This window comes from Euphorbia lathyris, chromosome 8, assembly GCF_963576675.1.
Source record: "Euphorbia lathyris chromosome 8, ddEupLath1.1, whole genome shotgun sequence".
Classification (NCBI taxonomy): Eukaryota; Viridiplantae; Streptophyta; class Magnoliopsida; order Malpighiales; family Euphorbiaceae; genus Euphorbia; species Euphorbia lathyris.
Genome location: NC_088917.1, coordinates 60,587,210 through 60,659,298, shown reverse-complemented (window position 1 = coordinate 60,659,298; position 72,089 = coordinate 60,587,210). Strand labels below are relative to the sequence as shown.

Sequence of the window (72,089 nt, the reverse complement as noted above, 5' to 3'; positions counted from 1 at the left end):
TGAGATCTATCTAAAACCCATAATAATGCTCATATAAGGGGATAGACCACATACTCATATAGGGATAAATACTTCTTATGTAGGGAGAAAGAACAAAAAATTGCAAATAAATGAGAAACTATCAAACTATCGTAGTAGTAGATCGATCATTTTTTTTTGTATAAGGTGCAAATATACCTTTAATGTTGACAACCATAAGCAATTTTACCCGTAACGTCTAAAATGGTGCGATACTACCTTTAATGTTGGCAACCAATAATAATTTTATCCTTAACATTAACAAGTTGTATCAATTTTCAAACATCATTATAACACGAAGAAAAGCATGATAACACTCATATAGGGAGACATACCACATACTCATATAAGGATAAATACTTCTCATGTGGGGAGAAAGAACAAAAAATTACAAATAAATGAGAAACTATCAAAACTATCATAGTAATAGATCGATCAAATTTTATTGGGATAAGGTGCAAAAGTACTTCTAACGTTGACAACCAATAACAGTTTTAACCGTAACGTCTAAAATTGTGCAATTTTACCTCTAACATTTGCAAGTTGGATCAATTTCAGACATTATTATAAAACACAAATATTTTGTTTCTTATTTTGTACAAGTTGCCTACCAGTTGGTTCTAAAAAAAGATTTTACGTTTTTTTATGATTTAATAATAAAATTGAACGTTAATATTTTTAAATTTGACGAAATATTTGGATTTTTTTGTCTAACTCGTATAAAATACAATATAATTTTTTTTTATTCTTTTCACATATATTCATATGGCTGTGATCTGTTTCTAATGATTGATAAAACACACATACATGTAAAGTGTAGATGATACGATTCATGATTGAGAAGACAATTCGATGAATTGTGTCTAAAATTGACTAAACTTGTCAATATTATTGGTAAATGTGTTCTTTACAATTAATTGCTCCTGATTGTCAATATTATGAGTATTTTTTTTCGAAAAGAATGCATTTAATAAGCCTCAACCGGGCAATCAATGTTAAGTACAGATTGTAAAAAAGACGGAACAACATCAAAAAACATGGGACAAGAATAAGAACGAGATGACTTCGCTAAAGAGTGAGCCACCCCATTCGCTTGTCGCCTTGCAAAACAAACAGAATAATTGTTGTTAAGAAGAAGAGAACGACAATAGGACACCAACGAACCAAACTCCGATACATCGTCAGCTTTGGAATTAATCGCATCGACCACAGATTTCGCATCCGACACAAAAACCACCTGGCTAAATCCTTCTTCTGTCACCCATTTTAATGCCGAAAAAAGTGCCAACGCCTCACACTCTTGCACCGACGGTAATCCAACCACAGTTGCGGTTCTTGCTGCAACAAACCTTCCATCCTTGTCTCTTAAAACGGCGCCCAACCCAACCTGCATGGTATCCCCAAAACAGGCCGCATCCACATTACATTTTAGACCTAAGGACGGCTTCCGCCACTGAACTTCAGATAGACCCACTGCTGCTCCCAAAACACCACACCTTACAGCAGCTCTCGCCTTTCTCCAGTCCCTCAAAACCTCGGCAGCCACAGTAATAGTCTGGAATGAGCTTTCCACTACATTCTGCCACAACTTTTTATTTCTGCTTCTCCATAAACTCCACAATATCATTAGGAATTTCTCCCTATTAATTCTGGATAAAACAGTCATAGCAGCAAATATAAAATCCAAAAAACTATCAGCCGCTTCCGCCAAAGGTTGCAAAAGCAACAATAAACCCGCATCCCGCCAAACACTAACAGCAAAAGGACATAAGATGAATAGGTGCCAAGCATCTTCAAGATCACTACCACATACAACACACCTATCTTCCGGAATCAATAATCCTTTCCTGCACAAATTAAAACGCAATGGCACACAATTTCTACCAAGACGCCAAACAAAAAATCTGACTTTGTACGGAATATTTGCCATCCAAATTTTATCCCAATCACCCATAACAATCAGATGATTATTTGGAGCCACCACCTCCATTGCCAATGCGTAAGCACTCTTCACCGTATACAAACCCGTCTTGCTTTCATTCCAAATTGGACTATCCGATGCAATTCCAAGCCGAGGAGGAAGTTTCAGAATTTCCTTAACGTCTCTCTCCAAAAATAGCTCTCTTAACAACTCAACATCCCAATCAGAAGTTCCATGAATAAACAAATCACTAACCTTCAAATCTTCAAGGGCATTAATGATTGGCGATTCCACCTTCAACTTTCCTTTATCACGGAGCCAAGGATCATTCCAAACATTAATGGATTTTCCATCTCCAATCTTCCACCTAAAACCTTCATTTAGCAACAGTTGAGAGCACCAAAGACTCCTCCATACAAAACTCGGGGAATTACCCAAACGAGCTTGAAGAAAATCCCCACCAGGGAAATATTTTGCTTTGAAAATTCTACTTACAAGAGAATTTGGGTTTGACAACATATGCCATCCATGCAATATTATGAGTATTTTTACACCTTATCTCCATATTTTTTTTATTCAATTAAGAAAAAACAAAGTAAAGCCATAACTTAACTTCCAGTTAAAAGGTTAAAAATTGAAAGAAAACCTAAAACTTAAATGAATAATGCTCTATTCTTTATCGCTGAAAAATTAAACTGAATGCTACTGAATACTGATTTTTTTTTTAATCAAATACTGAACTTAACTGAATACTACTGAGCTTACCGAACTTAACAATAATGATGATATTAGACTTTAAAATAATTTTAATGGTAATATTAGACATTAATAAACTTATAATAATAATAACGGTTCTAATAATAATAATAATAATAATAATAATAATAACAATAATAAATAAATATATTATTAAAGATAAAACTAAATTGAATATCAAATAAAAGCCCAGCTCAATAAAGCCTATGAAATTAAATAAAAATGAGTCTAGTTTTAACTAAAAATACAAATTACATACAAACAAATTTACATACAATATAATCGGGGTGAGCATGGTCCGGTTCGGTCTAAAAACCGAACCAAACCAAATTGAACCAAACCAAATTACCTCTATTTTTTAGAACCAAACCAAATTATAATTCGGTTTGGTCTGGACTGAACCAAATTATTTCGGTCCGGTCCGGTTTGGTTTATGTTTGGACCAAACAAAGCACTAGAGAGCTACAACTACTTGTACCTTAGCTAAACAATTATATAAAGAAAATAATCATATAATTAGTTTTTTTTTTGTATATATAATTAGTTGAGAGAGAAAAAACATGTTTAATTGTATAATTAGTTAATTAATTTAAAACCTTAAAATTAAGAGTAGTACATATTGTATTTCGGTTTGATTTTGTTCGGTTTTGGACCGAACCAAACCGGACCGAACCGAAAACCAAACTAGCTTAAAAATTAGGACCGAACCAAACCAAAATATAATTCGGTCCGGTTTGGTTCGGTTTTTTTCGGTCTTTGGGTTTTCAGTTCGGTTTTGCTCACCCATACAATATAAAGCCTATGAAATTAAATATAAATACAAATTTCCATATGAACACAAATTTCCATTCAAATACAAATACAAATTTCCATTCAATCACGTCTAGTGGAGAATGGAGTGGAAGCGAAGAATGAAGATGACGATGATTAACAAAGATCATTAATGAAAATAATTATAATTATAATAAATAATGATAAGTTATAGATAAATAATAATAATAAATTATATAGAAATAATTATAATTATAATAAATGTTGTGAAGTTCTTAGCCTATTGGTTGAGAGTTTAGGTGATATAATTTTTTAAGATATGAGTTTTCTTGATGTTTAGAGTTCCAATGTCTTTTACATTTTTAAAATCATACTCACTCGAGCCAAATATAAAGTGTTAAAAATGCATGAACGCTAAAAGTCACAGCGGAAGTTCACATATTTATTTTGTGAAATTAAATAATAAGGGGATAAGGTGTAAAAATACATTTAACGTTTATAGCTAAGAATAATTTTACCCCTAATGTTTAAAATGATGCAATTTTATTAAAAAGTATTGGCAATCAAAAGTCATTTTACCCCAACATTAATAAGTTGAGTCAATTAGCCTAGAAAAGCTAACCCCCACGTTATATCACTAATTAGTAACAGATTATAAATATATGATTTGACATGATTTTTTTAAAACATACTGTATTTTGTATGAGTCGGATAAAAAATATTTAAATATTTCACCGAATTTAAAAATATTAATCTCCAATCTATTATTAAATCATAAAAAATATAAAATATTTTTTTAGAATCAACTGATACGCAATTGATGTAGAATAGAAAACAAAATATTTATGTTTTATAATGATGTCTAAAATTGACCAAACTTGCCAACGTTAGAGGTAAAATTGCTCTTAACGGTCAATGTAAAGGTAAAATTACACCATTTTAAACGTTAATAGTATAATTACTCAGGACCGTAAACATTAGGAGATTTTTACTCCTTATCGCTAATAATAATAAAGCATTGCAAAGTGAAACAATAAAATAGTAATAATAATAAAAAACACCAATGGTAAAGAAAAATATAAAAAAAAAACATAAGAAAGAAGAAAATGATAATAATGGTGAAGAAAAAAGAAAGAAAAAGAAAAAAGTATTTTGAATACACAAGATAAAAAGTGTAGTCAACACATTATCTATAAAAACAACATAATAATAATATTAAAAAAATAGAATGAAATTGTATTTATTTATAATTTTTCATTTTAAAAAAATTTCGTCTTTCTTTCATATGTTCATGTTAGCTTTTTTTTTTATTTGATATTACTTATAGATAACTGAGTTGATTTTTCCATTATCAAACACTTTTTATCCTTTGTTTAGAATTTTTAAAAAGTAAATAATAATTTTAAAAAAACGGAAACAAAGTATCACTTGATCAAAGAGTAAGGACTTGTTTGATAAAGCACTTAATTGCTTAAATTAAAATGTTAAGCACTTATTTAATTTAAGTGCGTTTGATAACCATTGTTTTTCCTCCACTTAAATTAGTTAATTAAATTAAAAACCACTTATTTTGATAAGTCAAAATATTTAACTTATCATTTTAAGTTAAACATTATCAACTCATACATTTTTAAAAATTAAATCATTCAATAAGTTCAGCACTTATAATATTCAGCACTTAAAATTCAGTACTTATTTTTTCAGCACTTAATTTTCAGTTTTATCAAACAGCACCTAACTATGTATGTAAATTAGATATATAAGTGAAGTGAGGGTGCTTTCTGTGCTTATTTTGTTTTTAACAAAGTAAGGTTTACTTTGAACGTATCATTTGGCTCATAACATATTTCAAATTTGTGTATTTGAACCCTAACCTATTATTTGGCCACATTTAACCCATCACCTATCCGAATTAGTAAAATCACACCCAAAATGGGTGAAAAATTAACTGAGATTGATTCAGTTACCATATACCCGATCTATTGTGATATTAGTAAAAATTTCAAAACCTATTTAAGTCTAAAACGATATTTTACATCCTAATTCTCCGTCTTCATCTTCGATTCTGCAACCACTTCAGTTCTTTTCTGCAATTCTTTCTTTCTAGATTTCTCTTCGATTCCTTCAAATCATATATATATATTATGATTTCTTGTGGTTTCCTGTAATCGGAAGAAGAAAGAAGAAAGTTAATGGCGATAATCTGGGAATTGGTTTTCTCCTTGCCTTGATTGTGGATGTCTTAGTCATACCAAGGCTAAGGACACGTAGTTATACTATGTATACTATAGGTTCGAATCATGTCCTCTTTTTCACGCTTTTCTGTTCACTTTCAGCCGTTGGCCCTAAGCAGAGTGAGATTTGTTATTCTGATAAAGAAGAAACAAATTTTATAAAATTACAATTCTACAAAATTAAAACCTAATAATCTTTAAAAATGGAGGAATTGCAATTTCAATACATGCTTATTAGATTGTTGGTTAGAAAAGGGTTGCCCATTAACTACAATTCTTGCTTATTATATATCTCTAATGCAAAATCCCTTAGCATCTGACTTTTCCCCCGCCGCTAGAATTTGCACTTGCCGTCGGCGTTGCTGCAGTTTGTGGTATAATCCAAAAAGCATTTGCAGGCAACACCATACCTGCAGCACCACCGACAGTCCAAACCGATAGTAATTTTTACGGCGTCGCGGTTGAAGCAGCCGCTATCACCGGAGCTACATGAAACGGGAGCTGCTGCTTCGATTATATGGCAGAACTTTGAGTTGGAAGGGGGTTTGAAGGAATCGCATAAGAGAAGCCGGGAAAAAAAGGAAGACGAAGACTCAATTGGGGTTGTGATGTAAAATATCATTTTAGACTCAATAAGGTTTTGTAATTTTTACTAATGGCACAATATATTGTCTTTGTGGTAACAGATCAATCTCAGTTAACCTTCCATTCATTTTAGGTGAGATTTTACCAATTCGGATAGGTGAGGGGTCAAATGTAATCAAATAATAGGTCAAGGGCTAAACACATAAATTTTAGATAGATCAAGGACCAAATGCGTTTTGCATTTTTTTCCACCATTGGATGATTCGACCATCCAAATAAAATAAGGCTTACCTTTCAAAAACAAAGTATGCACAACCTAACTCATAAGTGAGATAATTCTATTTAAAATTTATTTTTATAAATTCAGCCACCTTCACTAACTAAATTGTCTTAAAAAAAACCAAAATAGTTTTAAGGTTTTTAGAAAAGTATTAATATGTGTTCTATATACAAAATAGTATTAATATAAATTTAATGTTAAAAAAGTACCAATTTAGGCATCGATAACGGAACGTGACATGTCACTTATATTAATCCGTTACATGCAGAGAGAAATTAGAATTGAACGGAATAATCTGAATGACGTATCACATTTCGTTACCAAGGTCTAAATTGATATTTTTTTTTGAAACACTAAACCTATATCAGTGTTATTTCGTATACGAAACCTAAATTGATTCTTCACAAAACAACAATCAATCGACCTATTTTGATAGGTTGCCCAACAAAAAATTGCAACCTGACATTTTTTATTTTAACTGGACAATTAATTAAGCGGACCTTAAATTTCCAGGTAAAGAATAAAAAGCAAAAAGACAAAGGCCTGTTTGGTAAAGAGTGTTTTGGGATAAAAAGAGCAGTTTTGACCAACTTTAGCGGTTTGACCACTGAAACCTGATTGGAGTGTTTGGTGGAGAGAGAGGGTTGAGAGAGAGTTTTGGGATGAAAACGCTAATTTAGTTTCAATTAGGGTTTTGCAATATTAAAATTAATGGACTTTTTTAACCCTAATTATTTTATGTATTAAAAAAGAAATGCCCTTATTCATCTTTTTGCATAAACCGGTATTAGCAATCAGCTAATTTTTACCAAACAGATCTACACAACAGCTAGTTAAATCAGCTAATGTAATCAGCTAACAGCTAATTCCCAAACATGACAAAGTTTTGCATCCAAAAAAAAAAAAAAAGACAAAGTTGAAAATTTGGGTAGTCCAGAAAGAGATCATTTCATACTGATAGTTTGGGTCTTTGACTATTGCTCAACCAATTCTTATTTCTGCCTCGCCCAATTTCTGAGTCCGTCGGTTTTGCTTGAGCTGCCTCACCCAATCGTCGTTCTCGGTTCGCCGTGTGAAGCATCTGCCGTTTTCTACTCTCCGGCGTTCTCTCCTTCTCTCTTCGCAGATTTCTTCTCTTTTCAGCCTTTGAAGACTGAAATCCCTAATTTTGACAGGTGAGCTTCTGATTCTCTAACTTATTGCTAGCACTTCTCCCTGAGATTTAATTGGGGTTTAATTGTCATTTGATTAGTTTTCATTTGATTTAATTAATAGGATTGCATTAATCGTCCCTTGATTAGTTTTCATTTGATAATCAGAGTTGTTTCCAACTGAGTCATATCAGCTTATCTGCTGATTTCTTTTTATAGTTTAACTCGAGCCCCATTGATCTAATCAGATTGAATTATGTGTTTAACTGAGTTGTTTGTGTCATTGTCAAGTGTTGTGATATTGAAACCAGTAATTGAGTGTAACACATTCTTGTTATTCCCTTCTAAATTATAACTAAAAGCTAACTTTGAGTCTGCTAGTTACTTGTCTGTATCTAATCAGCACTTTCTGTCTATTAGAGATGATATATATTGTTCTTTATTTTCCAAACTTTGTTAAGAGGACAATAGATTGAACGTTAAGAGGCAGACAAGGAAAGAACAGTTAGAAGCAAGAGAAGCAAACAGAGGGTTATTGAATGTAATTGGACAAGTCTTAGCTTTGCCCTTTCCTTGTTATGGGCTTTTAGGAATTGCTCTATAATACTAATTCCCCTTCATTGATCTCTTTTATCTAATGAATATGAAATTTCTGCTTCTGATGTTGACAAACACAACATTAACGGGACACATATGATGAAGATAAACGTTCTTGCTTTCCCACATGAATACATGGTTTTGATTACCAGAATCTGTCAAACAACAATTGGATTCATTTATATTTATATACACCTTGCGATTTTAATTGATTAATGTATAGTTCATTGACTTAATCAATAAAAATTAAAGAAACATGTGAATCCTAATGATGCTTTTTTTCCTAACTAATAATCATTCGTTAGTTAAAATAATATTTAATTATGTGCACTTGTTTTGATGTTGAGAAGGAATCATTTCATGTGGAAACATTTCAATTTGAAAGAAATGTAGAGATAAAGTTACTAACATTTAATTGGGAAGTTTGGTCTTAAAAAGGAACTTTGTAATTGTAATTGTAAATTTGTAATTGTTTATAAATCCTGGATACAGCTGTTTATGTCATTGATTCTGCAGCTTCCCTGCACCTCTATTCGCTACCTTATTTTAAACAAACTGTATTTGGCCTAAAACTTCAACTGCATTTTGAACTTTTAAAAATTCCAAATGGCCACTTATTTTTATCCGATTACATTCAATAACCCTCTATTTGCTTCTCTTACTTCTAACTGGTCTTTCCTTTGTTCTTTATTTTCTATTCAACTTTATTCATTTTGTTGCTGCTAGTTGTAAGAGTTCATGAAGTTTTTGAGTGGTTTCTAATATGAGATAATTTTATGAGAATTTGCATTAGATACTATCATACTAGTGTTCTAGTCTTAGTTGATGTTCTAGTTGTAGTGTTCCAGGCTTCTGATTGTGAATTAAATTGAAGCATGTAAACTCTTGGAGCCGTGGGAACCCACCAGGAATTTGGAGGAATTATAAAATATATTTATCTTGTGTTATTGCATACAACAGATTTGGCTGGGAAGACAGTTGTTAAGATCATGTTAGTTTGGCTTATATTGTATTGTTTCTATGTGACCAGATTTGTTCATCAGATTGAATTAAAGATGCATTGTTGTTCGATGATGTTCGATTGAAAACTTTTTAATTTGATTGAAGTTTGTCTTAGTATAATCTTATTATGTTTTAATTTGATAGAACATTACATTATTTGGACTAATAGTTATTACTTGTAAGTTCATTAATTGAAATCCAAGTGAACAAATTTATAGTTATTATTTTAATTGATATTTTAGTTAAGTTTATTAAGAATATATTTATATAGTTATTATTTTGATCGATAATTCTCTTGTAGATTTTCATTTGAATTACAACAACAACAAACAACAACAACAAAACCTTAATCCCGAAATGATTCGGGGTCAGCTAACATGAACCGTGATACGAAACCGTGAAATCAAGTCGTGTCAGCGACATAAATTCTCTCACTCCACTCCGTCCTATCCACTACCATATTTTCCTCAATCCCCAATAAACTCATATCACTCTCAATCACTCTCTTCCACGTTTGCTTAGGCCTTCTCCTACCCCTCACCATTGCATCCCTTTGCCACTCTCCAATCCAACCCAACCCAACTCATTCAATTTGAATATTTAATGGGTTGGGTTGGTTTTAACAACCAACCCATAGATTATTTGTTTTAATGGGTTGGGGGTTGGGTTGTCATGCAAATGTAAAAAAAAATATTCATTGTCCACCCCTAATGAATTTGATGTGATGTGTAGAACTGAAATGAACAAATTGAGAAGGAATGTGGTCTGCTTTATTGTTTTTGAGGACTGGAACTTGCATTTTCAGTTAAAATAGGAAGGATTTCGATGGGTAGAATTGAAGAATGTTATGGCACCTATACATGGGAATGTAGAGATTGTGGCTAGGAGGAGAGGTGGTGTGTATTATGTGACTGAAAAGCATAATGGAGGGTAAGAGAAAGAAGGGAGGGAGATACAAGAATTGGTAGACGTTCTTTTTCTTTTTATCCTTGTCAGATGCACTTTTATGGTTGACTTGTTTTTAGCTGTGATTGTAGCTCATGATTCATAGAAAAGTTGAAGAAGGATTCAATAGCATTTTTTATGATTTATATAATTAATTAGAGACTCAATAGCTAAAAGCATGAAAAGTTCAGGGGTTCAAGGTGCGTTCTTCCTTAATCTTTTTTGTATTCCCTGAATTCTATCCTAGAAACTAAGCCCAAAATGGAGATTCCAAAATGACCTAAAACTGAGAAGGTGAATCAAATCCAAATGCTCAATGTGGTTCAATTGATTGCTCCTATGTACTTGTTATTTCATTCAATATGTTTATACTTCATTCTCATACCAAAAAAAAAAATGTTCTGCAGATAGATAGAAAGCAATGGCAAATCAGGGAGCCAAGAAGCGCAGGGAAGAGAACTTACGTCACATGGCAAAGATTCGAAACCTCATTATTGCTTCCAATGTAAGAACTTCTCCTTATCCTATAAGTTGCTAATTCTTCAAGAATGTATAACGTTTCTTCTGTTGAATTGTGTGTGTGTGTGTGTATAATATATATGTCTTGTTGCCTGTTCATCAAGTTATGCTTGCTGTTTCTGATATATTGATGTGTGGTCTCACTTTTGGCATCTAGGTTATATACGTTTTGGCGAGGATGCTGATTTTCCACTCCTCTTTTACATGGAAGCATTGGGTTGGTCTGGTTTTGACCTCTATTGCTTACTTTTTGCCCTATCAACAACTTGCTGCAATGGCAAAACCTGCTTATGCTGATGATGGAGAGCTCTTTGATGGTGGATTTGATATGAGCACAGGTGGAATTTGTGGGTATGTCAGCTTTTATTTCCTCCTTAATAACTCATGGTTGTTGGTACTTGGCATGATTTTGATTTTACATAAATGGCCTTTCTCCTGTTGAGGTAATTCTGCACTTAGCACTTCAGTTAATTGAGATCGACATGATCATTTTGAGGTACTTCTTCAGGAGTGAATTTCATGGTTACAACTTCTGCAAACATAATTAGTTAAACTTTAGCTTGCAGTTAATGAAAAAATAACATCATAGGTGGATACCATCAAGGGGAGTCCAAATGTTTCTATATACGATCTGTATACTTGAGTCATCACACTGTTCAAATATTCTTATTATGTGGTAACAAAGAAATGTTTGGATCATTGGCTAATAGGTTTGCAATATTTGGGCATTGTGACTTCCTTATAATTATGAAAAAAGAAATGGCTTATCTTTGGTATTCATGCCAACAGAGCCATTAGCAAGCTGTTCGCATATGTTATGATGAGATCAGCAGTTTCTGTTTTCATTGCTTTTCAGCCGAGTAGCTTCTTCTTCTCTATCTCTCTCTCTCTCTCTCTCTCTCTTTTCTGGGGTATGTTGCTGTAGTGAAGGGGACATATTATTACTTTCTAGATCTAGTCTATTTTATTCTATTTTAAATTTAACTTATTTTATTGGATGGGGCGATTGAAGCTCTTAAGGAATTGTCATTTCTGTAATTTTGTTCTTATTAATTAGAGGCTTTGTGGTAAGCCTTCAGTATATGCATAAAATATTATATCTCACTGTTGGCTATTTCTGCAGTTATCTGCATGATGTTATCTACATTACAACGTTTGTTCAAGTCATGTCCATCATCTCTGATAAGTTCTGGTACACTTACCTGGTGGTAAGATCCCCATCATTTAATTTTCCTGTATTATTGAATCTGTAACTAAAAATCTATATTTGTAATATGCTTTACAAGATAAGGAAACCTTTATATTCTAAGCTATGAACGCTTGTGCTCAAATCAGGCTAGAGTGTTCTTGAAATGGAGGCACAGTTGACATAGTATTACTTCAATTGGGGAATTAAACTCTTATACTGATAGGAAAGAAATAGTTGCAGCAATAAAACAGTAAAGATAAAAGAAAAAAATTAGAGAGAGATAGGCTTCTATTATTATTATTACTACTGATGATAAATTGAGAAGAATGGATTCAATCCCCATAGGAGTTGTCTCTACAGAGCAACCCTGCATTGTGATCCAGAATTTCAACAAAATTAGCCTTCTTCTAGCAAACTATTGCTCAATGTAAAAGTAACTGAACCTCCAGCTCATCATGCCCTCAATACCCTACGAATAACTAACAACTTGGCTGGTTTCTCATTTTTCCCTGCTCCCCCTTATTCTTCTTCTGTACATATATTTTCCATCTTTTAGGTTCAGCAGCATTGTGCAATATTTTTGCATTATTATTAGCTTGTTCTCTATCATATACCTTCATATTGGGTGACCAACAAAATTCTATACCCTCTAGGTGACCAACACTTCAGTTTTCATATTGGATAACCTACAATTCATGGATATTTGTATAAGCTCTAGATGCACCTTAAACTAATCCAAAAATCTGCTTTGGTTTAACAACCTCAAAAGTGTAAACTGATTATAACAATTGAATAAAAATAAAGAACACTTTGATAATATGGGTATAGTTTGTTTGTGCCATTATATGTTTAGATATTTTTGGCTTGGAGGAAACCTACCTAGTAATCTTGAATTATATCAGTTTTCAAACCATATGATACCATGCATTCTTGTCAAATTTAATAGAAGGATATTGATAGAGAATGGTATAAAGAGATTAAGGGCAATAAAGGAATAAAAAGACCCATGGTTATTGCTACTTGGAGTTTGTTATATTAGAGGTATGTGTGACTGTAGGTTACAGGGTGGATGTAGATGTGTTAGCCAAAAAGGATGATGCTTTTGAAATTCATTTTGGGGATTGGCCTTTAGGCTTGGGAGGAGAGTTTCTCTCCTTAGGCTAGAGAAGAATAGAGTTCCTTCTGCATTAGATTGTACTTTTCTATTTCTTGTCTCTGTCCTAATCTAGTTTCCATTACCTTACTGGTTATTGGAAGAGTTTCTATTAATTCAAAGTATCATATTCCTATTCTACCGAGCTTCTGTTGTTTTTGGCTGTTTGGGTTTTTATCTGATACCATATATGTGTCTCTCTCTGGTGCTCTCATCTATTGCTTGAGGGATCATTCGATGCTATCTCTATTTTTTGTAACCCTTCATGATAGAAAATGTAGAAGAGGTTGCTTGAATATTTTTTTCTACTTTTAACTTGAGATTACCTGTTATTACTCAATTAGGGAATTAGCCAACACTTTGCTAGAAGGCCTTTTGGTGGCTCAAGGGGTTTTAGAAAGAAGATGATATGAAATTACGTCCTCGATGTAATCACATGTGTATTATTTTTTATTTGGTATGCTTTCCTGAATTCCAAATGATAATTGAGGGTACAGGAGCATCCTTTTTCATGTTGTCTGTTGATAATTTCTGTAATTAATGATGTAAGTTCTGCCGTTGCTGGATATTAAGGTCAAACAATTAATCATGGACATATAACATGTTCTGATGGGGTCCTTGTGCTTCATTTTCGTATTGGGTTTGTTATAACTGTATTATTATCACTATTCCAATATGTTGACCTCTAATTCTGTAGTTATGATGGAATAAGTACATCATGGTTGACCAATTTTTCAGTAGATTACAAGTCTAAACTTTGTACTCGACTTTAATGTTATGATACTGCTTTCTGAAGCATGTGTTGGTTAGCAGCTGGCTTTTGTTGAAACTCTTTTTGAGATTGACGCTAACTGTTTTTTCTGCAGCTTCTTTTTAGATTAATATTTCATGCAGTTCTTCAATGTTTTTGCTTTCCTCAGATACCAGCATATGGAGCATACCAATCTTTTGGATTCATTAGGGGATTTTTATCACAAGGATCAGAGGTACATTTTTTTCCTTTCCAGTACTAAAATCTTTAAGGCATTAAAACCATTTACTTAATGTGTGCTACGATTTTCTGTTAATTAGGGAGGTGTGGAGGATGAAAAGACTCGTAAGAAGAGGGAGAAGATGGAGAAGAAAGCATCACGAGACAAATTTGTGAGGACAAGAACTAGATAAGTCGTTCTATTCAAACTAGTAAACCAACTTTCAGAAGTATTCCTTCTAAAATGACAGATTCCTGGAAATTTTACACTTTTGAGTAGAAGTTGGACAATCTAGTGTAAGCTGAGGAAATTCATAATTAGCTAATGTATAATCTTACTTTTGTCTCAATCACCGTCATGATTTTCATTACCACGTGCCAACAATCAGGACTCAGATTTGGTTAATTTCCTGTTTGATTACCATTACCATTAGAATTCTATTATAACCTAAACATTAGAGGAGAGGATTTCCACACCATTGTACTACTTCAATCAGCAAGTAGTTCACAATCAATTCTCTGGAAAAATAATTTGTAGTTAGAGAGATCGTAAGCAACATTATAATACTGCTGAGCCATCAATCCAATCACAGAGAAATCGATGAAATCATTGCCATAATTGTCAACTTGCCTCACAGCCATGCAAAGAATGTCCGGTGTGGCTTGATAGAAGAGGCTTTCACTTTCTAACTCGAGATCTGCTCCTCCTCTGAAGTGAAATGTTACCACTGGAAACCCAGTAAGGTCTTGGCTCACTCTCCCCTTGTAACAAAGAAATGACCCTCTCCAAACTGGTGTTAGAATTCCATCCAAGAGATTCCGAATTTCATTTGCAAGAGCTGAATATAAATTATCAGCCAGCCAAGTTAGTGCAGTTCCGGAATCAATAATCACAGCATCTCCTGACCGTCTTCTCCTAAAACCGGTGCAACCTATATTGAGTCTTTTCTCCCCTACGCTAATGCCTTCTAGAGTGACATAGTAATGGCTGTTAACTACTTCTAGAGGTGTTGAGTAGCCTTCCATTTTCGCTTTGTCTCCTAAAACCAGCCAGTTGTATCGATAGTTAGGATCGGCTATGTTGCCAAGGCAGTACGAAAATTTAGATCCCATTTGAGATACCAAAGATGTGATTCCACTTCCTAGGCCAAAGACACCGGTGAAACGCCCATCTCTATAGTTCCCGTTCTCATAGCTGCATCCAAATACTACTTCAGAGACGATATTATTACCCTCATCTGAACCCTGAAAGATGATTTGTTCAGTGGCAAGGATTCCTAGTGATGCTACACCATTTACGTAACTTTGGTTGTAAACACATTGATTCAGCCAGTTACATTTGCCACCAGGGGCGTGATGGCAAACAACGTTTCTGCAGGACAGGCTACCGTATGTTGAAGATTTCGAGGGATCAAACAAGGAACTAGTATGTCGGGAACAACCTATGCAAGGAGCACACCGTACCCATAAGAGGTTGCTGCCTGTGTCCATTATATTCAGCTGTGGAACAGGTGGTTGTCCCATGGAAAAATTCACCAAGAACAATGGTTCCGATGAACTCGGGAGAAGATTGAGCTGAAAATCATTCACATCGATCTCTCTGTTAGCCTGTGAGTACAAGTGAGCAAGCCGAGTTGCTGATGATTTCATAGCTCGATCTATGCAGTCTGCAACAGTTTCACTAGGGTTGTAATATGGGGAATAAATAGAATTCCGATGAATCAATCTGGTAACCAATCGGCTAGGTTGGACCGGAGAGGCTCCAATTAAATTGGCAACCATTAAGGTAGTAAAAACCAGAAAAAATGATGAAACCAAAGTACATTCAGCAGCCATGGACAACAATGAAGTTACCATTGAGAGCATCTAGTTTTCTTTTGTGCCATCCCTATGTATGGAAAAAGAAATAAATAAATAATGCCATTTATTTATATGTGCAGGAATAGTGGTTAAAAGGGTGTAAACTTGCTCCAATTTTGCATCATATTTTTATAGAAAGGGAATGGATTTTAGAGAAAGGAGAATTATTTATTGTGACAATTTTCATTGAAGATGGAGAAAGGGAATGAATTTTAGAGTAATAATATTGAACAAGAGACAAAGATTATGAGTAATTTCTCTAGTAATCAAAGTTCAATCAAATTCGTAACCTGTCATTTTTAATTTATAGTTGCTTTTCCAGTTACTTCACATTTTCCTTGTAGTCCTCAAACTTGGAATTTTTGCCTGAAAACTACACCAAAATTCGAAATTGAAAATAACATTATTGCTGATATTGAATCATTTCACTATTCATTCATAGATCAAGGAAATTTTATAGTACTAGTCAATAAGTTGTATGGACACATATCCAAATTCAATTTGTGATTCGGAATAATAAAATAAAAGCACCTATTATTATTTATGTATTTGAACTAATAAAAGTATAGTTGTAAGACCCGCAACGGACCAGTCGGGTCAACTCGGTTTAATCGGAACCCATCACATTTTCGGGGTGGTTTGGTTAAGATTGACTTAGTTCCAATTGAATGGTTTGGTTCAGTTACATTTCACTTGTATTTACTTTTAAAAGAATAGTTTTGAAGTGAGTGAGATTCAAGAACTTCATGAAGTGAAAGCAATGGAGACTTACCATTGGAACGTCATCTAATTAGTGATTATATGTTACAATGTAATTTTATCATATTTACATGTTATTAATATTAATAATAATAATTAAGTATATATCTTTTCTAATTATTTTAGATATTAAATTTTATTTAATTTTTAATTTAATTATATTGAGTTTATTAATTCGATATTTCAAAATATCATGAATTAGTAGTACAGAAATATTATTAATGTATAGGTTTTATTAATATTATTAATATTTTACTATATTTTTTCAATTAAGATTGAATCTCAAATCCTTAATCTTTATCTTTTCCGGTTCTTTGACCGGTCAAACACGTGTTTGACGATCATAAATAAAAGAATGAAATTTTCAGCCACATGGTAAAATATGATAAACATGATTATAAATTTATCTCTATGATTATTGGGGGATAATGCACGTATAAAATAGTACAATTTTAAGTCTAATATTTATTAGACGATGCAATTTTTTATTATATATATATATATATATATATAATTTCGTTGTTTTAATTTTCCTTTCATTAATTATTATTAATTTTTCATTACGACTCATAAGATTTAATGCACCAGAAAAATGATAAAAAAAAAGCTATCGTTTAAGCCTTTAGTTTGGATCTCTGTTGAACCTCTAATCTTTGATTCTTTATTTTTTTCGATTCTTTGACCGATCCGATAACTATAAAAATCAATAATTCATAACAATAGTTCATGTAAATGTAACATCTTTGTACTCTTTGTACTCTCTAACCAAATTGCTTCTTTGCTAAGACAAAGAAGCAATGAGCTCCACATCAAATAATTAGGAACTATACCTTTTTCTACCATTTTAAACAAAAGACTTGAAGCCTTTTGAAGATTTCCTTTCCTACAAAGAACATCAATTACATCACTATAACTTCCTCTATCAACCAAACAGCCTCTACTAACCATCTCATCAAGTAGCTTCAAAGCACTCCCATCTCTCCCTTGCTCACAAAATCCGCAAATAAGACCATTAAACGTTGAAGCTACAGGAACATAACCGCACTCAACCATCTCGTTCATCAACTCCAATGCTTCTCGAAGACGCCCTTTTTCACATAATGCACGAATCAAGCTATCGTAAACAAGAACGTTCAGACTTCCACCTTCACTAAAAACTATCTTTGCACCATCAATGTCGCCCGTTTCGCATAAGTTTAATATCCTTAAACTCCGATCAACGGCTTTAGTAAATAAACTTCTCATCTTTATTAGAAATTCAAGTGCTTCATCCGATAGATTTTTCTTGTAGAGGTCGTATAACACACTATTGTAAGGACTAATTTGACCGGTCCAACTTGCTTTCCATTCCCCCGCCTCCATTAGTTCTAGGATCTTAAAACCATCTTCAATCCTTCCTCCGGAAAACAAGCCCTTAATTAACATATCGTACGTATCAAAATTCCAGGTAATCCCGTCTGTTTTCATGTCATTAAACATATCAAGAGCTGAATCGAACATCCCGCTGTTGCAAAAACCGAAAATCAATGTATTGTAGGTGTCTACATTAGGAAGGCATCCTTTTCTCTCCATCTCCTTCAACAAACCATACCCAACTTTCACTTTTCCTAAGCTACAAAAGCCCTTCAATAATGTGTTATGAGCAACAACATCAACCTTACCCCCCTTGCTTTCTACTCTATCGAATACCTCAACGGCCTCCGATAACCGACCTACATTGCAAAGAGATTCAACCACTTTCGTAACCGTTATAACATCCGGCACGAATCCGGAGTCGAAACACTTCTCAAGCATCACAAGAGCTTGTACCAAATTGTGTTCTTTACAATATGCAGACATCAAAATGTTGAAAGTAACATCATTAGGGTCTTCTATCTCATTCATCAAGCTCCTTGCTCGTCCGAGTTTCCCATTCTTACATAGGGCATGAAGCAAAGTGTTGTAAACAACAACATTAGGGTTTACATCTCTGGTTTTCATCACCTGCAATAGCTTAAACCCATCTCCAATTCTGTTAGTTAAGCAAAGACCTTTCATTAAAATTCCATAAGTATAATCATCACCTTGAACACCACTTCCCATCATTTTGATTCTGTAAAACTTTCTAGCCAAATCAATATCTTCCTTAACAAGAACATTGAGAATTGAATTGAATATTTTCAGAGATGGTTTCTCACCGAAATTAGAAATCAGGTCAAGAATTTTCATCGCATCTCGGATCCTTCGTGCCCGTCCAAGACCCCTGATGATTGTTAGAAAAATGTGTTCATTTGGGGAAGAGTTGATTGAGTGAGGCATTTCGTCGAGCATCTGGTGTACAATGTCGAAACGACGGAAAGTACATAGCTTATGAATTATAGCTTGATAGGTTGATTGAGAATGAGTGAAATTTGGAAGGTTTGAGGCCCAATTGAAGGTTTGTAGAGCTTGATCGACTGATTTTTGGTCTAGAATTAACTGGATTATGTGTTGATGAGATGGTGTTGATAATGAAGAAAAGCTTCTAACTTTGAAAATGAAATGTAATTTAGGAGAGATTAAGCTTGTACACACCTTAATCTCCATAAAATTGCAGTACCAGTAACAGGATCAAGATTATATTGAGAATGACCAAAAGGTTTTCAAGTAGTAAAAGAGGATCAATATTTTATTTTCTATACACCTTAACCTCCATAAACCGTAGTAATATTTTAATAAGGGATAATTGAAAAATCTTGGACAAACAATTTTAAAGATAAGGTGCAAAAATACCTAACAGCCAGGAATAATTTTACTTCACGTATAAGTCATTTTATTACTCATTCGTAACTTATCATAAACATATGATTAGATGTGAATTTTTTTTAAAAAAATTAAAAAATATATTGTCTATTATATGAGTTGGACAAAAAAAATTCAATCTCCAATTCTATTATTAAATCACAAAAAATATGATTTTTTTTAGAATCAACTTACGTGCAATTTGTGCAAAATAAGAAACAAAATATATGTGCTTTATAATACTGTCTGAAATTGACCCAACTTGCCAATGTTAGAGGTAAAATTGCATTTTGCTGCCAACGTTAAGAGTAAAATTACATCATTTTAGATATTATGGGTAAAATTGCCCCTAGGTGTAAATGTTAGAGGTATTTTTGCATCTTATTCTTATTTAAATTATGTAATTTTATCCATAACACTAGTAACGAAGAGTAAATTTACTTTTAATATTGACAGTTTGGTCAATTTGAGGAAATGAATTTTGGCATCTATATTTCATATATACGTCATTTTATCACTCGTTAGTAACAAACCTATGGAAAGACATACAAAAAAAAAATTATATAGGAATTGTCAAAAAAAAAATCTAAATGGTTCTTCAAATTTAAAAATACTCATCTACCATTATATTATTAAATATTAAAAAATGTTATTTTTTTTTCAAAACTAATTAATATGTTACTAGTGTAGAATTATGAACAAAAAATACCATGTTTTTTTTACTGATGTCTGAAATTAACTAAACTTGTCAATATTAGTGGTAAAATTGCTTTTGGGTGCTAATATTAGAAGTAAAATTATATTATTTTACATGTTAAAGGGTAAATTTACCCGTGATTGTCAATACTAAGTGTATTTTTTGTTTGTACCTTATCCCGATTAATAAAGTCATAAAACTTCTTTGTATCTTAATAAAATTACACCTTTTTGACATTGTACCAGTAAAGCTAAATTGAACGTTTTCTTGTCAATTTCACCAAAAATGCTGACATTAGGGTTGAAAAAATTAGAAAACCAAACTGAAAAAGAAGTTAACTGAAACCAATAGACTAGTATATGATTTTTTATTTTAAAACTACCGGATTTCAGTTCGATATTCCAAAAATCGCTGTTAACCGAAACCGATCGAATATCAATTAAATAATTAATATAAAAATATAAAATAAATTTATACTATTAAATATATACTTATATACTTTTATAATAATATATTAATATGCAGTTATTTTTTTTTTGGTAGAAAAAGGAAAAGAAAAACGAATAACAACAAACTACCCAGCAATTAGCCTAGGGAAGCTAACCCCAATCCTATCTTCTAAGAGAAGATGAGAGATGAAACTAGGGGAAACAGGAAGGGTAGATTAATATGCAGTTATTACTTTCAAAAATATTATATATATATATATATATATATATATTACTTATTTTTTTTTATTATTTTTTTAATAAAAAACAAGAGCAAATTGCAAAAAAAAAATGCATGTGTTTTGTCCCATTTGCAAATAGAGTCTGTGACTTAAAAGTTTCCAAATAGATATATACTAGTTTTTGACCCGTGCGATGCACGGATTCATCTTAATATATAAATATTAATAAAAATATAATTAATAATTACAATTAATGATATAAAAAAGGAGGAAGTGACACCTCAGCTCCATCGTTACTGTTTTATATTATATATAGATATGCAAAGAAATAGAGAGATTTTAGGGACTAATTTAAATTATGTAGAACTTTTAGCTATAGATATGCAGAAAATTAGAGAGATTAATTTAAATTCTGTAGAACTCTTAGATATAGTACGGATAAAATAATCTTTTTATAAATAAATATAATAATATAACTAAAGTTAATATATTATATTTTATATTATATTTTTTATCAGTAAAAAAGGAGGAAGTGACACCTCAGCTCCATCGTTACTGTTTTATATTATATATAGATATGTAGAGAATTGGAGGGATTTTAGGGACTAATTTAAATTATGTAGAACTTTTAGATATAGATATGCAGAGAATTAGAGAGATTTTGGGGATTAATTTAAATTCTGTAGAACTCTTAGATATAGTACGGATAAAATAATATTTTTATAAATAAATATAATAATATAATTAAAGTTAATATATTATATTTTTTATCAGTAAAAAAGGAGGAAGTGACACCTCAGCTCCATCGTTACTGTTTTATATTATATATAGATATGTAGAGAATTAGAGGGATTTTAGGGACTAATTTAAATTATGTAGAACTTTTAGATATAGATATGCAGAGAATTAGAGAGATTTTAGGGATTAATTTAAATTCTGTAGAACTCTTAGATATAGTACGGATAAAATAATCTTTTTATAAATAAATATAATAATATAACTAAAGTTAATATATTATATTTTTTATTATATTTTTTATCAGTAAAAAAGGAGGAAGTGACATCTCGGCTCCATCGTTACTGTTTTATAGTATATATAGATATGCAAAGAAATAGAGAGATTTTAGGGACTAATTTAAATTATGTAGAACTTTTAGCTATAGATATGCAGAAAATTAGAGAGATTTTAGAGATTAATTTAAATTCTGTAGAACTCTTAGATATAGTACGGATAAAATAATATTTTTATAAATAAATATAATAATATAACTAAAGTTATAATATATTATATTTTTTATTATATTTTTTATCAGTAAAAAAGGAGGAAGTGACACATCAGCTCCGTCGTTACTGTTTTATATTATATATAGATATGCAGAGAATTAGAGAGATTTTAGTGACTAATTTAAATTATGTAGAACTTTTAGATATAGATATGCAGAGAATTAGAGAGATTTTAGGGATTAATTTAAATTATGTAGAACTCTTAGATATATTACGGATAAAATAATCTTTTTATAAATAAATATAATAATATAACTAAAGTTAATATATTATATTTTTTATCAGTAAAAAAAGGAGGAAGTGACACTTCAGCTCCATCGTTATTGTTTTATATTATATATAGATATGTGGAGAATTATAGGGATTTTAGGGACTAATTTAAATTATGTAGAACTTTTAGATATAGATATGCAGAGAATTAGAGAGATTTTAGGGATTAATTTAAATTCTGTAGAACTCTTAGATATAGTACGAATAAAATAATCTTTTTATAAATAAATATAATAATATAACTAAAGTTAATATATTATATTTTTTATTATATTTTTTATCAGTAAAAAAGGAGGAAGTGACACCTCGACTCCATCGTTACTGTTTTATATTATATATAGATGATATATTTTCTTTTACAAAACAAAGTATTTCAATTTACACTGTTAAGTTCTGGTGACAATTTAAGGCTTTTTTAGTTTCTTTTAAATTACATATATATATTAAAAAAACGCAGACCCCAAAATCAAATTCTAGCTATGTAAAATAAACTTAAATATCAATTTAATTCATAAATTATCAAATTAATAAAAAACGTAAAATATCCATCATATGATTTATGGTTTTGATTTAAGGAGCTGTGTTTTAAGGGGCTATATTTTATCAATATATTAGAATATATTTGTTTTAAGGTGTAGGCTATCATTACTTTGTTGAAAAACAAAGTACACCTTACTTTGTTTATATTACTATTGATCTCAATTTCAATTAATCTAAACCATTGAAGTAGTTTAACGTGTTGTTCAACTATGTTAACCGGTTAATGTTTGTTCCGGTAAAATCATCACTTATCTCTCAACCTCTTTTCTGGTCGATGTCGGCTCGATCGCTCCTCCTGCTATTCGTCTTCTTCACCACGCCTCTGCGCCAGTCTAGTATCTCCGCCTCGACTCTTCTTCCGTGTTGATCTTTTGCGAATTCCAGCGTTTTCTTGGTGCAGTAAGAAACTCCTATAAGGTAATTTCTATTTTTTGGTAAAATCTTTAGTTTCCTCTTTCTATTGTAAATTTCATCTTTGGATTCTCAAAATATAGTAGACTTTCTACTTCTCAGTATCCTTAATTGAGAGAGAATTTTTTAGACTACCAGAATGGAGAGATGTGAACTCTATTTTGTAACATGGCATTCAATGCCAAATTTGATTTGATTTTGCTGTGGGTAATTTCTTTACCTGCTTTCTGCTTCAGATTCTATAGAGAAAGAGGTAAACACTTTATATGTTTCTGCTTTTCTTTTACGAAGTGCTTTGTGATTCATTCATTTTGTTAAAATAGAAATGTTATAACATGCAAAAAGCTTTTGCATCATAGTTCACATAAATTAAACAAAGAAAATTTGTATTGCAACTTATAATTTGAATCATATTAAATAGGAAAAAAAAGACCAATTTCAGTTTCTAAATATATTACTTTTATAGCATGGTTGTTTTTGTACTTAAGTTTTCATATTACCATTATTGTAGCTACTGTTAATGAGTCCTTAGTGAAGTAAACTCATTGTTAAGACTTTAATGTGAAAGCCCAGTTGAAAAGATTAGATTTTAAAGAACAATTATCACATTCTTAGTGAATATTTGTAGGCAGACTAGACTGGTATACAGTTAGTGAAACATCCTTTTCCATCAGGAACTTAGCTAGTATATATACATGTCATGTTTTCAATCGTCCTTCCACCCTCTTCTCTTTGATAGGTCATAATCATGGTTCTAGACATCAAGGTGATAATTTTATTTTTGTTGATAACTCCTTTCTTTGTGTTCTTTAGGCAACCTTATTACATGTCCATGAACTTCTTGGGCTTAATTTGAGCACATACTGTCTAATTAGAACTTAGTATGCACTGTATTTTTCTGATCCATGATCACGATCTTTGTATGGTTATTGCTAAGTGCATCCATTTTTCTATCCTTCTGCACATGTACTTTAGGAGTGTAGTTACTCATTGCCCCTATTATTTCACTAGTCACAATCCTCTTAGAGGAAAAAATTTCATTAGCCTGCATACATGTTGTTTTTTCTTTGCAGAAGCAAAATTTTGAATTTAGGAATAAGATGAGAAGAAACTTGAGCTACTTTGAGTTTGTTGTTTCTTATCATTACCCAATATTGGCTTCGCCTCACATTAGGCACTATTTGATTTTATTTCATCGCTAAAGCTTGTTCCTTTTTGTTATATTTTTCTGCTCCTTTTGTGCTTTCTGGATTTATTGCAGGAGCTTTACTATTTGTAAGGTGAATATTAGCTTTCAATTGTCAAAATCTTCCTTTGGTATTATAATTATCATTAATGCTAGAGACATTTTTTTCATAGTTGCATAATTTTCTACTATTATCTATTGATGTATAACTTTTTTGTTCTTAATTAAGTTCGTGAAGATGATTTTGAATGATGTCTCTGTCATTCATTCTTGAGCATTGTACGTTCTTTTGTTAGTTTAAATTCTACAATTCAACATTCTACCTTTGAAATTTACGTAAATTTTTTTTTACACATAATTTACATAAATTTGGACTAAAATTACGTAATCGTGTTATTTTTGGAGAAAAAAATCCACAAACCTTGTGAAAAATAGAGGTTTACGTAAATTTTTTATTTTTAGACATAATTTACGTAAATTTTGACTAAATTTACGTAACCTTGTTATTTTAGGAGAAAAAATCCACAAACTTTGTGAAAATAGAGTTTTACGTAAAACCTTCGAACTTTACATAAATCTTTTATTTTTAGACATAATTTACATAAAGTTAGACTAAATTTATGTATCTTGTTATTTTAGGAGAAAAAAAATCCAGTTTACATAAAAACTTTGAACTTTACGTAAACCTTTTATGTTTAGACATAATTTACGTAACTTTGTTATTTTTGGAAAAAACTCTACAAACCTTGAGAAAAATAGAGTTTGACGTAAAATCTTTGAACTTTACGTAAATCTTTTATTTTTTGACATAATTTACGTAAAGTTTGACTAAATTTACGTAACTTTGTTATTTTATAAAAAAATCCACAAACCTTGTCAAAAATAGAGTTTTGCATAACATAAAATATTTACGTAAAATTCAAAGTTTTTACGTCAATCTTTTATTTTTAGACATAAGTTACATAAAGTTGGATTAAAGTTACATAACCTTGTTATTTTAGGAGAAAAAATCCACAAACCTTATGGAAATAAAGATTTACATAAAATTGTTGAACTTTACGTAAATCTTCTATTATTAGATATAATTTACGTAAGATTTGACTAAATTTACGTAACCCTTTTATTTTAGGAGAAAAAATCCACAAACCTTGTGAAAATTAGAGTTTTACGTAAAACCTTTGAACTTTACGGAAATCTTTTATTTTTACGTATAGTTTGACTAAATTTACGTAACCTTTTTATTTTAGGAGAAAAAAATTCATAAACCTTGTGAAAATAGAGTTTTACGTAAAACCTATGAATTTTACGTAAATCTTTTATTTTTAGACATAATTTACGTAAGGTTTGACTAAATTTACGTAACCTTTTTATTTTAGGAGAAAAAATCCACAAACCTTGTGAAAATTAGAGTTTTACGTAAAACCTTTGAACTTTACGTAAAAATTTTATTTTTAGATATAATTTACGTATAGTGTGACTAAATTTACGTAACCTTTTTATTTTAGGAGAAAAAAATTCACAAACCTTGTGAAAACAGAGTTTTACGTAAAACCTATGAATTTTACGTAAATCTTTTATTTTTACATATAATTTACGTATAGTTTGACTAAATTTACGTAACCTTTTTTTTATTTTAGATGAAAAAAATTCACAAAGCTTGTGAAAATAGAGTTTTACGTAAAACCTATGGATTTTACATAAATCTCTTATTTTTAGACATAATTTACATAAGATTTGACTAAATTTACGTAACCCTTTTACTTTAGCAGAAAAATCCACAAACATTGTGAAAATTAGAGTTTTACGTAAAACCTTCGAACTTTACGTAAATATTTTATTTTTAGATATAATTTATGTATAGTTTGACGAAATTTATGTAACCTTTTTATTTTAGGAGAAAAAAATTCACAAACCTTGTGAAAATAGAGTTTTACGTAAAATCTATGAATTTTACGTAAATCTTTTATTTTTACACATAATTTTCGTAATTTTTGACTAAATTTACGTAACCTTGTTATTTTAGGAGAAAAAATCCACAAACATTGTGAAAATTATACTTTTATGTAAAACCTTTGAACTTTACGGAAATATTTTATTTTTAGATATAATTTACGTATAGTTTGACTAAATTTACACAACTTTTTTATTTTAGGAGAAAAAAATCACAAACCTTGTGAAAGTAGAGTTTTACGCAAAACCTATATATCTTACGTAAATATTTTATTTTTAGATATAATTTACGTATAGTTTGACCAAATTTACGTAACCTTTTTATTTTAGGATAATAAAATTCACAAACCTTGTGAAAATAGAGTTTTACGTAAAACCTATGAATTTTACGTAAATATTTTATTTTTAGATATAATTTACGTATATTTTGATTACATTTACGTAACCTTTTTATTTTAGGAGAAGAAAATTCACAAACCTTGTGAAAATAGAGTTTTACGTAAAACCTATGAATTTTACGTAAATCTTTTATTTTTAGACATAATTTACGTAAGATTTGACTAAATTTACGTAACCCTTTTACTTTAGAATAAATAATCCACAAACCTTATGAAAATTAGAGTTTTACGTAAAACCTTTGAACTTTACATAAATAGTTTATTTTTAGATATAATTTACGTATAGTTTGACTAAACTTACGTAACCTTTTTATTTTAGGAGAAAAAAATTCACAAACCTTGTGAAAATAGAGTTTTACGTAAAACCTATGAATTTTACGTAAATCTCTTATTTTTAGACATAATTTACATAAGATTTAACTAAATTTACGTAAACCTACTTTAGGAGAAAAATCCACAAATATTGTGAAAATTATAGTTTTACGTAAAACCTTTGAACTTTACGTAAATATTTTATTTTTAGATATAATTTACGTATAATTTGACTAAATTTACGTAACCTTTTTATTTTAGAAGAAAAAAATTCACAAAGCTTGTGGAAATAGAGTTTTACGTAAAACCTATGAATTTTACGTAAATCTTTTATTTTTACACTATTTTTCTTAATGTTTGACTAAATTTACGTAACCTTGTTATTTCAGGAGAAAAAAATCCACAAACATTGTGAAAATTAGAGTTTTACATAAAACCTTTGAACTTTACGTAAAGATTTTATTTTTAGATATAATTTACGTATAGTTTGACCAAATTTACGTAACCTTTTTATTTTAGGATAAAAAAATTCACAAACCTTGTGAAAATAGAGTTTTACGTAAAACCTATGAATTTTACGTAAATCTTTTATTTTTAGACATAATTTACGTAAGGTTCGACTAAATTTACGTAACCTTGTTATTTTAGGAGAAAAAATCCACAAACCTTGAGAAAATTAGAGTTTTACGTAAAACGTTTGAGCTTTACGTAAATATTTTATTTTTAGATATAATTTACGTATAATTTTGCTAAATTTAGGTAACCTTTTTATTTTAGGAGAAACAAATTCACAAACATTGTGAAAATAGAGTTTTACGTAAATTTTTTATTTTATCAGTTCCTATGTTAAATATCTAACATATTGTTTAGTTCTCGTATTTTAATAATATATTGTTTACTTTTTATTTTTTATTTTGATCAACAGTTTTGTCAGTTAAATTTTTAAATTATTAAACAGATTAATCTCTCTAAAAGGGACTAAACTGTTGAATTGAGTTAAAATTAAGGACTGAATAATGTATTATTAACATATAATGACTAAATAGTGATTAGATTAAAATATAAGGACTTATATATTATTTACCTTGTAATTAATCTTTAAAATTTCCATAATTAAATATTACCTGCTATAGCAGGTTACATTTTTTATTAATTTTAATTAACTTTATTTTTATTAACACATGTCACATTACTATTGGTTACTAAAACAAAGTATGATTACTTTTTTTTCCAACATAGTAACCATAGAATTTACCTTGTTTTAAAGATAAAAACATCCTTAATTATAATAACAACTTTTAATACTATTTTATTTTATAAATAAAACATACCGCGTATCTGAAATTCCAAAACCATAAACATTTTTTTTCCGTACCACGGATTAACATCATTTATTATTATACTATTACTTATAAGACTCACCATACATGTTTTGATTAAGTTGGACCTTATATTCTACTATATTCTTCTTTTCATTAATTTATAAAGTTTGTAATATTTTAGTGTATTTTATTTGACAGTAAAATTTGATTTGATTTTTTTTATTTATTTTTACGTTTATTTACTAATAGTTAGAAATCGAAATAAAAGGTTAACCGACATAATAATTGATTAGTGGTTAAACGAATTTAGTAAACTATTAGTTTATTTAAAAAAACCGATGAAATGGTTAACCGATAGAATTAATCTTAATAAACTGATTAATCAAATTAGAAAGCCACTCAAACTTTTTGAACAAATCGGAGTACTAAACGGTAAATTATTAAAAGCATCCGATTTTCCATGTCACTCGAAAAACCTCTGGTACATATTTCGACACGTGTAACATGGACCCACATATATCATAAGAGGCCTCACTATTTTAATTATTACGTAGAGTCACAATACACGTGTCAAATGTGAATTATGAATCCTCCGAGTGACATGGAAAACTTGGTGCTTAATATAAGAACTCGTATAAAGCCCAATAAAAAAAAGAGTAAAGTTGAGTAGGCAGTAGGGAAATAACATAAAAGAATATAAAATAATTCCGAATTTAAAGCAGTCTTTAATTGGGAAATCTAACTAAAAGAGAGAAATGTATGCGTTGCCAAGCAAAGATCACGAGATTCACACTATAAAATACCAATGGAGAAGGCATTAGAAACATAAATCAAAAGCAATTAGCAACAAATTAAGAAAAAGTAAAAGAGATCTATAATAATATAATGGGAAAGATTACAGCAATGTTCATGATAGTACTGTTGGTAGCATACGTGGCATGTAAACCAGTATTAGCAGATGATGAGCATGAGAAGAAAGACGATCCTGAATTTTCAGATCAAGTCCAGAAAGTTGCCGGTGATGTTAAAGATAAAGCTGGTGAAACCTTGAAGGATGCCAAGGAAGGTACCGAGTCTTGGGGTCAATGGCTAAGCGAAAAAATCAAGACTTAAATTTCTTCGTAAGTTCTTTTTTCTTTATAAATCGTGTTATGTTATTCGGGTTGTTTTTATAATTCGTGTTATCATGTTATGTTATTGTTATTTTTGTTGCAGGATGAGCTAATGAATAAAGCGTAAGGATCACGACGCAATTTTTGGAAAGATATTCTGAAAGTTTTGGATTAACTTCGAATAATTTATAGGGCATTATTTAATAATTCATGTGTATATGTTTGCATATGTATTCTCAAATTAATTATTTATATTTTTCAATAATTATGTATTTTTTTGAATAAATAAATAGAAATTATTGCAGAAAAGTTAATTGTTTCGTACTACATTTAAATTTAAATGGGATAAGATATCAAAAATAGGTTTATCAATTTAAACTAGACGTACAAAATAGCACAAATATAAGTTTAATGTTAGACCTCAACATGGATTAGACATGTCATTTCTATTACTATGTTAAGTTCTAGTTTCTCTCTCCACGTACAATTGATAGAACTTAATGGAGTAATATCAATGACGTGTCTCGTTCCGTTATCAATGACTAAATTTGTACATTTTTTAAACGTTAAATCTATATTAATGCTCTTTTATAAATACAATAAAATAAAACTACAGTTAAATATCACAAAATATAAAATTAGAGTTTAAAATAAGCATATATTTGGAATGTATTTAGATAATTTGTTAAAATTTAGAACTTAAAAGTTAAAATTTGATTTAAATTAAATTGATCTTGGTTATTAACTTTAAAGTCATTTGACCATTAATTCAAAGATTAGCATTGTTTAGAGGAGGAAAGCAACAAATACTCTAAAATACATTTAACTGACAAAAAGTGTTGCAAGAAGAACTTATCATTTTCTACAAATTTCTCAACTCTTTCTCTCTAAAAAAAATTCTAACTGACTTCTTATTTGTTTGTTTTTTTTTCTTCCTCCTCTCATCTTTTTTACCTCACACTTCCGATTCTCCTATTCTGGTGATTTTATTTTAATTGGAAATCCAAATTTCTCATCATATTTTTTTCTGTCTAATCTGAATTTGTTATCTATACCAAGTGTGAGTTATTTGGTGTTAAAAAGTCCCACATTAAAAGATTGTGAGAGATTGGTGAATGATATATAATTGGGAAGGATTCATTAACCCACTACCTTAGGGTTTTGTGTTAAGTGTGGTGTCAAGCCCATTACTATATCCATTCATAAGGCTCAAAGTTTCTCCCTAATCGTAAAAAGGCTCCCCGAATTCCCTAACATATAGTAGGAATGACTCAAATCCGATCTTCCTGAAAAACTTAAATTATAAAGATTGAATTACAACTTTTTTTACTATAGATTTGGATTTGTGGATATTATGAAATTTATAGGTTTTTTGTTTCAAATTTTCGTTGTATGACTTTTACTGATCTTTGTGATTTTTCTTTTTTCCTTTGTAAATCTTGTATATTTACTTTAGTCTCCATTTATGTGGAGTCTTATTCAAACTATATTTTCTTAATGTATTTTTTTAATGAAATAATATATACTTTTTTTATTAAAAAAAACTTAAACACACCAAATTCTTTTGTTCTAACACAAATTAAAATTTAATGACTTTACTAAAACATTATACCAAGTTTAATAATTTCCTATATCTCTTACCCCATTTTCATTCAATACATTTTTTTTCAAGTATCTTCTTATCTGGATATAACAATCCTACAATTTATTTCGGGATCTAATTGTGACTAAAAAATTGAAAAGTACAAAAACATTATATAGTTTCGCGTATGTCATCGAATTGTGACATATTAATAAAGTAACATACTTATAAAACATCTTTGAATTTAATAAAGTAACTTTTGTAGATCTTTGTCAGGATGCGGCGCGACTATTAGAGGCTCCAACGGGAATTTTATGAGTTCTCGGACGAACCTCACCGACAGTCTGATGGAGAGCAGGGAGGGAGAGACATGGGCTTTGCTGCAAGCTTTGGAATGGATGATTGAACTTGGATATTCGAATGTTATTTTCGAAACGGATTCCCAACTGTCGGTTCAAGCTCTTCACTCACAGCAGACGGATCTTTCGGAATTTGGCGATCTTATTGCTCACTGTCGTACGCTACTTTCAACCAACAACGAATTCTCTATCCGTTTTATCAAAAGGCAGACAAATAGTTTAGCCCATGGTTTTGCAAGGGCGGCTTCTCAACATGCCAGGCCTACATTTTTTAATACTTTACCGAGTTCTTTACCATTATCTGTACTTAACTATTGTCCTATTTTGATTCATTAATGATATTCTTTTTCAAAAAAAAAAGTAACTTCCGTCTAATTGTGACATATTAATAAATGGGTAATTAATTTATTAGTCCCTATATTTTGATAAAACACACTGTTTAGTCCCTGTATTTTAAAAAACACATGGTAAGGTCTCTAACCTTTTTCTCAGTGAACTGTTTAGTCTTTCCGTCTGTTTGTTAGATTTTTTTACCATTTATGACTTTGGAAATGACTAAATTACCCTTTACTATTTAACTTCAAACTTCAGAAAAGAAAAAGAACAGACCCAATGCTTGCGAATTTGAACGATTAAGAAGAAGAACATTCAAAGTTGATTTCAGATGCATTAGAATTTAAAGGAAATGAAAATAAAGGAAAAGGAGAACGCAAATCCAAATTGACTAATAGAATCTTTATGAGAGTCTAACGGCAAGGACTAAACAGTTCACCGAGAAAAACGTTATGGACTTTACCGTGTGTTTTTGAAAATACAGGGACTAAACAGTGTGTTTTGTCAAAATATAGAGACTAATAAATTAATTACCCTTAATAAATTAACATCCTAGATGATAAAGATGTTTTATAAGTATGTTTTTAGTTCAATTTTCGAAACCAAGTTTTTTTTAGGAGTAATAATGTTCTCAAGGTTCAATTTTCGAAACATTGTTCACATTCTTCAAAGCAACCGGCTACTACACCATTGGCTCAAGGTTCTCCAATTAGTCTTTCTCATTACACTACATAACTTCAACTTTTCCAGTGTGAATGTCGTTGGTTCTCCTATTGCTTTTATTGATCATGTTATTCGTGATATTCCAAATGTTGAACATGTTTCTACGGATGATATTATTCATGATATTTCCAATATTGATACTTTAAATTTGATTGAGAATGTTGCTAGTGCTTCTGTTGAAAACTTTATTAATTCAGATTCTCTTCAATATGTTGATATTGAAGATCAAATTGCTAATTTTTAGGAAGAAAACGTGGATAATGTTATACTTGTTAGAAAATCAAATAGGACTAGACATATGCCTACTTATCTTGTTGATTATCATTGTAATCAATTAAGTTTATTTGCCTTAGATTCTAGTACATTAGTTTGAAAATTCTAATCTTGTGCAATATCTTTTGTATAATATTTTAGGGTATTCAAATTGTCTAAGATACATATTTTAAACCTAAGCATTATTCTTGAACCTAAAACCCATAGAGATGTTATGCATCATGATTGTTAGCACCAAGCCATGAATACATGATTACTCACTTTAAAATCTACATAAACTTGGATTTTAACTAGTTTGCCAAATAGTAGGGTTCTTATAGGTTGTAGATGGGTTTTTAAACCCCGGTTCGTTTTACACATTCTGTCAGTCATTTTGTTTTGACATTTTCAGCCCCTTGCAGTGTATTTCTGATCCCGATTCTTACACACACATATTCCTAACATCCCAAATTTCATTTTAGGCTTTCGTTTCGCATCAATACATGCCTGAAAACTCATTTAAGAGTCATCCCAAATCTGGCCCAATTCTAGCTCAATTAAGTCATTCGTTCTATTTTTTAAGTTGATCAAACCGAAAACTCACAGATGAAGTCAACCATATTCTTCACCGATCACTCAAGGTACTTGTGTCGCTTGTGGATCTGGAGTTGACCACAACTCAAGGCCTCGACAGTATAGCCAATTTTTGGCTTCAAGTTTGTTTTTTCCATTTCAATTCCAATTTTGATATTGTTATTTCAATTCTACATTTCAATTGCCAACAGATTGTTAATTTGTTTACACTCAATTCTGCAATTAATTTAGCTATATTTTGTATAGAGATCATTTCAATTGTAATTTCCTACTTTCATTTTAATACTTGTAATCAAACTGTTTTACATCAATAAAATAGACATTTTTCCACCAAATTCTCGTGTCAATTTCGTATTTAAGTTTCATTTATTTAACTTGTGGTAGCTATAAATTATCTAGTAAAGCTTCTATAGCGGCGCTAGGAACCCAAAATGGACTTTTTCAATTCTTGCATTCATCATCAATTGTTTCGTGTAGAATTCAGGTTTTCGCGTGAACAATCCATAACTTTAACCGTCAAAATTAATTGGAAATTATTTTCCCTAACACGTCCGCACCCAGTCCGCACGTAACAATATTGAAATTAGTATATTTTAAAAATATCACTAACACATGTAATGAAACATAACAATTTATCTTGTTTGCTTCTTCCAGGGATGTGATTGGAAATGGAGTTTTGGAGGGTTAGTAAAATAAAGATCTAGAAGGGTATACAGGATAAAGTTATGGATTTAGGAGTTATAACCTCCAAAAATCTTCAAACTTTGAATCCTCCAATTTAGGGGTTAAAATTTATTTAAAATTTAACTTTATCTAATTTTTGTAACACAAAATCACCCCCAATTCAAATTACAGACCCATCAATGGGTCATGACTCATTTAATAATTCATGTAATTACGATTAAACGAGTTAAAATTGACCCATTTATTATGTGGCTAGTAAACATGTCAACACAACGAACCCATGTAATCAACAAGTTGGATAGCATGTTAGTCGAGTTAATCCATTTTAACTCATTTAACAATTTATAAAAAAAAAATAAAGAAAAAAAGTAGAGAGAAAAATATGAAAAATGGTAAAAATATGAAAAACGACAAAAAAATAATATGGAAACCATAAAAATGTATAAAATACGTGAAAATGAGAAAGTGAAAAACATGATAAACAATAGAAAAAAGTGAAAAACGAGAAATAAAAAAATGAAAAATGAGCAAAAATGAATTATTTTTCTTGTTTTCACGTTTATCAAATATTACGTTCTTCATGTTTTCCATTTTTCATGAATCATTTAATAATCAGATTAAGCGATGCAACCCATTAACTCGTTTGATAAACAGGCCATGTCAAAACGTTAATTAAATAGATCATATCAACCCATTTGTTTATTTTGACAATCATGTCCTCGCCAATTTGTTTCTTATTTTCATCAACATGAAACCCATATACTCTTTTATCCAATTTTACAACACTTCCTGTAATTAATAAATGAAATAATATATAAAAAAATTGTTAAAATTATTTCATATTAAAGAAACCAAATAGAAAAAAAAAAACACTTTATTAAAATTATATATCGTATTAAATTATTTTAAACTGTACAATCGAGAATATATATATTATATGTTTAGAAGAATAAATGATATAATCTGGCATTTCAATAATTTTATTATATTTCATTCCCCTTCAAATCAAACCAAACAATGTATGAATATACACCCATATTGTCCTCCGAATAAAAATAAGGTTAATCCCTCATTTTTCATTCTTTTACTAACCCTTCCTCATTCTCCATCCAATCAGAACCTTAGTAGATACATCGTTTTTCAATTTTAGGATCGGATTTAAGGATTTATACGAGAAGATCAATGTATACACTTATACTTACGAAATAAGAATAATAATAATAATAATAATAAATTAGATAAAAACAAAATAAGCCAACTAGTTTTGACTTAGGAGTGCAGATTGAATCCCCAAATAATATTGGCTCAACTATTCCTTTTTCGGACTTCACAAGTAAATCCAAATAGAGATATTTCATATTTGTGAAGAATACAAAATTAACTATAAAAGATCTATTTGTTTTTTCTCTAAATAGTCATTGTCTGGCTGCCGTGAAGGATTGGATAAAACACTTTGACTTTTTTAAGTCAACGTTCTAACATTATTTTCCAAATATAGGAGACCCAAAATTACTAAACTTATCCATACACATAAAAATGGGGATATGGTGCTTGCAATTCCCAGTTTTCTGCATTTCTATAATTGTTTTTCTTATCCACAATGAATCATCATGCTCTGCTGTTCATGCTGCTGCTAATCAAACTGATTTTCATGCCTTACTTGAATTCAAAGCAAAAATAACCGACGACCCATTTGGTGTTCTAAATTCATGGAACGATTCCATCCATTTCTGTCAATGGTACGGAGTAAGCTGCGGCGTAAGACATAAGAGGGTCACTAAGTTGGAGCTCCAGACCCTGAGCCTTGCAGGTTCTATCTCCCCTTCCATTGGTAACTTGACCTTTCTCAGAATCTTAAGGCTCAAAGACAACTTCTTCACTCATGAAATCCCTCCAGAGATAGGGCGTTTGCGTAGACTCGAGCAAATTCTCTTGCGGAATAATTCAATAGGTGGGAAGATTCCAACCAATTTGACAAATTGTTCTAATCTTAGATTCATCAATTTCAATTTCAACAAGCTTGAAGGAGAAATTCCTACCGGGTTTGGTGATTTGTCAAAGCTGGAATACGTTGCCATACAGAACAACCATTTAACGGGAAGTATCCCTAATTCTGTAGGGAACTTATCATATCTTTATACCTTCTCTTTACTTAGCAATCATTTAGTTGGAAAAATACCTGATACAATGGGTCAACTCAAGAATCTAAGTTTCTTAAGTTTGTCTGTAAATAATCTATCAGGAACCATACATCCCTCTCTCTTCAATCTTTCTTCTGTTTATGTTTTTGACTTAGGAAGTAACAATTTGCAAGGTAATTTACCTTCAGATTTAGGCTTTTCTCTTTCAAGTATCCAATATTTTTCTGTTGGCATGAACAATCTCACCGGAAACATTCCTGCTTCATTATCCAATGCATCAAATCTAATGGAGCTTGGAATGACTGCTAACAAATTCACGGGTAAGGTGCCGCCTCTAGATAATTTGCCTGGGCTAGGATGGCTTCTGCTTGGTCAAAACCACCTAGGAAATAACAAAGGTGATGACTTGAACTTTCTCCATTCATTGATCAATGTAAGTACTGGACTAGAGTTGCTGGAAATAGATCAGAATAACTTTGGAGGGATTCTGCCTGATATGGTGAGCAATTTTCCCATAAATCTCACCAGATTTCATATGTCTTTCAATAATATCTGGGGTAGAATACCAAGTGGGATAGGGAATCTAGTTAATTTGGAGTCTTTTGATGTATCATCCAATCAATTGTCGGGTAGGATTCCGCAAGATTTAGGAAATCTTCAAAATCTGAAGTCTTTAGACTTTAGCATGAACAAATTTTTTGGAGATCTACCATCTTCTTTGGGTAATTTGACAGAGTTGATTGAACTCAATGCAAGTGGAAATAATCTCGGGGGCAGCATCCCTTTCAATATAGGAAGTTGCAAAAACTTAATTATGTTGGATCTTTCTCGAAACAATTTTAGTCAAAGCATTCCCCGAGAAGTTGTTAGCCTCTCTTCATTGTCAATCGTTCTTGATCTATCTCAAAACGAATTGACTGGGGCATTGCCAAATGAAGTAGGGAATTTGAAAAGTCTGGGCAGACTTGATGTTTCTGGAAACAAATTATCGGGCAAGATTCCAGGCACTCTAGGCAGTTGTATAACTCTAGAAGCACTAAACATGAGTGGCAACAATTTCCAGGGGTCCATTCCCTCATCGTTCGAGTCACTAAGAGCTATTCAGGTTTTAGACTTATCTCTTAACAATTTGTCAGGTGAAATTCCAGAGTTTTTGTCAAGCTTTGTCTTGTTAGAGCATTTGAATTTGTCTTACAATAATTTTGAAGGTTTGGTGCCTATGTTTAGAAATGCTAATGCTACTTCAATCCAAGGAAACAAAAGAATTTGTGGGGGCAACCCGGCATTTCACTTGCCATCCTGTATTTCCGCTGCATCTAAAAAGAACAGATTGACTCCTACTTTCAAATTAGTGATTTCCATCACGTCTAGCTTGTTGGCAGTTGCATTTTTGTTGTTTGCTTTACTATACCTCTGGTTCAGGCACAAGAAAAGAAAAGAACCCGATTCAAACTTTTCAAAGAAGCAGCTCTTGGAACTATCTTATCAAACTCTATACAATGCTACTGATGGGTTTTCATCAGTTAATATGATTGGTGTCGGTAGTTATGGTTCTGTCTTCAAAGGAATACTCGATGAGGGAAGAACTCCAATTGCTATCAAGGTGTTTAATCTAATCCGACCAGGAGCTATCAAGAGTTTCTTAGATGAGTGTGAAGCCCTACGGAACATCAAACATCGAAACCTAGTTAAGGTACTAACTGTATGCTCAAGTATTGACTATCATGGAAATGATTTTAAGGCCTTGGTTTATGAGTTGATGGTAAACGGGAGCCTAGAAGATTGGCTGCATCCTCCGGTTATCATAAAAGAGGCAGATGAAGCACCAAGAATGTTGAACATTCAGCAAAGGTTGAATATTGCTATTGACATAGCAAATGCAATAGATTATCTTCATCATCAGTGTGAAACACCAATCGTTCACTGTGATCTTAAACCAAGCAATATTCTGCTTGACGAAGAAATGACTGGCCATGTTGGTGACTTTGGGTTGGCTAAGATTTTTCTTTCATCATGCTCTACTGATGCCATCAATCAATCAAGTTCTGTTGGAATAAGAGGCACTACGGGTTATGCTCCTCCAGGTAAAAAATACTAGTCTTTTTATAACTAAATATTTTATAGAATGCACTTTTTCTCCTTTCATTCGACTTCAAAATATGTATTAATCAAAGCCTACTCAAGTTTCTGTATATATGCTTCTTAACCAGCTTTTTTTTTTTTGCTGGCGGGGTGTTGAAAGCAGAGTACGGAATGGGTAACAAGGTGTCAACAAATGGTGATGTTTATAGTTATGGAATTCTCCTGTTGGAGATGTTTACTGGAAAAAGGCCTACAGAGGACATGTTTAGTGAAGGTTTAAATCTTCATCACTATGTTAAGGCTGCTTTTCCTGAACAAGTGGTGGAAATATTAGATCCTAACCTTGTCAATGAAAAAATGGAAAACGATCATATCAACCCAACGGAAAGAAACACAAGGGACTGCTTCATTTCAATACTTCATATTGGAGTTGCTTGCTCAGCTGAATTACCAGGAGAAAGAATGAGAATAAGTGAGGTCATAGCTCAACTGATTTCAATCAGAAACAAACTTCCAAGGAGCTATATTACAGTGACAGATGAAACAAAGGCACCATGTATTTAGAAGTTAATGATTTCTCAATAACTTCACTGATTTATTATTTTGTGAAAGAACCAGGTCAGGTTATTTTTGCTAAAGTGAACAAGACAAGTACCATTATCAGTTCATGTTTTTATCTTGTTCTATACCATTATGCCCAATTATGTTCTATCAAGCATTCATTTACGTTTTCTATTTGAGTTTTCTTCCTTCCAAATAATAGCAAGTAGCTACTCATGATTCACTATCAAAATCAAACTTTCTGGTTTTATTTTGACATAAAGTGTTCAATTTTCAGTTTGTGAGGTTTGTTGTTATTTGAATGACTTTGAACAACTTATTTGCATACACTTCTATAATCCTAAGATTGGAAGCTAACAGGTTTTCTCAACACTGCTACACATGTTTAATAACTCCAGTTGAGGAGGGTTGTCGACATACTTTCCAGGGTGTGATGGACCATTATGTTGTCCCCTACTACCATGCGATTAGGGCTGTAAATGAGCTGAGCCGCTCAGGAGCCGCTCGGTGGTCGGCTCGACTCTGCTCGATTTGTAAACGAGCCGCTCGTGAGCACAATTTATTGGCTCGGTTCGTAAACGAGTCAAGCTTGAGCAGGCCAAAGCTGGCTCAATTAGAACATTTATGGACAAATTTTAGTTTTGTAGAAAACTACATAGTTTTGTGTTAGTTCACAAATATCTAAACTTAATACTATTTCATTTGCTATTAGATGAGTTCGTTCACAAACATAATAAATGAGTAATAGACGAACTATTTGTTAGCATCTTGTTTATTTATTCACGAACTTTGCTTGTGAGCTTGTTTATGTACACAAATAAAGCGCTATTTGCGAGCAAACTTCATAAATATAACTAACAATTTACTCACAAACAATTCATAAAAAAAAAAGGGCGGCCCGATCGCACTACGCGTCCCCGCTGAGCGAGGGTCCGGGGAGGGGTCCCACCACAAGGGTGTACTGGGAGCAAGCCTTCCCCTGCCAATTTATTTGGCAAGAGGCCGCTCCTAAGACTCGAACCCGTGACCTCTTGGTCACACGACAACAACGTTTACCGTTGCGCCAAGGCTCGCCCTCACTCACAAACAATTCATGATTAGATAATTTTCTTAATGAACTAAGTTCAAAGAGAATTTTGGACTCGAAACAAGCTCGAAGCTCGGCTCGAGCTCGTTTATTTCCTAATGAGCTGAGCCGAGCTTGAGCAAGCCAAAACTCGGCTCGGGCTCGAGCTCGTTAATTTTAGAGCGAGCCGAGCTTGAGCAGGCCAAAGGTCGGGTCGGGTCGATTACAGCCCTACTGCGATATCATATATGCAAAATGCATTATAAATTACCATAAATTTATGGCTTTTTATGATCACTTATGCAGTTGATTATAATTACTGTAATAATGTAAGCATGGTATGGGTCTTGTAGGTATGGGTTTGCTAGGTATGGGTCTCCTCTCCTTCTATGTATATATATGTGTATATGTAACAAGTTAATATATATCAATGTAGGCTCTTACTCTACATGGTATCCCATGTATTCCTAGTGTATTACATGATTCCTTACAATTATGTATCAAGACTATAGTTTTAAAAGGAAACGCAGTCCTTTGTTTTTCTAATTATACTATACGGTCATTGTTTATCCTTCTGAAAAGATATTGTAGTGTCTACTTGAAAGTCAGTAACAAGCGTAGTTACAATAATAAAGCTCATGAAAATTTAGCCAGAATGATGGCACCCAACCAAAGTGAAAAGGTAATGGAATGTTTTCTATAGATTAAAATTTTATTGTACATAATTTAATGAAAAACCAAAGAAGATTATGAATTGAAGATAGCTTAGATGCTTTCTTCAAGTGATCCCATAGCTAATCTATGTATTTACATGCCTATGAAGTCTAGTATACTCACATGTCGAGACTTGGTAAGGCTGATCATTTAAAGACGGCACCGTCTTTCCAGCATCAGAGTTGCACATTCTTTTGTTCCCTTTAGCAGTTTATTTGCTTCGGAAACAGTAAAATCACATCACACTAACTGAAACTGTTGTTCTTCACCTAAGGTCGGCAGAACGTAATAAAATTATATGGCATTCCAAGAACTAGAGAATCAAAAGATGCCATGCAACAATTTCATTATAAACATTTATCATTTATGCATTACCTGATAAAACAGTCAAAAGATTAAATTCACGCTCCAGACTCCATTTAGATTCATTCTGGTTGTTAATATTTACAATGTACTCCTGGAAGTACCCATTAAATGTTATTACTGACAGTGTGGCCCTGCAAATTCCAGAATAGAAGAAAATAAGCTAATATAAAGACATTTATAAGAAATTCTAGGTTCCTACTGCATGCAAAAAAAAAGGAAATGCAATATTTATGCTTATGTATTTGTTAACACAATTCGCATGCATTATAGGAATAAACAGAAAATCATACTAAGGCATAAAATCCCATCAATCAATAAGATTGGAATTTGAATAACCATATGAAATCAAACCCAGAAAGTTCAATGTCAGGTAAAATAACAAAAAATGCATTTGCCAGCTTCATTTTCCATCATTGGTAAAAACTAACAATTTTATAGTCCACTATCGTCAAAATTATTAATCAGACTAAATTCATAAAATATCAGTCTTACTAATAATATATATTTCATAAGATATACCTCTTAATAATACATTTCTACTACAAAAATTAAATTGCCACATTAAATTTGGTCTACGGCTTCTGCAATGATCTACTGAGCCTTCAAACTTTTATTTCAAGTCGCATTAAGCTCTCAATTCTACTTCAACTCACATTGAAGATTTTGCGAATAGACATTTGTCATTGGTTGAACAGTCCTCAATTTGAACTTAAAATAAAAATTAAAGCTTATGTAACATTAAACAAAATTTGAGAGCTCAAATGACTTATTCAGTGGCTCAAAATGACTTAATTCAAAAGCCCAGTAAAGCAACAAACAGTTTAAGCTTAATATTAAAACTTTCCTGTTTAACTAATCAAATATACAAAGACAAATAACTGAAATAACTGAACCAAAATTTCACTGATTTAATTAGCATTCCATCATACAAAAATTCATGTTTGGTTTGGTTACTACACTTGAGGGTTTATTATAAAAAATGAAAAGAATTTGTCAATTATTAATCTTGGTTCTTTTCTACATGCCAATAAAATGAGATGTCTAATCTTGCATTAGCAACTTGAGACTTAGGAAAGCTGGAAAGTAAGGCCTTTATATCTGTCATTTATTTCAATTTTATCTTGCTGCTTTCATATCCACGATTGGTGATCATCAAAATGTCATCAACAATAGGGCATCATCCAACAAACAATTGGTTTGTGCAAAAAGCCAAATGGCCAAACGCTCATAAAGCAAATTTTAAAAAGAGATGGTTAATATACCGCCGATTCCTAAATTATCCTGAGCCCGAAGACTTTCTCGATCATTCAGATGGCCATCTCAAATGCCAATAGAAGGATGCCAGAATAGGTACATACAGTTCATCTTTAATGCATTATTATCTATTATCTAATATTTGTAATTACTGGCTTCCTTACAGCAAAAGGAACACAAGGAAGACTAGCAAACTACTCAAATTGTTTTACCTCTGAACTTGCCAAAGAAAATCATGATGCATCAGCACCATTGGAAATCAAGTCATCTTCATCAAATAAAGAATTAAGATTTGAGTAATTAAGTTTTTGGTAGCCAATATACCTGTCCTATTAGAGCTACATGCATTAATTTGAGAAACATTTGTTGAATATTATAACTAACATAACGTTAATAGAGATAAGGAAATTTCAGAAGAAAAACTTAATTAAAAAATAAATAAAAAATTGGCTAGTCTAATGGCATCATATCATGTTGCAGAAAACGGTAAAAAAATGTCACGACAACCACAGGCCAATATTGCAAGGAAAAAGAATTTCTTTTCTAAAAGAAATTCGAAGATTATGGGAAGATAATAAAAAAAAATCAACCATTATACCAAAATATAAATAAACAGCACACTACCAATCTGTCACCTATTTATGGAGAAAAAAAGGGTAAATTACACCTGCGGTACCTAGACTTTAGCGTGTTTCACACTTTGGTACCTGAACTTAAATTTTGCAAATAAAAATACCCGAACTTAGGGTGACATAACACTAAAGTATATGTGACCCTTACCTAAACTTTATCCTTACGAAAAAAAGTACATACGACCTGCTATCAAAGGTTACTTGTACTACATCAGCTCTTTGGCCCATCTACAACTGAAATGTAGGTCCCACATCACTTAAAATGACAATTTTACCTTTACTATTTTCTCTCTCACATCACGCATTTCAGTTATAGATGGGTTGAAGAGCTTATGGGCAAGGGTAACCTTTGATAGCAGGTCATATGTATTTTACTGTTAGGTCACCCTAAATTCAGGTATTTTTATGTGCAAAATTGAAGTTCAAGTACCAAAATGTGAAACACACTAAAGTCCAGGTACCACAGGTGTAATTTACTTGAGAAAACTATATTAAATGTTTATGGCAAACACAGCAAAGGAAAAAAAAGGGGTAAGGGTTATTTTGACCCTAAGGTTATTGGGGAAGCTTAATTTTTCCCTCATCGTACAAAAAGGCTCGATTTACCCTTTCTCGTTGTTGCTAATTTACGTCAGCATTTATTTAGAAAAGAGATAAGGTACCAAAATAGCCTCAAGGTTTTTAGGGAAGCACCAATTTAACACCAACTTACAAAATAGCACCATTTTAGCCTCAATGTTTGTGAAATGGCACCAATTTAGCCCTGGGTAATGGAAATTGATTCCGTTACCCAGGGCTAAATTTATACCATTTCACAAACGTTGAGGCTAAAATGGTGCTACTTTGTAAGTTGATGTTAAATTGGCACTTCCCTAAAAACCCCGAGGCTTATTTTGGTACCTTATCCCCTTACAAAAGAGTAAAATTGAACTAGATTTCTATCATGAGGGTACAATTAAGCAAAAGTTTCTACCATGGGATATAATCAGGCTACTTTGTACAATGAAGGTAAAATTGATCTTTAAAATAGCCTTGGGGGAAAATTTGACCCTTGTCCCGAGAAAAAACACAGGTAAAGAAACGAAAAAAATCTTCAAATACTAGAAAAAATTGAAGTTCAAGTACCAAAATGTGAAACACACTAAAGTCCAGGTACCACAGGTGTAACTTACTCGAGAAAAATATATTAAACGATTATGGCAAGGAGTTAAAACCACAGCAAAGGAGAAAAAAGGGGTAAGGGTTATTTTGACCCTAAGGTTATTGGGGAAGCTCAATTTTTCCCTCATACAAAACGGCTCGATTTACCCTTTCTCGTTGCTGCTAATTTACGTCAGCATTTACTTAGAAAAGAGATAAGGTACCAAAATAGCCTCAAGGTTCTTAGGGAAATACCAATTTAACACCAACTTACAAAATAGCACCATTTTAGCCTCAATGTTTGTGAAATGGCACCAATTTAGCCCTGGGTAATGGAAATTGATTCCGTTACCCAGGGCTAAATTGATACCATTTCACAAACATTGAGGCTAAAATGGTGCTGCTTTGTAAGTTGATGTTAAATTGGCACTTCCCTAAAAACCCCGAGGCTTATTTTGGTACCTTATCCCCTTACAAAAGAGTAAAATTGAAACTAGATTTCTATCATGAGGGTACAATTAAGCAAAAGTTTCTACCATGGGATATAATCAGGCTACTTTGTACAATGAAGGTAAAATTGATCTTTAAAATAGCCTTGGGGGAAAATTTGACCCTTGTCCCGAAAAAAAACACAGGTAAAAAACGAAAAAAATCTTCAAATACTAGAAAAAATTGAAGTTCAAGTACCAAAATGTGAAACACACTAAAGTCCAGGTACCACAGGTGTAACTTACTCGAGAAAAATATATTAAACGATTATGGCAAGGAGTTAAAACCACAGCAAAGGAGAAAAAAGGGGTAAGGGTTATTTTGACCCTAAGGTTATTGGGGAAGCTCAATTTTTCCCTCATCATACAAAACGGCTCGATTTACCCTTTCTCGTTGTTGCTAATTTACGTCAGCATTTACTTAGAAAAGAGATAAGGTACCAAAATAGCCTCAAGGTTCTTAGGGAAGTACCAATTTAACACCAACTTACAAAATAGCACCATTTTAGCCTCAATGTTTGTGAAATGGCACCAATTTAGCCCTGGGTAATGGAAATTGATTCCGTTACCCAGGGCTAAATTGATACCATTTCACAAACGTTGAGGCTAAAATGGTGCTACTTTGTAAGTTGATGTTAAATTGGCACTTCCCTAAAAACCCCGAGGCTTATTTTGGTACCTTATCCCCTTACAAAAGAGTAAAATTGAACTAGATTTCTATCATGAGGGTACAATTAAGCAAAAGTTTCCACCATGGGATATAATCAGGCTACTTTGTACAATGAAGGTAAAATTGATCTTTAAAATAGCCTTGGGGGGAAATTTGACCCTTGTCCCCCAAAAAAACACATGTAAATAAACGAAAAAAATCTTCAAATACTAGAAAAAAATTTCTTTGGAGTAGTTGCATTTTATTCTGCCACTATCAAATAATTTAAATGAGCAAATTTCATATAGATCCTTATTCCTGTCTTAAAATAACAAAAAAATACAAAAGGAATCATATTTAGAAATATGAGTCATTTTATTTTATTACTAATTTACTACTCAAGTTAGGAGCCCAAGCCACGCGGGCCTAAATAACATTTTTAAGCTATGTTTTTTTATTTGCCAAAATAATGAAAGCATGAAAAGGCTGCATATCGTCTAAATGTGCAAAATAAGCACATAAAAATAAATGCCAGCAGGGGACAGGAGTAAAGAATGCAATTTTGAAGTCTGAACACTAAAACAACTCACCTACAAGCGATAAACTCATTTGATGATGTATCAGCAACCTTGTCCACCTTGCGCGCTACCACATAACTGTAGCAAATAACTCAATTAGTAAATCAGCGCCTTTAAACAACAGTGTATGCAATTAGGCAACTTCTAACAGTTTTGAACTTGTAACTTGTAAGAACTTATCAAGGATACACAAATTTATATGAAATCAATGACGTGATTTCTGCTATACTCGTCCTCTGGTATTATGAGAGTAGGCACATCTAGGTTTTAATGCCATAGATATTCCAAGGCGCATTAGACAAGAATTTCTTTTAGCTCAGAAATTAACTTGGTTCAGAAGCCAGGATTAGGTAGGTTTCAAATAAAGATGGGGCAAATGTGTATGCTTGTAATTTTTAAGCATCCAGTATCCACCAACTGCTTTAACAAGTAAATTGTTAGATTAAAATAGATCCACCTTTTCATTCCAGCTGGAGCAGCATTATGAAGCACATGATGATGAGCTGGATCAAGAGCATCATTCACAGAATCAGGTAATATTGACCCAAGAAAACTACTTGATTTTCTGCCTCTGTAAAGGTTAAGAAATTAAACAACGAACACCAAGACATATATAAATTTTTCAAAGGTTACTGAGTTTGCACAAAAATAAAGAGAATTAATAAAATTAAAAAAGATACAATACTTCCACTAATATTGTCAAAATAATGCATAAACAAATGCAATTTCAAATAAAATGCTGAGTGCAACATTAAGTTCCCGATGGTTTCGGGAAGCTCCTCTATGTCAGAAAACATGATACTTGTTTATCATGCACCTTTCAAATGTTATTCATTTACATTGTCAGAGGATTTTCTTTCCTGTTCCAGTAGTAAACATGCAATAGATTGAAAATTATGCACATCATGTGCGTTTTGGCATATGCAATTGCATACATGTCCGAGGTATTACTTAACAATAGATGAATAAGAATTTTTACCAAAACTGCTAAATCTGAGGGGAAAGAAACAAGGAAAAAGAATAGAAACAAATATGAAGTGGTTATGTCAAATATGTTTAGTATTCCTTAAAACAGACACTTCCTATCAAGGAAGTGAAAGGTTGCAAATTTAAAAATTGCAAAGGAACCATGGTACATGGCTGCAAGCCAACAAGAGCAAACATTACAAATATACAAGTATAGCATGCAAATAATCCAATATATCCCATATATTTCATTCTCAGCAAAATCCTCCCACATAATCTCACCTCTGATTTATCGCAAACCCTAGTGAAAAGACATGAACAGAACCTGAAGAACTTGCAGCTACAAGAATATCCGGAAGTTGTGCTGAAGGTGCAAATGACAAGGAATATATTGTTGATGGGTATGTCCCCCTTCGGAAACTATACGACTGCTTGACGTAAAAAAAAAACCCCATTAATACAGTAAAAGATTATTCATGAATAGAAAGGCCATGATACTTCCTAAGATCTATGTAGAATACGTTACAAGAATAGGAAGGTAGAACAAAAACGAAAATGGATGTCCATCATATGTATAAGTGACTGCAAATGCTTGGCCTAGCTATTAGATGCCCCTACGTAAGGATCTACCACAGAGATGATCACTTACTCCAGACTAAGAAACCGAAACACCAACAAATCATAACAAAAACACAAGCACTGGATTCTTGCATTAATTTTGCAGACACCAGAAATCAACTTTGTAGGGGTTATTTTTCTTTTTATATTTGTATACCTATGAAGCACCGACACAGGTGCAGGTGCAGGTGCGGCATAGGGAATTTTAAAAAAATATGAGACACAGGTGGCGGGACACTGAAATTTTATATATAATTAATTAATTAATTATATAATTGACATTCAAAAGCTATGATAAATAACATTCATAAGTCATTATAAACCATAAAAAACATCCATAATAACAACTCAGAAACCCACTGAGTCAACAACTCAGAAAAGAGGAGAACAAAATCCACTGGAATTGAAAGAGAAAAGAAGAGAGGAAAGAAAATAACTGATTAAAGAAGAGAGCAACAAACTGATTACAGAAAAGAGAAAACAAGAAGGATAGAACGCACCGTTCGCAGAAGAAGATAGACTTGGGTACCACTTTGTGCGATCAGAGAAGAAAGTTAGGTTAAGTTTATGTTTTTTAACTTTTGTTTTGTATTATTTGGGTTTGGTTGGGTTATCGCAAAACTGAGAGTCATAGGTTTGAATTTCTTTTTGTAACAAGTGTCCCCCGTGCCCCCATTTATATATATATATATATATATATATATATATAAAAGGGACACTTTTTTGCCGTGTCCCCATGTCATGTCCTGGAAGTGCCGGTGCTTCATAGTTGTATACACGAGATGAGTAAAAAAAAGAACCAACTGGACATTTAGTTTTGATTTAAGAGTTCCAATTTCGTCTCAGTTTTCTCTCATTCCTCAGCATTATTTTTCAACACAAGGCCAAATTACCCAGAAATTTATTTTGCATATTTTGTAAGAGGGCACCCTCTTAACTCTGAGAATGAAAACTTTACTCCATTAAACCTATGCATAAAATATGTAAACTTCACCTAAGACTAAACTATCATACTGAGACGACCATATTAAACCATCAATTACTAAGCACATTATTCACCTTAGTTGCTTCAAGAACTAGATGAACTCTGACTATGGTTCCCTGTTCAGAAGCTGTCGCAATATACATCCCATTGGAAGAAAGAGTAACTGCAGCCAACGGTGCACGGTGAGCATCAATCTGCAAGATTATTCAATACATACATATATGAAGTGCCAAAGGACAAAGACAACGCGTAAAAGCTAGCATATAATCTATTAAATTTTCAACCAGTACAAGCAATCCTAGGAAAAATAAGGAACTTAAAAGTTAGCACCCAAGCAAATTTCTTCGCATAAGCGGAATCCTAAATGGTTTAACTAAAAGTAGTTTTAGATCATAGCAAGCCATAAGACCAAAAAAATATATACATATGGAGAAGGAAAAAGAACAAAGGAGAAGTTTTTTTGCTCATGGAAATCCCTAAATATAACAGCATTGATTCTTAATCACAGAGAGAACTCATGCAAAGAGCCCAGGGATAATTCAGGGAAGAAAATTTCAAACTTTTGAAGACATGAAGACAAGGTCCTTGAGAAGATTTTGCAACATGCTATGTCAAAATAATTTTTTATGGCAATTGACAAGATGAAAATCCTGCTTGTGAATTTGGGTAGTGAGCAATAAACTCACATCAATAGAACACAGCAGCAATGTCACATCAATAGTTCATTATTAAATACGATATGAGAGATGTATAACAATTGATAGGATTCCAAAACTGACAAGGAAACACAAAATCTAAAAATAAATAATTATGGCATGACATCATAGTTGTTAAAGGCCCGCCGCACCTCACTCAAGGCTCAAGGTATTGAGCCTTGATTACAGAAAGTGAGGCCCTGTTTAAAAGGCTCTCACCTTGTGCGCCTCGCCCGGGCCTCGGAGCCTGAATCGAGGCGCGCCTCTGTGTTTTCACTAAGGTTTCTTTTTCTTACTGTTTTGTGTAAACAAATGTTTGACTAAAATCTCAACCTCTAATCTAATTTAAATAAGATTAATCTTAACCCTTGATCCAAATAAGAATATCAAGACACATAACTAAATATAGAAAGACAAGAGAGGGATTAAGGGCAGTCACGTAAAGAAGAGTCTCCTCCACTCCACTCAAACAGAAATTGTGACAGACAGACACACATAAGAATATCAAGTGACAATGAATGGTTATTAGTTTAGTAGCACTAGTTAGGTACTTAGATTAAGACGTAAGTGTACATTAATGTCTCTATGAAGTATGAACTTAACTAGGTGTTTTTGACATTTATGATTTAGTATTACGTTTTTATGTGGTTTTGTTTTTGTGTGGTCATAAGTAAGTGTGTTTTTTTGGTTTATGCTTTAACTAGTAAGTGTCGCTGACACGACTTGATTTCACGGTTTTATATGATGGTTCATGTTAGCCGACCCCGAATCATTTCGGGACTAAGGCTTTGTTGTTGTTGTTGTTATGCTTTAACTAGTAAAAGAGTATTTTTTTTCTGCGCCTCGTGTTCCTCAGGCCTGCGCCTTGCGTTGCGCCTTGAGCCTAGGCTCCAGGACCTCTTGGCGCCTTAGTGCGCCTTGCGCCTTTAACAACTACGCATGACATTAGTAATGATAGCTACACTAATGGCAATGTGCAACTATAATGAAAGTTATTGTTACAGACCAAGGATCTAGTTATGGATCTGTGAGTGAATTCTTGTTTTTTTGTTCTTCCTTTTGAATCTATGATTACTAACAAGCAAGGGCCCTTACAAAGGGAAACCTTAGATCTCTTAGAAACTCTTGATGGAAGATACTGCTCGTCTTCTTTCAACTTTTTCATATAAATAGTACACATGCCACACACAAACTGTCGTAATGCAGTTAAGCACTAACTGCCATAATACTCTTACCAAGAGCGAGCAGGCAGTTATATTACAAATAAACACTTAGACTAAGGACATGAAGACATGCTGACACATAAGCAAGGGCATAGGACACATAAGAGATATGACACAAAATTAAGACACATCTAATAAGTATTGATTGTTGCCCGCACATAACAGTTGACTGTTGTAAACTTGTAATTGTCAAATTGAGAATAGAACTACTCCGTCAAAATGTAGTATCTTGCCTAATAATGTCTTCCAATTAAAATATTTAAAAATGAAAAGGAAAAGAACTGAAAAAAAAAAAAATCCGTTTGTACGTCTGCTCTTTTCTATCTGCATGTAGCAGATACACATCTACAGAATGTGGACCTACCATTTTGGGGGTAATATGTTCAAGAATATGAAAACCATGGAAGACACTCTCCAATCCAGAGAAATGAATTTATAGCACAGAAAACCAAGAGATTGAACATCACAGATAAATCATGGCCCAAAATAAAATGCACCTCACAATGAGACTGGAGTTCCATGACATTGTACAACAATACTGATCCTTTTGTGGTACTTGCAGGAAGAGCCAAGAAGCAGCCATCTAAATTTGGAGAGAATCCACAAAGCCCTGACAAATAAATTAAAATTTCAGGACACTTGATAGTTGATAGTAATGATGGTTTCAAAAACGAAAGAACCAAAAAAAATAAAAGAAAAAAGAAAAAGAAACAGATTCGAAAGGCAAAGGCATCATAATCAACATTCTCTTCCATTCTGGAAATTGATAACTCATTGCTAGGATTTCTTTAAAAGACATAGATTGGCATAATACAATGGCCCAAAACTTCAACCATCTACATTCAGAGAAAGAAAGTTGAAAGAAAGAACAAGCATTCCCTACACAAAAGAAACAAACAGAGATTAATTTTCAGTAGGACCAATCAATTAGAACATTGGTCTTCTACTTACATAGACAATCCCTTAATAAGGATACAGTTCTCCCTAGCCCTCGGAAAAATAGTCCAGATTTTCTTGAGTGTTGTTTTTTATGAATCTGAAACTCATATTCTACAGACAACATGGCAGCCACCAGAGAGTACCCAAATGAACCAAAATTAGGAATGAAACCTTAAGCGCGTGATTGAACATGAGAGTAGCCCCAAAAAAGTTACTAAGAAATTTAACAGTTCAATGAATTTTATAAAATAGGTTTTTGTAGGAAAAAATATATATACTTCTATCATATAATCAAGAACATTCAGGTTTCTGAGTCGCTTACAAATGATTTTAGGATACCATTATGCAATAAGACAAGCCAAAAGCTTCTGCCTTGAATGTTTGTAATCCTAACAAGGCTGTGATTCCCAAAATGAATAGTTCATTCTCCCGCAGGGAGTACAAACAAGATATATCATTATTAATTTGCTACTTAGTACACATAGATGCCAAAGACTAAGAAGAATACACGCACATAGGTCATATGAATGCTAATATAAATGCAAAAGAAATATTTTCTGACATCACCTTTTATATTTGGAACTGTATCAATAGTGTCCAATATTGCAAGACTGTTTGAATCATAAATGTAAGTTTTTTCTTGCAAAACAACAACAAGCCTGCAATGGTTAAGAGGTGGGAAATCAAAATCAATTTCAAATTTATTATATTTTGACAAACAAAATAGGGTGTTTGTTGGTCAGTATATACCATAAATCAAACTGAAGCTACAAAAAATCAACAGTGCATCATAGTTTCATTCAGTTAGAAAAATTGTTTGTCTCCTTTGTATGAAATCCCTAATAATTAAGCTAGCTATATTTTATATATATATATATATATAGACACACACAGGGTAAATTTCATCAATGGTGTACAACCTTTACCCCGTTTCACACTTTGGTGTACAACCTTCGTTTTGTCTCACTAATATGTACGACCTTATAGGTAACCTCCCACTATGGTGTATGGCCGGTTAAAATGACCGGTCAACACCAGTCAACACGCCAAATCATCCTTTTTTCATCTCTCTCATTTAAAAATGTGGGACCCTTAGAATTAAAATGACTAAAATACCCTACTATTTTTCCCTCCTAATTAACTAAAGGTGCAATTTGACATAAATAATTTTCACCTTATTTAAAATAAAATAAAGGTCCCACAAATACTTAAATTACTTTAATATCACTTGACATTTCTTTTCAGCATCATTATCTCTCCTTTATTCTTATCTCCATTTTCTTTCTTTACTTCGACCTCTTGCTTTCTCTCTCCTCTGTTTTTTTTTTTCATTTATTCATCTCTTCCTATCTTTTAATTGATGAACAAACCCATATAAAATTAAATTTTAAAAACTCAAATCCACAAAATAAAAACCCATATAAAATGGAATCCAAAAAATTTAATTGGATCCATAAATAGAAAAAATTCAACAGAATCCATGGATCTAACAAAATTAATACAACTAAATCCATATTATCAAAATCCCAGTGAAAATTCCAAATAAAAAAACAGCTCAGGCTGTTGGTAACATTGAGACATCAACGACCACAGTTCACAATCTCGACCAGCTTCTATGAGAAGATTTACAACTCCAAAATAGTGCTCTTTTCACCGGTAAGCGTCATCTAATTTCATTGATTTACCCAAGTCGGCTTCATGAAAGAGAGGCAGATGGATTTGGCCCAGATCTATTCCATTCATTCTTCGGCTATGAAAAAGAGTTTAGACAGAAAATGATTTATAGTCCAACAACAGAAAGTTAGATTATGAGGTTGGACATTGATGATTCAACGAGAAAAATCATAAGAGTTAACCATTTTGGCTAAGATTGCAATCTTCCAACAAAATCCGTTATACAGTGCCTCCGCGAGATGGAGAAGTTCCAGAACTGATTTCGCGAGGAGAAGCAGCGGATATCGTTCACTGGCGGATGGAGAAGCGGTGGATATTGCTCATCGACACATGGAGAAACGGCATATATGGTGGAGGAGAGGAAGCGATAGGAAATAATGGAGGAGATGGGAGTTCGAATAGATAAAAGGATATACATATAGGATAGCTTTGTTGGTATGGTTTCAGCTGCTTTTGATTCACATGATGTGTTGAAGATGGAGCAAGATTTATGAATATTTTTCTTTCAAAGTACACACAGAATAGGAAAAGGCGAAGATAAAAAATTCTGGGTGAGAAGAGATAGGAAAGAGAGTATTTTAATAATTTAAGGAGTTAAAGTCAATTAAGGGTGTTTTAGAAATTGTATTAGGGTGGGTCCCATTTTTTTAAATAGGAGAGATGAAAAAATGATGATGTGGCACGTTGACTGGAGTTGACCGGTCATTTTAACCGGCCATACACCATAGTGGGAGGTAACCTATAAGGTCGTACATATTAGTGAGACAAAATGAAGGTTGTACACCAAAGTGTGAAACGGGGTAAAGTTTGTACACCACTGATGAAATTTACCCGACACACACACACACAATAAATTTGCACTTTTAATCTTCTATATGTTACATCAGTAGGGATGTAGGAAAAAATATATAATACGTATGAAAAAACATATACTTAAAAATACAATATAGCATTGATGATTATTTAACTTGCTAAGAGTTTATATATATAATATTTATATATGTTATTTAGCATATCAAATATACACATATTAGAGTTTAATGTAATTCAGAATTTTACAAATAAACCAAACTTTGCAGATACCAAATGTTGAGTTATGAAACGCATAAAAAGTTGAAAGTAACCATGCCATAAAATAAAATACACCTGCATGAAAATTTGACTCTAAAGCTAGAGAGAAAGATACTCATTGAAGTAGTACAAACTAACTAATCAGCTATCATCAACAACCTAACAGCCTTCAAAATTATTTCTGTATAAAATTTTAAGTGAAACATGTTCTTAATCACTAGTTTGTACAAGGAGACGAAGAATATACTCGCTGTAGAGCGGAAACTTCTTGTTGGCCTATAAAGGTTACAGAATTGCCCTCAAATCCAAATTTTGACTGAAAGTATTAGCTCCATTTTCAGGAATGGTTTCTTAAGAGAACCTTTGCTTCTTTAATTTGTTCCTCGTGGTAGAAAGAGAAGATAGTAATTGGGGGTGGGGAGCAAGAACCCAGAATAAAGGATGGAAGAAAGAAAAGGATAAGGAACAAAGTTCCTAAGAAACAAAAATGGATCAACTTAGTCATATTTGATCCATGTGGCTCTAACAAGGACAATTGTACAAAAGAATACCTAATACTCTGCATGATTTCAAGTAGAATTAAACAGGATTCTAGGACAAGAATATAGAGTTCAATTTTCCAATATAATGTTAAGTGGAAGTCAATTGGATTCTAATATAGAGCATACCGAACTTAATTGATTTGTCATGATTCCACTATACAATTCCTTGGCAAGTTAAAATAATAATTCTTTCCGCTTGTTTTTAATCAAAGATTAATTTTAAGTAAATCATGCATAAAGCAAGTGGATCAAATAGTTTTTTTCCTTAAATAAAAAGTAAGTTAGCCCCCTTGTGGGAATAACTCCAACAATAAGCGCTTTCAAATGATCAATATAGAAATCCTCAATCTCTTTCTATTGGCTAACCAAAAGTTTGCTATCATATCCTGGTCAACGTAATGAGACTTCAATGAAATCATCCGCCAGCCTCTTACCACATCTGAAAATTAGTTCCTCATAATAGACTCGATAGAAAAGGTAGGTCAATCTCAGGAAACTAAATTTGAACTTATAACGGTAAATTTCAACTTCAGAAGAAGTTTTCACCAGCATCAATATCTCATGTGGCTATTTAACTCAAGATGTAAATGTTGCCAATAAGCTATCAAATCACTAGATAGAAACCAAGAAACAATACTGGAGGAGAATCCTGCCCTCCTACACTTAAGGAAATATGCAAAATTAAGCATTCCAGCTGAAACTTGTTATATACTATCTTATTTGGAGTTGCTAGGTTAGAGCTCTGATAACAAAGTTAATATTCTCATCACTCTATCGAGAGGTCTATGCATCTTCCAGTCTACCAAACATGAGTTATGCACTGAATATATATCAAACAAAAGAAAAAGGGACAAAATAAAAACAAATAAATAATGTCAAGTGATAACAAAAAAAAATTTGACAACAACAATAACCAATAAATCAGAGGCAGAAGTCCAAGAGAGACCAGACCTTTTTCTATTCAACCGAACAGCAAGAAGTGAAGTTAGGAAATTCAATTCCCGGAGAGCAGTTCCAGTGGTAATATTGAACAAACAGAGACGCCGGGGTGATAAAGAAGGCTGCTTGCAGTTGAAAAGCACCAGGTATTAGTAACATACACTTTAAACTAGGGATTAAAAACATAAAACTGGTAAAGAAAAAAAGGAATTATAGGTTGACCAATAACCTGTTCCCCAGCTCCAACAATCGCTAGAAGACTAGAGCTATACAGCATTTCGACTATATTAAAAGCTCCAACAGCTACCAAAATGAACGAACACAATATTTCATCAAGTTAACATGTTACAAACAAATAAATAAATAAAAAGAATAATAACCTGCCTCGTTCATAGCAGACACGGCCCGAATTCGGATCGAAAATTTTGAATCCATCCCTAGTGGATATTGCAAAACCACTGCATACAATAACAGTAAAATAGGAAAATAAGAGGAATTCGTGAAATTTGAATATTATTAGAAAAGAGAGATGCTTAAGAATTGGAATTGGTTGATGCAAAGAGTACCTGAGGTCTTGATTGAAGGAAGCGCAGAGAATTGGGTAATTAGAGGACTGGCTCGTCATGAATGAAGGAAGAAGATAAACCAGCTTCCTTGAATAGTCGGAGTATGAAATTGAATGTTGAAGCTGAAGGAGTTTAAGCCCTCCCTCCCTGGACGAGGAACAGGGCGGTGAATTCCTATTCCTATGTTTAGGAACAACAAAGGCTTAAATCATGATTTGGCCTAAACTATCAAAACTGTCGTAAGAGTTGGTAACACTTGCCTGGATTATAAAATAGGGTTAAGGTGCAAAAATAACGGAAGCAATTTTATCCTAACGTCTAAAATGGTGCAATTTTACCCCTAATATTTGTAGCCAAGAGTAATTTTACCCCTAACGTTGATAAATTGGGTCAATTTCAGAAATAATTCATCAAACTGTCTTCTCGATCATGAATCTTATCATCTACACTTCACATTTGCGTCATTTTATCAGTAACAAATCATAAACATATGTTGGATGTGAAAAAAAAATAAAAAATAAAAAAATATACTATCTTTTGTACGAATTAGACAAAAAAAATTCAAAAAATTCACCGAATTTATAAATATTAATCTCCAATTCTATTATTAAATTACAAAAAAACATGAAATCCTTTTTTTAGAATGAATTGGTATGCAATTGGTGCAAAATAATGAACAAAAATATCTGTGTTTTATAATAGTGTCTGAAATTGACCCAAATTACCAACGTTAGGGGTAAAATTGCTCTTGGCTACAAACGTTAGGGGCAAAATTGCACCATTTTAGACGTTAGGGGTAAAATTGCTCCTGACCCAAAACGTTAGGGGTATTTTTGCACCTTAACCCTATAAAATAAGGTAAATTTAGTGAATTACTATACATAGCCACAATTTCTTACTTCTAGCCCCGTGAATAGACGGAAATACTCTTTGGACAAATTTTCAAAAATCTCAAAACCTCTCAAATACCCTAAACGCTATTGGATCAAATGCGGACTAATTTCTCAACCAAATCATGGATCGTGACAGGGGCGGTAAAGAAAAAGCAAAAATGGTACAATTTAGGGTTTTATTTTGTTGATTTGTTGTTGTTTTTTAATCTAAGAGGGATTTTTAAAAATCGCCGGAATCGCACTCGGACGTATGCACATTACGCCCGACCTGTGGTTCGGGCGTTTGAACATCACGCCCGACCTATGGTGCGGGTGTGATAGCCTCATGCCCGCACCATAGGTCGGGCGTAATGTTCATACGCCCGAACCATAGGTCGGGCGTAATGTGCATACGCCCGAACCACAGGTCGGACGTCATGTTTATACGCCCGAGTGCAATTTGGGGGTTTTCTATTTTTTAAATAGATATCATTATATTTAATTGTTTGTTATTTGTTTAGATTAATTTGATTATAATTTATATGTTAAATGTTGTAAATTATATTGTTGTCAATGTTTATGTTGTTGTTGTAAATTATATTGTTGTAAATGTTGATTGTTGTTAAATGTTTATGTTTCATTGTAAATATAATTTTAGTTAAATGTTTATGTTGTAAATTATATTCTTTTCTAATTTAATGGTTGTAAATTGTATAGGTAAATTTAGTTGTTGTAAATCATATTTGTTTTTAATGTAATTTTGTAGACGGAGCGATCTACTATCGCGGGGAAATCTATCCCGTCATCTGCTCGTCGTCTAGATATGGACGAGGAGGAGGATACACCACGGTATACGAGACAGCGTGGTATTGATGTATCGGGTCGTAGACGGAGAGGGGTTGCGACGCAGCAGGTGCGGAGGAGTTCAATTGAGGAGGCTGTATTGGATCAGCCCGAGATTCGGGGAGCGGAGGCGACGGCAAATTATTATGATGACCGAGATCCTGATGTTGATGTTGTGGATGAGTATTTCCAGGAAGTAACCCAGGTACAGCGACGGCCTGTATCTGGTGGTGATGGTGAGGGTGAGGATGGCGATGAGCAGCCGACCCAGGGCAGACAGTGCAGAGGTGGTCGCTTTGCGAGTACAGGTACTTTTAATTTGCGTATAGTATTTTAAATTTTAGTATAGTATTTATAACTTTAGTATAGTATAATTTTATAATTTTAGTATAGTATAGTATAATTTTATAATTTTAGTATAGTATAGTATAGTATAATTTTATAATTTTATAATTTTGGTATAGTATAATATAATTTTAGTATAGTATTTGTAATTTTAGTATAGTATAGTATATTATAGTATAGTATAATTTTATAATTTTAGTAGAGTATAGTATAATTTTATAATTTTAGTATAGTATAATTTTAGTATAGTATAATTTTAGTATAATTTTATAATTTTAGTATAGTATTTTTAATTTTAGTATAGTATTTATAATTTTAGTATTATTTAAAATTTCAGGGACCAGCAAACGTCTCAAAGCTAGTGAGGACCACAGCTGGATTGTTTCTAGGCCGGTAGATGGTGACCTCATTGATGGTTCCGTGATTCCAACATGTTGCCTCACGGATGCTGGGAGGGGAGCTTCGATCGTTTCTGACATGCTACAACAGATCATTAGCATGTTAGAATTTGGGGGTGTGGTTACGTGGTGCGATAACTGAGGTAAGAATAATTTAGTTTGTCAAAATTATTTTAATTATTATTTTTAACCATAAACCTCAAAAAATTTCAACAATTGTATATGTGTCATTTTACAGATGAAGGATGTGATCGAGAGGACTGGGTTGTCTCACCTCCCATCCACCATGTTCAGGAACCTCGACGCCCCATTGATATATGCGTTCGTGGAGTGGTGGCAGCCCGATACGAACTCCTTCCACATGCCGTTCGGGGAGATGACTATTCTACTGCATGATGTATGGCAGATTTTGCGTATCCCGATCGACAGTCCGATGGTCTCTGAGTCATGCAGTACTGAGCGGTTGCATGCCATGTGCATGATGATGTTCAGGGTGGATTAGGAGGAGTTGATGTCGCCGCTCCGAAAATACTGGAGTGGTGGAGGTGTATATGTTGATGATGTACACAGACTTACCAGCGAAGGTAGGGATGATGCGACTCGGGCCACGGCGTGGATGTGGCTTATGCTCGGATCCATCTTGTTTGTCGACAAGAGTGGCGATATGATTAGGTCGTCCCATCTTGCTGAGGTTCACGGCGGTGTCAGATAGGCAGTTGGACTTTCATGGGGTCTGCTACACTTGCCACGTTATATCGGCAGCTGGAGATATCGAGCATAAGAGACTATTATGGTATTTGCGGATGTTTGACCCTACTACAGGCGTGAATATACGAGTATTTTCCGGTGTTCCGAACGCATAGACTACCACTCAAGATCCCAGTTGACCGTCCCCGGGCATACAGATGGGAGGTCAGGGTTCCAGGCAGGACGACCGCCCGACTAGAGACCATACATGCACAGCTGGACCGCATGACGGCAGCCGAGGTATTTTATAAAATTTTAGTATTAATTATAGTTTTAGTTATAATTTTAGTATTAATTATGTTTTAAATTTTATAATTTTGGTATAGTTTTATTTATAATTTTAGTATTAATTATATTTTTAATTTTAATTTTATAATTTTGGTATATTTTTATTTATAATTTTAATTTTAATTTAAGTATTATTTATAGTATATTATTATTTATTATTGAGTATTATTTTTTGCAGGTGACGTGGTTGCCTTATGGTCTTGTCTCCGATGATCTACGCCGGTTGGATACGGTGTAGAGACATTGTCAAGCCATATATGTCGGATCGAGCCTTACGTCAGGTCGGATATACTCAGCATATCCCGACTGAGCGTATTAGACCTGATAGAGCAATACGGTCATGGAAGTCTTTATCGTACAGGCTCACGCATTCCTTTGTCACAGTTGACGATACCTGGGGGAGATTTCCATCGGCTCGGGGCATTGATCGGAGGAGATGCCGGCTAGTTGGATACGATCCCATTGCCAGTCCTCGCGATATTCACATCCTCATCTCCTTCATGCTGGACAAGATGGACCGGTCCAGCTTGCTCGCTCCAACAGCGAATATGTAAGTTTATTATTATTTAATATTAGTTTACATGTGTTTGTTTTTTAATATTTATTTATTTTTTTTTTGCAATGGGTTAGCTGGTTGTGGCGTATCACCCAGTGATCGGCTGCTGGCCGAACTGATGGGGAGGCTCCACTTATTAGGAGCGAGATGGATGAGTTTATGGACGCGTGGCGTCGGGCGAACTGATATATGTTTTTATGAGTTTATCTACTAGAACTTATTACATTTTAACACTTTTGAGATTATACGTACTATTTTATGTTTATTAATTTATTTTAATGTTTATGTTGTTAATTTTTGTTTGTAAAAGATTAATCCGAGTTAAATTCCGTAATTTTTATTTCTAAAAGTTTAATCCGAGTTAAATTCCACATTTTTTCCATACCCAGCCACGCGTGCGTGAGGATATCACGCCTCACCACAAGGTGAGGCGTGATGCTATCACGTCCGCACCTATGGTGAGCAGGACCGGCCCTGAGCCTAGGCCCGGGGTGCGCCGGCCTAGGGCCCAAGGCTGGAAGGGGGCCCAAAAAAAATTTAGTTTTGTAAGTAAATTGCTTATGTTTTAAGTATTACAAATAAATTCAAACTAGCATAATGGTATTACATTGTGTTCCAACTAGAGAGGGCATGAGTTTGATTCCCACTTTTGTAATTTTTTTGATATATTTTTAATATATAAATGTTATGGGTAGTTAAGAGTAAGAAGACAAGTTTCATTTTATTACCTCATTTTAAAATAACTATTTTTAATTTGATTAAATTTAAAAATTTTAAAAAGTTTCATTTTATTACCTTAAATTGATTAAATTTGAAAATTAAAAATTAATTTATGCAATAATATGAATAAAAATCAATTAGTAAATTTTAAATTAAAGGGACCCTTACTGCTTGTTTTGCCTAGGCCCCTAAATTGTCAGGGTCGGCTCTGATGGTGAGGCGTGATACCTCACCTTGTGGTGAGCCGTGAGATAATCACGCCTCACCGTGTGGTGAGGCGTGATACCCTCACGCCTCACCTTGTGGTGAGGCGTGATTACCTCACGCCCGCGTGTCGGGAGAGGAAAAAATCCTCCCTTTCCCACCCCAAAAGCTCAAAGGGTATTTTCGTCCTTTCACGGGGCTAGAGGTGGGAAATGGAGGCTATGTTTAACAACACCCTAAATTTATTACTCCTCTATTTTTTACCTAACACACTTTAATCCTCTTCTTTTGAAAAACACATTTTAAGGTCCTTATCTTTTGTCAATATTAACCTTATAGTCCTTTTATCTATTTTTTTAGATTTTTAACCGAACATATGTTAGCTTTTGGAACAATCACAGTATAATACAAGTTGATCATGATACTTTGTAATTATATATATATATATATATATATATATATATATATTTATGCTAAAATATAACGATTACAATCTAAAAAAACTAGATAAAAAGACCAAAAGGTTAATATTGACAAAATTTAGAGACATTATAATGTGTTTTTAAAAAATGGGCTGCTATTTACCGCAATATGAATTTCCACCTACCGCACTATTTTGACAATTATGCCCTCCTCATAATTTAAACTCAAAAAATCAAAAATCTCAAATCCTCTCAAATCCTCTCTAGCTTTTTGGTTTTTCAAAAAACCCGATCTAAAACAACATGCCGCCAAAGCCAGGAGCGGGAAAAGGCTTCATGAAATCTTTGGTAAGTTTTTTTTTTTTTAATTATTCAAAAATCACGGGTTTCGCCTCCGAATCGGAGGCGAAACCCTTTACACTAAACGGACTCTCTGTGCCGTTTCCGTCAAGGGTGGAACGGACGAACTGTCCATTCCACCCTAGGAGGAAACGGCACGGCCGTTCGTTCCTCCTTTAGGTGGAACGAACGGCGCCGTCGTTCCACAGTACGGTGGAACGAAAGGCGCAATCGTTCCACCGTACTGTGGAACGACGGCCATGCTCGTTCCGTCTTACGGCGGAACGAGCGGCGCACTCGTTCCGCCGTAATGCGGAACGAGCGGCGCATCCGTTCCACGGTAAGGCGGAACGGTGCGCGATGCCCGTTCCGCCGTAAGGCGAAAAAGAGTGCCGCAACCGTTTAGCCCAGTGGCCATACGGTTGCGGCGCTTTGTTTAGGCCAAATTAGGCTCGAAATTTTATTTTTTTTAAATAACTTTGTCCGACCCGGCCTATGGCAATGCCTAAGTATTAAAAAAATCGAAATACGAGAAATTGAGTATATTTAATTAAATATGCGTTATTTGCTTATAAATGTAAAATGTTTTTGGTTTTTACAGGCTGATATTGTTGACAACCGTTCTGGAAAGAGACATACAAGGTCACGTGTTGTGACTGCCTCTGCTCGGAGGGAACGGGAAGAACAAATATTGATGGGGGATGCTCAGAGGGCACAGCCGGAGGAGATGGCGGATGCTGTAGAGATGGACGGAGATGACTCTATGCCTCCTCAGAGTTCATCCTCTGTGCGAGTACCTACTAAGACCATACCGAGGGGTCCTGGCGGACGTTTTGCTTCTACAGCAGGGTCGTCTTCGGGTGAGAAATTTAAATTTACTTATTATTATGTTATTTATTCATGATTATTATAAAATATACGAATATAATAAATGAGTTTACTATAATTTCAGGTAGTAGCAAGCGCTCGAAGAGTGATGTAGAGGATGACTGGATCGTGAAGAGCCCGGTTCCTGGGGGTCCATCTGATGGTCTTGTGATCTCGAGCTTCCTGGGACATATTGCCACTGCTATCTGGAGCGGACAGGATAGGGGCCTCCTCAGGTGTCAGACACGATCATTATACTGTGGGAAGCTGTGTGTATGGTACGGTGGTGCTTCTCAGCAGATCCAGAAGCATATAGAGTCAACTGGATTGTCTCATTTACCCAATATCATGTATGGCCACATCGATGCGCCCCTGATTGCGACTTTTGTAGAGCGGTGGCAGCCAGACACGTCATCATTTCACATGCCATTTGGTGAGATGAGCATTATGTTGCATGATGTGTGGCAGATTTTGCGCATCCCCATCGATGGGGCTATGGTGACTGCTGATGCGAGTGTTGAGGAGCTTCAGTCTTGTGTGATGGAGTTGTTTGGTATGACTCGGGAGGAGTTGCAGAAGGGTCACTACTTTAATGGCGGTATACGAGCGGCTTCCGTCCTGGATTATTGTCAAGGAGATCGGATTGCTGATGCACAGGCTACTGCTGGGACGTTTCTAATGCTCGGTTGCATATTGTTCGTGGACAAGAGTGGAGACCGCATTCGACCTTCTTGTCTGTTAGAGGTACAGGACTCTGTATCTGGAGCCATTGGACTCTCATGGGGCTCAGCTGCACTAGCATATCTATACCGTCATCTAGGTATTGCTAGTAGAGGAGACTGCGGGCAGATCACGGGTTGTCTGACACTGCTTCAGGCATGGATTTATGAGTACTTTCCGTGCTTCAGGCCTCAGCGAGAGGGAGTCATATTGGATCCAGCGATGCCGAGGGCTTGCATGTGGCCATCTATACCGTTGGAGAAGAGTGGGGATCGACTGAAATCATATCGTGTCCGGCTTGATAGATTGACTGCTGATGAGGTGCAATTTCAATTTAAGTACAAAATCCAAATTTATTTACTTGTATTATTTGCATATTAATGATGTTGTATACGTCTGTAGGTGATGTGGATGTCGTATGGTCCTGATGTCATTACGCATACCCCTAGACGATATACGCCGGATGGATACGTTACAGGGATGTGATTGAGTCGTACATACCGAGGAGATGCCTTCGCCAGCTAGGTTACGTGCAGACCATACCCCGATAGATCTTGAGGCCGTTGAAGGCCGTACGTCCTTGGTCCAGCTTGAAGTATCGGGTAGAAGTGCCCGCCGATATGGCGGAGGATCTTTGGACCTCGTTTCCCGAGGCTTGTATGCTGATATTGTCTCGGTTCACTCTTGCACGGACTCCTTCGGACTGTGAGGAGCAGTACATGTCGTGGTACTGCATGTATTCACACCCTCAACTACTACTGGATATGCCTGCACCCGGACCGGTTATTCATACTCGCTCGAACAGCGAAGTGGTACGTAATTTAATTAATCAATTTATTTACAATTATCAGAATGAAATTAAATGACGTGATATTTATTAATTTTGGGTTATTTCTTTTGCTAGTGGGTTAGCCGTTGGGTTAACTGGGGAGAAGGTGCATTGGACGCGATGAACCTTCTTGATGAGGATGTTGCGGCTGAGTGGAGACATTCGTACGACCAGATTTTGGATGCTTGGAATTCGGCCAAGTGATTTGTAGTTGTGTTTTTAGTACTTTTTATTATAAGTATATGGATGTTGGCATTTTAGTACTTTTTGGCAATCAGATAATATCTTTTATTATGTACTTGATATTTTAGTACTTTAATTTTATAAGTACGCTGTTAATTACTGTTTGTTATCCAGAATCTATCAGAATCAACCTGTAAATCATATAAAGCTATCCAGATCAATACAGAATCATTACAGACACAATACAGACACAACATGTAACTCGAATGAACAAAACTGGATCGAAACAGCAACTATTTGTTATCCAGAATCTATCAGAATCAACCTGTAAATCATATAAAGCTATCCAGATCAATACAGAATCATTACAGACACAATACAGACACAACGTGTAACTCGAATGAACAAAACTGGATTGAAACAGCAATTGTTTGTTATCCAGAATCTATCAGAATCAACCTGTAAATCATATAAAGCTATCCAAATCAATACAGAATCATTACAGACACAATACAGACACAACATGTAACTCGAATGAACAAAACTGGATCGAAACATCAACTATTTAGTATCCAGAATCTATTAGAATCAACCTGTAAATCATATAAAGCTATCCAGATCAATACAGAATCATTACAGACACAATACAGACACAACATGTAACTCGAATGAACAAAACTGGATCGAAACATCAACTAGTTGTTATCCAGAATCTATCAGAATCAACCTGTAAATCATATAAAGCTATCCAGATCAATACAGAATCATTACAGACATAATACAGACACAACATGTAACTCGAATGAACAAAACTGGATCGAAACAACAACCGTTTGTTATCCAGAATCTATTAGAATCAACCTGTAAATCATATAAAGCTATCCAGATCAATACAGAATCATTATAGACACAATACAGACACAACATATAACTCGAATGAACAAAACTGGATCGAAACATCAACTATTTGTTATCCAGAATCTATCAGAATCAACCTATAAATCATATAAAGCTATCCAGATCTAAGTTGAACCAGTCTTGTCCATTGTGCTGTCCTAGCTGCATAAATGCGATCCCACCCTTCAACACTACGTTCATGGTGCCCCTTCCACCAGTCTATTACATTAGGGACTGGAAAATTAGGAGATAAATTTAAACGAATATAGTGGCGACAGTGCGTACCCAAATGAGCTATGCAGATCTCTCGTTCTGGTCTTGTAGCAGTGGAAGGGGCATACACTGGTAAAATAGTACCACAAAAAGTAGAGTTATTTCCATCCAGGTATCCGAAAAACATTACAGCAGCATTGTACAATGTAGCAATCACAAACATGTCATCATAAGCGAGCATCCAATGCTCCTGCGAACATGCTCCACCGTCCCAAGTGATCCTATTAATTGCTGCATCAACACCGTCAATTAACACAGATTCATACCGAGAACGGTTAGCAATTACTTCATTCCTCATGTGATGCCTGATTGATTGCCACTTCTCTTCAGTGCCAAAAATGTAGGAAGAAACAACACGGAAGCCACAATTTCCATCATCGACTACGTCGCAATATGTTTCAACATACGGCTTAATGATCCCAATTACTTTGTCAGAATGCACGAAATCATTAACTTCATACGTATTTCCATCTGCATTAAATCAAAATAAGATATTGTAAACCGCACATAACTTATGTTAAGTGTAAATGAATTAGATATTGCAAAACTGTATTACCCGAGGATGCAAAATTATGAACAGATGATGAAGAGCTTTTCCTACCACTTCTACCATGGCTCCTAGACGAACTACTAGAACGAGCACGTCCACGCCGAGGTTCGTTGTACTCCCAGACACTAGGCATACGTTTTGTAGATTTACCCGACTTTGGTCGTCCTCGAACGTTAATTTTCACATCAGGTTCGGTGTAATGTGCTTGATCAGGGTGTAGTTGATCATGTATAAGTATTGAAATGTTTCGCAGCAAGGCTGGGTCACCTTTAGATACCTGGTCGACTAAGGATTTAAAATATCTCTGATCCTCTGTCTGATCATGACACCCTTCAGTTTCATAAGTCTGGCCATAATTAATCAAAAGTGTTCTCCAGAACACATGAACCCTCTCAACACTTATAATATCGCCGGACTCATAAGCTTATTTGATCTCGCATGCACATGGTATCTGATGAGAGGTTCTCAATACACATCCACAACGCGCATTCACTTCATGGCTCAAACTGCTCATGCGAGCTAACTCAACATTGATCAGTTACATGCAGTAGTGTGAGACTTTGCATACCAGGTGGTTAAAGGGGAATCCGGAGTAAGAGACTCCTTTACGAAGCCTGGACTGCTCAAGCATGTACCTAATAAGAACATAAACATGCTATCAGTTGACTGAGATTTACAAATACATGATAAAAATACAAACATCTTCCAATAGAACTTATTGAAAATACCTGATATGAGATGCCTGGGCTTCTATCTGCTTATGAACCTTTTGCCATACCGTGTCCAGCGATCCTGTGGATGTATTGAGCCATTGCTTTAGACTTGCATGTTCGCTCTCCACACGACAAGTGGTTGTGTTGCCAAAATGTAAGAAATTTTTCGTCCATGCAACAACAAACTTCTCCTTATGCACCAACCACGTCTCCTCAACGTACGAGATAAGAGTTTTGTACCTGCTCATCGAATCCTGCATCTTGCCCAGATTTTCCTCGTACTCCGCAATGGATAAAGATTCAATTAATGTTCTCCATTTTCCATTCTTGAATTTACCGGCAATTGATTTGTCTCCCATGATTCTGTACGCCCGATCTTCTACATCCTTATTTATATGCCAGGTGCATAGCAAATGTGCTGTATGTGAGAATACATCTAGAATCGGTTTCAACAACCCCAACTCCCTATCACTGATGATAACAGTCGGGTTGAGATCAAACCCAATCAAAACCCTCAGCCGTTGCAGGACCCAACGGTAACTTCCTTCAGTCTCATCTTTAATGATGACATATGCGATCTTGAAATTGTTATTGCAAGGCGTCATCCCAACAATTTCAACAAATGGCATTTTGTACTTGTTAGTTTTGTACGTGGAATCAATGTCGATGTACCAGTGATAAGTCCTGAATAAATCTACTGATTCTGGATGTGCCATAAACACATGTGTAATGACGCTGGAATCACCCTCAGTTTGCGTATAAAGAGCATACTTGTTCTCGAGAGCGATATGATAGAACTGACTAGCCAAGTCTCTACCTTCAAACCCATCATTCCTCATCTTATCTCTATAGTTGTAGACGTGTTTAATTATTGGGTGGTCTTCAGGATGCTTTTCTTTAACGGCTGCTAAAATAGCACAAGGCTTCGCTTGAGCCGAACTCATATCACGAACGATTATTTTAGATGCGATACTGAGTCCGCTCATCTTCCGACTTCCCTCTGGATACACACGTAACGAATGATTGTGATGACCAGTTAATCCAGCCTTAGCCTTTATACCCCAACCAGTAAGGTCTGACCGTTGATAGGCTTTGATCTCAAATTTACACCTGCACGCTTTAGTTTTCGTTTTTCGTATTAACCCTGCGTCATCTTGTTTCCCTCTGTAGCGTTCACCCCGTGAACATCTCAATTGCTTTTGCTTTCCACCATTTTTATGCGAAGATATTGTAATCTCAAACCCAATTCAAATAGCTACCTGTTTTGCCCAAGTAACAGCATCTTCACACGAAGCGAAAACAGTGTCCGTTATAAAACGAGAACTGTAATCAATGCCATCCGGTTGCCAATCTTCTAACGGTTCCTGAATATATAAAAAATGCATAATATGTATTAACAATATGCAAAAAAATATTGAAAAATGACATTCGGTTGCATAATAGGTATTAACAATACATGTAAAAATATAAAAATATAAATTTAGGACTTAGTCGGGTTAAAAATTACAATTCCGAGCTTGTTCGGGCCTCGTATAGGCTAAACGGATAGGCTGCCCGGTTAAAATGCCAAAAATTGGTATAATTATGCCTAAATGGGCAGCCTTCCCGTTCCACCGTACGTGGGAACGGGCAGGTCATGCCGCCCGCACCGACGGCGGAACGAGCGGCATGCGCTGCTCGTTCCGCAGGCCGAATGGCAGCGCGCTCTGCTCGTTCGGCTGGTGGAACGAACGGCGCATGCCGCTCGCTCCGTAGGCCGAATGAGTGGCGCATGCCGCTCGTCCGCACGGACGAACGGGCAGTTCGTCCGTTCGACCGTGCAGACGAGCTGCATCGGACGCCCGTTTAGGCCAAAACAATAAAAAAAAAATTCAAAAATTCAAAATAAGGAGAGAAAGAGAGGAATTTTTTTTTTTGGGTTTTTGAGTTTAAATTATGAGGAGGGCATAATTGTCAAAATAGTGCGGTGGTTGTAAAAAATATTGCGGTATATAGCAATACCCTTTTCAAAATAAGAAGTATGAGACTAATAAATTATTTACCTTAAAATCAATAAAGTATAAATCAATTTGAACAAAATTATCAAAAGTTAACTGCGAATTTTAAATTTTTTTTTAATTGTTAGTGTGGAACCAAAAATTATAAAATGTGTGGTAAAAATAGATGTATTTTGTAAATTATTATACATTTATATTTTATTTACCACTTATTTCATAACAGTCTCATTGGATGTTCATCCATGCGAATAAGGCATTGCCTCATTAAAAACCTTACAAAGTAAAACCCAGTGGAACAAAACTATTGGTGAAAGGAAAAAGAGTACAATGTTTACTCCTCATATTCGCAATATTACTGAAGATCCCTGAGATGACGCATTACAATACCATAAATCAACTTATTAAAAAGATGTAGAAGGTAATGTCTTTGTGAACAAATCTGCCAGATTGTCATTTGATCGAATTTGCTGATTATTGATTTCACCGTTCTTTTAAAGATAATGAGTAAAGATTTTTTTTGGTAAAATGTGATTTATTCTGTCTCCTTTAATATAGTCTTCCTTCACTTGAGCAATGCAAGATGCAATATCTTCATATATTGTAGTCGGTGTACAACCTTTACCTGTTTTCACACTTTAGTGTACAACCAAAAATTTGTCACACTAAACTGTACAACCTTCTAGTGACCTCCCACTAAAGTGTACACCGGTAAAAATGACTGGTCAACGCAACTCAACATTGCCATGTCAGCATTTTGGCCACTTTAAAAGTAAAAAATTCACACCTCAAGTATGGAATTACTAAAATACCCTCATCCCTTCCAAATTGAAAAAAAAAAGTTGAACCCACTCCCTCTCTTCCTTCATTTTCTATATCTCATCTCTCTCTTTCCATTTCTCTCTCTAACTCTTCTCTCTCTCTAAAACTTTCAATCTCTCTTACTAGAATAATGTCTCTTTTCCACATTTCATCAAACAGTTTCCACACATCATCCAATCTTCCCTCTAAAGTAAGCCCACGAATCAGTATGTTATAAGTGCAAGTATCAGGTTTCGAATGTGCCTCTACAAAAATCTCCCTCATCATATCAAATTCTTTGCACATCATAAACACATTTAGCAAAGAATTAAAAGATTTTACAGTCTTTTGACAATGAAAATTAGGCATTCCGTCCAACACTTTGAGGCATTATTAAGGAGGCCAGATCGACCATAGAAAGTGATGATGTTGTAGAAGAAAGCTTCTTTAGGGGCAAAACGTGTTTCCCCTTTGAGCTAAAGGAGAATTTCCTCCATTTTGTTAAACATTTTGGTGTGACCAAGTTTGGTAATGATGAGATCATGATTCAGAAGAGAGTAGCGAAAGGGTTTGTTACAAATTGGGAGAGTTGGGTGAGTCTGAGAATCTCGAAATCGCGAAAAAGTGAAGACTAAATTACTGAAGAAAAAAGTGGAAAATTGGAAATTGGGTGGTTAACAGAAGAGGAATCAGATAAAAGAAAGGAAAATTCAAGGTTTATTATCACCACGCGGAAATGGTGAAAATAAGAGTTTTCTGGATTTGGAAACCCAATCTGTATTTGGATCTCAATAGAGAGGAGTGAGAGAGAAATGGTAGAGAGAGGAGTGAGAGAGAAGACATAGAGAGAGAAATGGGAGAGAGGGGTTGAAGGAAGCAAATGAGGGTATTTTAGTAATTTTATAAGGAATAAGGCTAGTCATTCCATGAAGAGTGAGTCACACTTTTTTAATTCTATAATGAAAAATGCTGACGTGGCATAGTTGACTAGCGTTGACCGGTCACAAAAATCGGTTGTACACTTTAGTGGGAGGTCACCTGAAGCTTGTACAGTTTAGTGTGATAAATTTTTGGTTATACACCAAAGTGTGAAAATGGTAAAGGTTGTACAACACGTATGTAATTTACCCATTATTAACTCATCATGATTTGAAGAAGTAGTTGTAATAGTTTGCTTCGTAGAGCGTCAAGATATAGTTGTACTTCCATATGTGAAGAAATAGCTTGTTTGTGATCGAGCTTTATGTGGATCAAATAAGTAACTCGCATCCGCATAGCCAACTAATTTAGGTTTAGTTTCATATGCATAAAATAAACCCAATTCAATAGTTCCTTGAAGATAGCAAAATATATGCTTAATTCCATTCCAAAGCCTTTGTGTAGGTGCAGAGCTATATTTGGATAACAAATTGATAGAAAAAGCAATACCGAGACTCGTATTATTAGCAAGATACATTAGTGCATCTATTGCGCTAAGATATGGTACTTCAGGACCAAAAATCTCTCCCCTATCTTCTCGAGGTCAGAAAGGATCTTTATTTACATCAAGTGATCGAACAACCATTGAACTACTCAATGGATGTGCTAAACTAGTTTCAACAGTGTAATGGTGTTTTTTTAGCACAACCGTTTTGCTCAGGGGTATAAGAGCATGAAGATCTCTAAAGAATTCCATTATCAGAAAAATATTTTGTGAGAGCCTGAAATTCACCCCCTCCCCCAATGTGATTGGAAGGTTTTAATTGGGAGTCCAAAATATTTTTCCACAAGTAAACGAAATTTAACCAAAGTGTCATACACATCAAATTTCCTTTTGAGAAAGTAGATCCATGAATATTTTTATATAATGATAAAAAAGAACATAATATGAATAACCATCATGAGATTTGATATGACCAGGACCCGAAACATATGAACAAATTAACTTTAATGGTTGTTTAGGAACACAGGTGGAAGTAACAAACGAAAGTTTATGAATTTTAGTCAAATCACATGATTCACAAAGAGAATGCGTCTTATTATCTGAAGCTAAAATAACATTTGAAGAAACTAGTTTTTTAACAACTGAAATTGATGTGTGGCCTAAACGAGCATGCCACGTTGATAAAGCAGTAAAACTTATTGAGACTGGAACTGAGGCTTGAACATGAAAGTAATATACGTCATCTTTACTCTGCTCCTTGAGGATGATTTGCTTCGTTGCCAAACCCTTTATAAATAAAGAGTTAGCAAAAAATTCAATAGAAATATTGTTACATGAAGTAAGAGATCTGACAGAAATTAAGTTTTGAGATGCGAAAGGAACACATAACACATTTTTTCACTTAAGATTTTTTACCGTTCATCTGACAATCGAAAGCACCAACAGAATGAATATGGAGTTTAGAACCATTATCTTAATGACTTCCTCAAGACCTTTATATTCAGAATGAAGAGCAAGATTTTCTAAATCAGATGTCAGATGACGAGTAGCACCGATATCCATGATCCA

At 33.6% G+C, this 72,089-nt stretch overlaps 5 protein-coding genes across 7 annotated transcripts; 2 read left to right on the top strand and 3 right to left on the bottom strand.

The window, feature by feature from the left end:
• Positions 1 to 7,511: 7,511 nt before the first annotated feature.
• Positions 7,512 to 14,459, top strand: LOC136202975 (uncharacterized). Its single transcript, XM_065994001.1, has 6 exons — positions 7,512 to 7,740; positions 10,668 to 10,765; positions 10,937 to 11,130; positions 11,903 to 11,987; positions 14,042 to 14,107; positions 14,193 to 14,459. Exons 2-6 carry the CDS (start codon positions 10,682 to 10,684, stop codon positions 14,283 to 14,285), a joined length of 522 nt encoding a protein of 173 aa, XP_065850073.1. The 5' UTR covers positions 7,512 to 7,740; positions 10,668 to 10,681; the 3' UTR covers positions 14,286 to 14,459.
• A 121-nt stretch (positions 14,460 to 14,580) lies between these two features.
• Positions 14,581 to 15,955, bottom strand: LOC136202974 (aspartic proteinase CDR1). Its single transcript, XM_065994000.1, has one exon. It carries the CDS (start codon positions 15,946 to 15,948, stop codon positions 14,581 to 14,583), a length of 1,368 nt encoding a protein of 455 aa, XP_065850072.1. The 5' UTR covers positions 15,949 to 15,955.
• Positions 15,956 to 17,401: 1,446 nt separating this feature from the next.
• Positions 17,402 to 19,360, bottom strand: LOC136203024 (pentatricopeptide repeat-containing protein At2g17525, mitochondrial-like). The gene has a single exon (XM_065994058.1). The coding sequence runs from the start codon at positions 19,273 to 19,275 to the stop codon at positions 17,422 to 17,424; it is 1,854 nt and encodes a 617-aa protein (XP_065850130.1). The 5' UTR covers positions 19,276 to 19,360; the 3' UTR covers positions 17,402 to 17,421.
• A 16,308-nt stretch (positions 19,361 to 35,668) lies between these two features.
• LOC136204040 (probable LRR receptor-like serine/threonine-protein kinase At3g47570) lies at positions 35,669 to 39,080 on the top strand. Its single transcript, XM_065995234.1, has 2 exons — positions 35,669 to 38,373; positions 38,535 to 39,080. The coding sequence occupies exons 1-2, from the start codon at positions 35,685 to 35,687 to the stop codon at positions 38,933 to 38,935; spliced, it is 3,090 nt and encodes a 1,029-aa protein (XP_065851306.1). The 5' UTR covers positions 35,669 to 35,684; the 3' UTR covers positions 38,936 to 39,080.
• Positions 39,081 to 40,673: 1,593 nt separating this feature from the next.
• LOC136202639 (autophagy-related protein 18b) lies at positions 40,674 to 56,261 on the bottom strand. 3 transcript variants are annotated; one of them, XM_065993387.1, is made up of 12 exons: positions 56,038 to 56,261; positions 55,856 to 55,929; positions 55,701 to 55,774; positions 55,484 to 55,593; positions 51,813 to 51,904; positions 50,804 to 50,916; positions 48,463 to 48,582; positions 47,068 to 47,213; positions 46,277 to 46,390; positions 45,832 to 45,897; positions 41,088 to 41,209; positions 40,674 to 40,981 (listed from the first exon to the last, which is right to left on the bottom strand). In XM_065993387.1, the coding sequence occupies exons 1-12, from the start codon at positions 56,094 to 56,096 to the stop codon at positions 40,953 to 40,955; spliced, it is 1,119 nt and encodes a 372-aa protein (XP_065849459.1). In that variant the 5' UTR covers positions 56,097 to 56,261; the 3' UTR covers positions 40,674 to 40,952. The 3 variants fall into 3 exon arrangements, with proteins under 3 accessions (XP_065849459.1, XP_065849461.1, XP_065849460.1); XM_065993389.1 differs by having other exon boundaries at positions 46,277 to 46,322; positions 47,111 to 47,213; XM_065993388.1 differs by lacking the exon at positions 56,038 to 56,261 and having other exon boundaries at positions 55,852 to 55,929.
• Between the last annotated feature and the right edge of the window lie 15,828 nt (positions 56,262 to 72,089).

What these genes read in the sequence shown, in the direction of transcription:
- LOC136203024 (XM_065994058.1), bottom strand. Translation starts at nt 19,275, where the DNA reads ATGGAGATTAAGGTGTGTACAAGCTTAATCTCTCCTAAATTACATTTC.
- LOC136202975 (XM_065994001.1), top strand. Translation starts at nt 10,682, where the DNA reads ATGGCAAATCAGGGAGCCAAGAAGCGCAGGGAAGAGAACTTACGTCAC. An exon ending in AGCACAGGTGGAATTTGTGG is followed by an intron (nt 11,131 to 11,902) that starts GTATGTCAGCTT and finishes CTATTTCTGCAG; the next exon opens with TTATCTGCATGATGTTATCT. An exon ending in TTTTATCACAAGGATCAGAG is followed by an intron (nt 14,108 to 14,192) that starts GTACATTTTTTT and finishes TCTGTTAATTAG; the next exon opens with GGAGGTGTGGAGGATGAAAA.
- LOC136202974 (XM_065994000.1), bottom strand. Translation starts at nt 15,948, where the DNA reads ATGGTAACTTCATTGTTGTCCATGGCTGCTGAATGTACTTTGGTTTCA.
- LOC136202639 (XM_065993387.1), bottom strand. Translation starts at nt 56,096, where the DNA reads ATGACGAGCCAGTCCTCTAATTACCCAATTCTCTGCGCTTCCTTCAAT. An exon ending in AACTCCAGTCTCATTGTGAG is followed by an intron (nt 48,583 to 50,803) that starts GTGCATTTTATT and finishes ATAATCTTGCAG; the next exon opens with ATTGATGCTCACCGTGCACC. An exon ending in TCTTTTGACTGTTTTATCAG is followed by an intron (nt 40,982 to 41,087) that starts GTAATGCATAAA and finishes TGCCGACCTTAG; the next exon opens with GTGAAGAACAACAGTTTCAG.
- LOC136204040 (XM_065995234.1), top strand. Translation starts at nt 35,685, where the DNA reads ATGGGGATATGGTGCTTGCAATTCCCAGTTTTCTGCATTTCTATAATT. An exon ending in TACGGGTTATGCTCCTCCAG is followed by an intron (nt 38,374 to 38,534) that starts GTAAAAAATACT and finishes TGTTGAAAGCAG; the next exon opens with AGTACGGAATGGGTAACAAG.